Source organism: Meles meles, chromosome 2, assembly GCF_922984935.1.
Source record: "Meles meles chromosome 2, mMelMel3.1 paternal haplotype, whole genome shotgun sequence".
NCBI classification, from domain to species: Eukaryota; Metazoa; Chordata; class Mammalia; order Carnivora; family Mustelidae; genus Meles; species Meles meles.
Genome location: NC_060067.1, coordinates 191712297 through 191775238, shown reverse-complemented (window position 1 = coordinate 191775238; position 62942 = coordinate 191712297). Strand labels below are relative to the sequence as shown.

Sequence of the window (62942 nt, the reverse complement as noted above, 5' to 3'; positions counted from 1 at the left end):
CTAACATTCAGTGGCAACCTTGGGCTGACCACTTAATCATGAAACTGTTTCTCCAATGATAACAAGGGGGTTAAGAAAACCTACATCAGCATGTGAATCATCACATGAAGATATAAAAATACCTGTGCACTGCTTAGTGCGTAGTACCAGAGGCTGAGAACCTAAGTCCAAATGATAGTCATGACTTGTCCTGGAAGTCTTTCCTTGGCTTGGCTGTTTGTCTGGGCTATTCATAGTTAAGTTAGTTTCTTGCAGCACGCGTTTGTGTAGGATTCAAGGCGTAAGAGCAGTCTTAAGCTTATAGCTGTGGGTATGAAACATAAAATTGACTGTGCTTTGCAGTCAAGTATAAAAATTCCCAAGTACAGATCAACTTGACGGGAAAAACAAGTGCTGGGGTCCCACCCTTCCCGAGGCTGGGAGACACTGTAGCAGCATCCAGTTTCCTGGGGGCGCTTAGCTGTATTTGAGAGAAACCATTTCCGCACCGAAGCGCCCGAGACCCCTCGCCACCACAGTGACTCGTCGGTTTCTCTTGCCACCGCTCCCAAGAACCATCTCCCTGCCAAGTTGGCCCTTGGCAAGGCTCTGCCTCCATCTGTGGAAAAGTGAGTAAAAAAGACACGAACGAGAGTCTGGCTGGAAAACATGCATGAATGACGTGCAGCGGCATTATCACTTTGTCTGGACACCCTTTAGCTGTCGCCCTCACCTCCTGCAGACCCTAAGCCTCCAGCAGACTTCCGAGACTGGAGTTCTGGCCAGCTCCGTTGACCTTGGACTTCCGCAGGCTGTGCGCTGGTATGGTACCCCCGGCCCCGCCTTCTACTCCGCAGGCCCCGCCTTCTATTCCGCAAGCTCCGCCTCCTGACTAGACCCCAGCCGCTCCACCATTTCCTTTTCTGGGTGAAAGGGTGGCTGACAGCAGCCCAATCTGTGTGTCACGCAGGTACCCCTTCCCTCTACCTCCTGCCCGGGCTTAGTCAAGTCTTCTCCTATCTCGTCTCCAATGAATGTGTGCCTAAGTATTATCCCACTTGAATGCAGTTTAATGCATCATTATGCATCCCCAATTCAAGAATTTACAAGACACCTCTGACGTCCTTTTCACTGACAGACTTAAATATAAATGTTAAGTGCCCATTTATAAGATTAACAATCCCTAACCACCGCTATGCCCAAAACTGGCTTTCACATGTCAGTTACCTAAACTTAGCTGTTTGGAGCAAAGGCATATTAACTGTAACAACCTTCTTTTGTGATGATCTCAGTATTAGGTGTTAATTTCTTAATTTCTCCACCTAAATAGATGAAGTAGTAAACTCCATAGCAGATGTAAAATTTTAATTTCTTTCTTTTTTTTTTTTTTTTAAGATTTCATTTATTTGACAGACAGAGATCACAATTAGGCAGAGAGGCAGGCAGAGAGAGAGGAGGAAGCAGGCTCCCCATGGAGCAGAGAGCCCGACGTAGGGCTTCATCCCAGGATCCTGGGATCATGACCTGAGCTGACGGCAGAGGCTTTAACCCACTGAGCCACCCAGGTGCCCCCAAATTTGAATTTCTTTATAGAAACTCAACACCTGTAACCTGGTGATAGGTTTGGGTTTCCTTCTGGAGAGGGACAAGGAGCTTTAGAAAAGCTCATAGTTTCTGAAAAAAAAAAAAAAAAAAAAAAGAAAAGCTCATAGTTTCATGCTTTAGGTTCAGAGAGCCCTGTGTAAAACTTGAACTTTAGGTCTCTAGCTAGCAATTTAGTTGATACTTACTTGTTTAAGTAAGTATCAATTTAGTCTTGATACTTACTTGTTTTAGGAAACCGATGGTGGAGAGATCATTGATGTTGGGAGGGATGCACCAGGTTCCTACTCTTTTAACCGCTGGAAGGCTTTTGAAATCCAGAGAAACCAGGAACTAGAACATGGAGTTTGTTGCCATCATTCACCAGATTTACAGATCAGTCTGCTTTCTCAGCCTTCACTGTTCACATTTACTTCTCTCCTCTCAGCCTCATCTAATTCTTAACTTTCACCCTCAGGACAGTACATTTGGAAAGGCTCTGTGGACCTCAGGCTGGTTTATGAGCACGGCTCTGCCCTCCTGCCTGTCAGAGGGAGGAGGTGCTGGACAGCCCAGTGGGACCTGAGGGAGGTTGGTAGAGTTGTCTTTACTGTTGGTTTCAGGCCCTCCTCTCCACGTGACAGCCCTGGAGATGCAAGCTCCCTCGCCAGCATTGTCTCCCTCACGCCCTCCACCCCAAAAGCCTTGTCTGTGTTTTCCTTGATTGGGACAAAGGTCCTTGTTTTCCAGTGTTCAGTCCTCTGTAATGGAGATTTGCTGCAGGGGGTCATTGAACTGCGTGCAGTGAGAGAGAGGAATGCACGCGGGGGTCATTGGGAAGATTGGAGGAGAACTGCATACAAGTTTGTGTTTTTTTCCCCTCTCTGGCCTCTCACACAAGTTTGTATTTGAAGTTGTGATGTTCTCCCTTATTTTGTTCCCCTCACATGGAGAAAATCTCATCTATGACATGTCGGGACCAGAGGAGGCACCGGTTGTGTTGGCCTGGCCCTCCCAAGCCGATGGTAACCCAGTTCGCAAAGTTGGTCCTGTGACCCATTCCCCGCCAGCGTCCATGCCCCGCCACACCCTGTGGGCCTGTGGCGTCGGGTCACAAATGACTCTCTGTACAAGACAAGTTGTGTATAAGGCAAAGAGGCACTTAGGGTACACAAACAGATTTTAGAGGTAACTTAATAAATTTCTAATGGGTCCCGAACAAGTGTTAATACACGTTCTAGGACTACAAATATACATAGAGACCATCATACCCTTACTGAAAGTACATCAAGAAAATGACACGCTTGAACATGTGAGTGATATGTTCCAATAGGACCCCTCGAAGCTGATGGGGAAAAGGAGCCATTTAGGGTGTGTGGGGGATGGTGGTAACATAGGCCTTGGCCAAGCCATGAATAGAGTTTAAGCCGGGAGAGGGGAACACCTAAGGAAGATCCCAGGGCTTTTAAAGACATGATTGACCGAGTTTGTGCCAGACCAGACTGTACTCCGGCCTCAAGCTCTTAGCCTGACAAAGGGCAGAGAGCAGGATTTTCCCAGCCTCACTCAAAGACACCGCCAGCTTCTTCCTGTCCTTAGCAGCCAGTTCTAGAGCCAAGTAGAAGCAAAACACGCTGGTGCCACGCCCACTGCGCCATCAGTGTTCTCTGGGCCTGGAATGCGCCCTTCTCCCTTCTTTCCATTCTCTGCGCAAACATCACCTCCTTCCTGACCCCCTTCCCTAAAATACTACCCTCTTCTCCTCGAGCCCTTGTCGCTGGTCTGTTTCTCCTCCCTTTCCTAGTACGTGTCTCTCAGGCTATGCTAGATTGTGTAAGTTCCCCAGAGGCAGAGCCTGGGAGTGGTCTTCCAAGGTGCCCACAGATGTGCCGACCAAACGACAGGTGCCCCGGCACATACTGGTTGGATGGTCCATGCAGTGAAGAAGAGCATGGTCTAGAAGCATCTTGACAGCGCCTCCTACAGCTTCTGCAAATGTTCAACAGCTTCTGTGCTCAGATCTTCACCCCTCCTCACCGAAGGCATGCTGCTAGGTCAGAGCCAGCCTGGCCAACAGGCAGAGCAGGAGCCCTGTGAACAGTGTGTGCTCTACGTTCGCACATTCCTCGGTCCCTGCAGGCAGGCACGAGCTGAGTAATCTCGAGAAGACTTTGCCCATTAATTGGGGACACATACTTCGTATGTGATCAGGTTCGTTAAGAACAGGTCGTGATGGCGCAAGGGCGGGGCGGGGGTGGGTATGAGGCAAGGGGGCAGTGCTGTTCCCCTTCAGTGTCTTCCCTGTGGGCAGGTTGCCTGGCTCATGAGTTTTCAAGTTCAGGCCCACAGCAGCAGCTCCGGAGGCTCCTGCCTGGTCCGGGGTCCTGAGCGTCAGAGCCATTGTCTGTGTGCTGCTGTGGCACAGAATGACCTGTGTGCCCACAACAGATCCCAGCCTGACTCAGGAGTGCCTTTCCATGCTGTCTTGACTTTTTTCACAGCAAAAAGCAGTTTGCATTTTTTTTTAAAGGGAGTTTCAGTTTCATTTCTGTTGCTAGGGCCAAAACAGAGAGAGCTCTCATTCCTGACAACAAATCCTCAATCAGCAGAGGGGGTGTGTTCTGGATATAAGCCGCAGAATGGCTGGGCGGGGAGGAAAAGTGAAAACGTACAAAGCCCTAGTTTTGTTTTTACCAGGCCTCCCTGAGAAACATCTGGCATTATTATGCAGGCAAGATCAGTAGATTCGGCACTTGCTAGGAACTTGGTATCTTTGTAATCGGCTAGGTCCTGACTTCCCAGAGCCCTCATGCCTGCCTTTGGAGGTGTTCCCTGGGAAAGCAGCTTGCCTCTAACCCTCCGACTCTGTTCCGGAGCGGCAAGCTCTCAAAGGTCTGATTCTCTGCCACCAGTTGGGGTTGCAATTTGGGTGAAGCACCCTCCCAGGAAAGCCTCGCAGCCCCAAGTGGGTGGACCACAGGCATCACAGGTGTGGCTCCCTTCTGGGAGCTGGTAGGGAAGTCAGTTTCCGACCTCCGCTCCAGACCTACTCAATGAGAATTTGCATTTAAAAGAGATAGCTGGTGGGGCACCTGGGTGGCTCAGTGGGTTAAATGCTCTGCCCTGGGCTCAGGTCATGATCCCAGGGTTCTGGGATCAAGCCCCACATTGGGCTCTCTTCTCTGCTTGGTGGGGAGCCTGCTTCCGCCCCACCCCCGCCTCTCTGCCTGCTTGTGATCTCTGTCGAATAAATGAATGAAATCTTTAAAAGTAAAATAATAAAAAACAAATAAAAGAGATAGCTGGGTCATAGGGCTGCACTTTAAGGTTCGGTCCCCAAAAGATGTAAAATAGAAGTGTATCTGTACTACCCCTTTCACTGCTAATGAGTAGAGTGTGCTGTTTAGTTATGCTGTAGCTCGCTATTATCCCTGCTTACTGAACTGAACGTTCCTGCAACTGAATGGGCTGCCACCGGCCAGTTTTAAAGATGAAATTCAACTCAGTGAAAGGCGCCCTTAAACTCAACTGCTTGAAATTAGAGTGGGCCCTGCCTGAGATTTAGTCCCTTTCGTGGAACGCAGAGCTGCCTACCTGTGATTTTAGGCACCACTGTTTACAAGAGGAAAGGATTTCTAGTCTCACTTCATGTTGGAAACTGGTGCTTCTAGTTTTTCCAAACAATAGAAGTGTCTTTGCTCAGAGAACAGCACCAACTTGAAAATAAAGCGATCAGGGATTTAAGTGGGGCCCATTGGCTCCTTTTAGTAATTTTATGCCAAGAGGGGCAAAGATCTGAGTGCTAGATTTCAGAAACAGTGCCCAAGCAGCCAGGAAATCGTTGGTAATGATGAGAAACTCCCCAAGTTTGTATTGGAGACAAAAAAAAGCTTTTGTGTGTCTACTGAAACGCTTGTGTTCAGCTTTTATTTATAAATAAGAGACATGTGCCCATGTCCTCTACCTAATATGATTAACAGGTGCCATTCTGTACCAAATATGTAATTTATGGTCCCCTATGTCCAGTGTGAGGTAGCCCAGGAATGGAGCAGTAAGTCTGTTCAATCCCACCTGGCTTCTAGGAGAGAAACTGCAGTGACCTCAACTTTCACACCAAAAATAAGCAATCAAGAAAATCCTATGTACACCTGAAGAAATGTAAACAAGAGTTAATCAAGTTATTCCATAAAAGCCACAAGAGTTCCTGGCGTTTGCATGGCTCTACGTTTATTTTAAGAGCTTCAATCAAACATAGCCAGTATATTGGTCTCTTGAGAGTCTGCAGGAGAATAAGTTATACAACGGAAAACAAAAAACATTATATTGATGTAAGGTTCACTGGCATTTCCGGATACTGTTTCAAGGTGTTAACATGGTTTTTGAGCCTCTCTTTGCTGATTTTGGCTTTTTGTCACGGTCCTGTGTCAACACGATGCAAAGGCGCCCTTTTTAGATCTCCTTCAGCTTCAAGTATGAAAATCCCAGTCACTCTGTAAGAAGATCCTCATCCCTCTGGGGAGGAAAACTAAATTTTACATAAAGAAAAGCAAAGCCAAGCTGACCTAATCGCCCAGAGTCTGGCTGAGTCACAAGAAAGGAAGATCACCCTCCAAACCAGTTCCAGGAACCTGTCCAGGGTTTCGGACGCCGAGCCAGGTGTTTCCAGCCGCAAGGTACCGGGCAAGTTCAAGGCTGGACGTGGTGGGGGCGAGTCCTTCGAGTCCTCTTCCCAGGCCTGGGAGAGGAAGGGGGCGCCGTCTACAGGTCGGAGTCGCAGGGCAGCGAGGCCTGGCAGGACCGGGTGCTGCCCAAGGAGTCGCGGGGGGAGCGGGCGTCCTCCCCGTGGAGCACGTCTATCCGGTTGCTGTAGGCGGCGGGCTGCGGCCGCGGCATGGGGAAGCCGGCCTTGGGCTGGCGGGCGGCGCTGGGGTTGGCCGGCGGCGGCCGGTGCTGGCCGTCGCTGTAGTACTTGATGGCGGGCGGCAGCGCGGGCTCCGGCCAGTCGACCTGCACCGTGCTGATGCTGGGCCGGCGCGGGCCGCCCGCGGGCTTCTTGCGGCGGCGGCGGCAGCGCTCCTCGCACCAGGGCGCGAAGCTGAGCGCCAGCGAGAAGCCGCCCAGCAGCAGCAGGCAGCTGCCCAGGTAGCCCAGCACCAGGCTGTAGCTGACGTGCAGCGTGACCGGGCTGTCGTCGGCGGGCAGGACCCTGCGGTCCGCCAAGGAGTGGTTGTACCAGGAGACCGGGATGAGGCTGAGCAGGCCGGCGGCGAAGAGCACCGCGCCCGAGAGGCCGGCCAGCGCGAAGCGCGGCTCCTCCTGCCAGCAGCGCACGCCCAGCGACGCCAGCAGCAGCCCCAGGGCCGTGGTGGCCAGCGACGTGACCATGAGGGCCCGCGCCACGCGCACCGGCTCGGCGTCGAAGTAGCCCCACAGGTCCGGCTGGTTGCACTGGCGCTCGCGGCTGCTCTGCTCGCGGCACATGTCCCACAGGCCCTGGTACAGCTCCACGTCCACCGGCTGGTTGAGGAAGCCCTTCACCAGCCGCCAGCCGGGCGCCAGCGTGGCCGTCAGGTTGAGCAGCAGCCCGCAGGGCGCGAGCACCATGCCCAGCGTCATCACCACCGGCGTCCGCATCCCGCGCCCCAGTCGGCGCGACCGTCCCCTCTCGGCCGCGGGCCTCCGCGGGCCCTCCGCGCGTCCCCGCCGCTCCGGCCTCCCGCGCGGCCGCCGGCCCCAATCGAAACCGGTTCGCTGGAGCGTCTGGCCGAGACTGCGGCCCGAGGTGCGGGCGCCCGGGGGCGGCCGGCGGGGCCCAGCCCGCCCGGGTGGGAGGGGCGGGGGTGCGAGCCGAAGGCGGAGGGGGCAGCTCGCGCGCGGCGGGCTCGGGGCCGCGTCCACACCCCGCCGCGCCGCCCGGCTCTCCGGGACCGAGCAAAGGTCGCCCCGCCCCCCTGCTCGTCGCGCGGCCCCGCGGCCCCGCCGGCCCTGGGCTGGGGGAGGAGGCGGACCCGTGGGCGGCGCCGCCCCGACAGCCGCACCTGGCTCGGGGGCCGCGCCACCGCCCTCCCGCGCGGCGCACTCGGGTTCGTCGCGGTCCCTGCGGTCCCCGCCCGTCCGCCCGGCGGGGCCGGCCTCTCCCCGCTCCACTCCCGGCGGGTCCGACGTCCGCTCGCAGTTCTGGGCTGTTGACTGTCGGCCACCGGCGGCCGAGCGGGCGGCGCCAGCGCTCCTCCGTGGGCCGCGGGGATGCGCCGGGCAGGTGTGCGCCGAGGGTCCCCGTCCCGGGATGCGGCGCTTCGGTGGCCTCAGAAACCGTGTTCAGCGTGCTGAGTAAAAGCCCCACACTGCAGTTTCAGTTCCACTCAAAAAAATCAAAGGGAGTATTTTTCTGGGATGAAGGGTTTCAGAGGATTCTAATTATTATTATTATTCCCATGGAAAAGTTTGAAGAGGCCAAAAAAAGGAGCAGTGTTACTGGGCGTCCTGTGCGGCACACTTTTCAGTTGTGTCTAACCATTTAGGGTCCTGTGTCCGTTTCTCGTCCTTGAGCCGCTTTATACCTCTGTCGATTGTTGAAAGCCTATAGTACTGTCGGTGACTTTTGTTCATAAAGATACAGATTGGGGCCCCTGGGTGACTCAGCGGGTTGGGCCTCTGACTCACGATTCCCGCTGGGGTGCTGGTGTCCTGTTGCGGGATCAAGCCCAGCCTGGGGCTCTGCGCTCAGCGGGCTGTCTGCTTGGGTCTCTCTCTCTCTCTCTCTGTGTCTCTCTCCCCCTCTGCCCTTACCCCTTACATTCTCCTCCCTTTCTCTCTAAAAGAAATAAATAAATCTTTAAAAAAAAAAAAAAAGAAAGAAATGCAAATGAGCTTGTGTCAGTAGAACCGAAATGATGATTGCCAATGGATACTGACCAATTTGACGTTGATTTGTAAATCTCTCAGCTGTGTACCTGTAAATGTGCATTCTTCTTTGAACTGGCCCTAACGTCGTACTCCTTGACTTATTAACAATGAGTTAAATAAAATCTTTGGCATGTGTTCATTTTATACTTGTGTGAGAGTCATGATTTTACATTCTTCAAAGTATTTTTCTCATTTTCCATACTTCTTACAGTGGAAGTGTATTACCTTTATAATTGGTTAAAATGAAAACTATTTCTAAAATCAAAGTTAAGTGTTGATTTGGAAATAATTTTAAACATTCTAGAGTGAATAATAACCAGGTATAGGAATCAAAGGAATATCTTTGTCATTAAAAATTTTCTTAAATTATAGTAAAATACACATGGCATGGAATTTATTGTCTCAGCCGTTTTCAAGTGTACAGCCCATTGACATTAAGCACATTCATGCTGTTGTGCTACCTTCGCCAATGTCCATCTCTCAAAGTTTTGTATTTTCGTAAACTGAAACTCAACCCATTGACCAATAACTCCCCATTCTGCCACCACTCCTCATGCTTCCAGCCCCTGGCGACCACCATCCCCCTTTCTGTCTCTGTGAACTTGGGTCCTCGAGATACTTCATCTAAGTGAAATCATATAGTATTTTTGAGGCTTATTTCACTTAGATAATATTCCCAAGGTTCCTCTGTGTTCTACTATGTATCAGAATGTTCTTCCTTTGTTTATCCATTCATCCTTGGATGCACGCTTTGATTGCTCCCCCCTTTTGAGTTGCTGCGTGGGTGAGTAGATGACATGTCAGAGCCTTGAGTCAAAAAGTCATGCTCCTCGGGGCACCTGGGTGGCTCAGTGGGTTAAGCCCCTGCCTGCGGCTCAGGTCATGGTCTCGGGTTTGGGATCGAGCCCCGGGTCGGGCTCTCTGCTCAGTGGGGAGCCTGCTTTCCCCCTCTCTCTGCCTGTTTATGATCTCTCTCTCTGTCAAATAAATAAATAAAATCTTCAGAAAAAAAAAAAAAAGTTACGCTCCCTAAGCAGAATCTACAAGCTTCAGCCATCTTTGTCTCCAATCAGTACCAGTGACTTTGATAATGAACACAGTACCGGTTACTAATGCTCTATCACTGGTGCAGTCATTCCTGTCTGAGATTTGTGAATTGGCTAGAATAGAAGCAAGGCATTCTCGGCCTTCCAGGAACAGAGTATTAGAATCTAGATACCCAATACCCACAAGAATGCAGCCCCGCCATGATTTATAAATGACCCTGTGTGTAGCGGCTGCCTCAGAGAAGCCCATCTCTCTTGACCCCAGCCAGAGGGTTAGCTAATCCTGCTCTAGAATATTGCCTCCAGGGAACTTTCCTGACAGCTGCTCTTGGAGCCCCTCAATGGACGGAGAGAACTGAGACTTCATCAAACTTACGAAACCTATCGAAAGACTCTTTTTGCCCCTGCTTGCTAATGTGTTGTTGATGAATGTGTTCTGAAATTTGATCTAAGACACCCTGAGATTGCATATTGGAAGTTACTGACCTTTATATATATATATATATATATATATATATATATATATATATTTTTTTTTTTTTTTTTTAAGATTTATTTGTTGGACAGATAGAGATTACAAGTAGGCAGAGAGGCAGGCAGAGAGAGAGAAGGAAGCAGGCTCCCAGCTAAGCAGAGAGCCCGATGCGGGGCTCGATCCCAGGACCCTGGGATCATGACCTGAGCTGAAGGCAGAGGCTTTAACCCACTGAGCCACCCAGGCGCCCCAACCTTTATATTTTTAATGAGGTATAAATGACATACAACGAAGTGCACACATTACGTATTCTAAGTTTTGGTATATACATAACACCTGCGAAGTGATCACCACAGTCAGGATGGTAAACACACCCATCGCCTACAAAAGTTTCTTTCTACCCTTGGTAATCCTCCCTCTCTTCGCCCCCTGCCACCGTCCCCCCATCCCCAGGCAACCACTGATCTGCTTTCTGTCAGTATAGATTGGTTTGCGTTTTCTAGAACTTTGTAGGAGTGCAATCACACAATATAGATCACCCACAAGAGACCATCAGCATGCCTTCCCGGGGCCAGGAGCCCCCTCATTTGTCTGAACTCAAGATCGCCTGCGGCCATCACTTAGGGAAAACACAGATTCCTACTGAATGGGATTCCCCAGGGTAGTGTGATGGAATCTGTGGGTTTGCAAGCCCTCGGGGGATTCCTAGGTCTAGGGAAGTCTGGAATACAAAGCCAGTGTAGCCGAAAACAATCGAACCCCCCCTCAGCTCTAAGAGGACATTTTTGCTTTTGAACAGTGTTTCACAGATGAATATACTGTTGTTTAGAACCCAGAGAGACTTGGGGAAGACTTTACAGGATCTGAGTCCTCTCCCCACATGGATTCCTGCGTGGAATGAAGGAAGCCCAGGCCCTGTGACCTGGGAGGAGGAGGACTGGAATCCTCTCTGTTCTGTCCCCTAAATCTGTCTCCTGCCCTTGCACTGTCTCCTTCTTGCCTTTTGCCTCTCCCTCAACCCAGGACATCCTATCATCTTCCCCCTAGACTGGTTTCTAAGTAGCTTCCTACACTCACACTTTCTCTGTCCCTTTGTCTTAGCCACCCAGGCCCTCAGAACTGACGTTGTAAAACTGAAACTGAATCTTGTGCTTACATTAACTTCTGCCTTAAAAAAACATTTTTTTTTTTTTTTGAGAGCACGTGCAGGGGGCAGGGCAGAGAGAGAGAGAGAGAAAGAGAGAGAGAATATCAAGTGAGCTCCACGCCCAGTGTGCATCCTGACTTGGGACTCGATCTCAAGACCCTGAGATCATGACCTGAGCTGAAATCAAGAGTCAGACACTGAACCAAGCCACTCAGGCGCTCTTACATTAATCTCTTTTCAGGCCGCCTACAGCCCGGCCCCAGCCACCCACTCCTGCCACCTCCCCTTCACACCATTACCCCCCAAACCTGGATTTTTTTCCTCATTCCCCCCCCCCAAAGTGTTGCGCTCCCTTTCATCCCTAGATCTTTGATATGCTGTTTCTTTTTCCGGAACCCCGCCTTCCTTTTCCGGACCCCAAGGCACCCTTCAGATCTTTGCTTTAAATACTCTTTTCTCTGGGAGGGCGTCTCGGTCTCCCGGACTGAGTTCTGGTTTCTCCGGCCGCAGTTCCTCATTATTTGAACCACCTGGTTGTCCGGCGAGGTTGTAAAACCTTCGAGGGCAGAGGTAATGTTTGTCTTGTTCTCCTCTGGCCCGAAATCCATCTGAGGGCCTGACCACAGTAGCCACTTAGCAACCCGATCGTCTTCTTCTGCCCGCATTCTTCCACAGGGTACCCACAGGCTTGTCTCCCAGACGACCGCCTGGCCAAACCAGGTGGTTACCGCATCTCCGCGAACGGGTTCGTTTGGTGGTTGTATGAGCGCTTGCTTTTCTCAGCATGGAAACCAGTGGCATATAGGCCAGCTCCGGGTGTTTCTGACAGAGCAGGGTAGCCCTGGGGGGACGGGGTCACTTTCTACGGTAGTAAGAGAAAGAGAAGATTGCACTCTGTAGTGTCTAACTGCAGACCTGCATCACCCTGTCTCTGTTCCACGGACTTCCAAGTTCATTGTAAGGCTCAGTGAGAAACAGCACAAATCCTAGTGCGGCAGGAGGGAATTGTTGCTGAGATCGTACCTGTCCGTGAAAGCTGATCCCAGGGCCCTAGACTAGCTTTCTTTTCTGAAGACAGGTCCTATGGTAAGACAAGAATGTATTCACAGTGACCTAGGTTTCCAGACGAATAGTGAGCTCCCAGCCACTAATTCTAAAGGGACAAAGTCTCAGTCCCCTGTTAGCCCTCACAGGTCGGTCACAGGTAACACTGAGCACATAGTTCCAATCTTCTGCAGTGACATCATCCTGGAAGTCACGTGACAAACTTCCGGGGGCCCAGACGGGCCCACCCCATCAGTGCGCTCTTGTGAGGTGTCCTCAGTGTCATTCTGCAAGTGTCATTTTACTCCGCACAGAGAAGGCCCTAAACACTGTCGCTAGGCTTTCAGTGGCAAATTCAGTAGGTTATAGAATAAAAAATAAATTATAAAAAACTAAACTATGATCATTCTTTGTTTCCTTCTCTATTTTTAAAAAATATTTTATTTATTTATTTGACAGCCAGAGATCACAAGTAGGCAGAGAGGCAGGCGGGGGCGGGGGGGACGCAGGCTCCCTGCTGAGCAGAGAGCCCGATGCGGGGCTCGATCCCAGGACCCTGAGATCATGACCTGAGCCGAAGGCAGCGGCTTAACCCACTGAGCCACCCAGGCACCCCTCCTTCTCTATTTTAAAACAGCATTAAAGCAGCTAGAACTAATATAGCATTAGCTTTCCTCGTTGACAAATAGCCCGACAGTGCTTTTGCTAGCCTTTGTATTATATTATTTTAAAAATCACTTTTTTATTATTATAAAAAATAACTCTTGATCTCTAACTTAAAGGAGCACCCAGTCAGCTCAGTATCACATCACCCTAATTTATTTCCTTTATGGAACTTATTGCTACCCCAAATAATTTTTTATTAATGATGTATTGACCTATTCATAGTCCATTTCTCCCACTGCACTATTAAATTCCAAACACTAGGGACCTTGCTGGTCTTGTTTGTGGCTGTATTTTGGCACCTAGAATATTCCTGGCTCATAGTAGGTACTCAGTTGTTGCAGTATGTAAATATATACTAAATTGATTAAAGAAGTTTTATAAAATTTCCACACAATAACACATAATGAAGTTACAGCTTACATCACTTTATTTTTTAAAAGATTCCTTTATGGGGCACCTGGGTGGCTCAGTGGGTTAAGCGTCTGCCTTCAGCTTGGGTCATGATCCTGGGGTCCTGGGATCAAGTCCTGCATCAGGATCCCTCCTCAGAGGGAAGTCTGGTTCTCCTTCTCCTCTCCTTACTCTCTCTCACTCTCAAATATATACATAAAATCTTTAAAAGAAAAGATTCATTTATTTATTTTAGAGGTGGAGGGACAGAGGGACAGAGAGACTCCTCACAGAGTGCAGAGCCCGATGTGGGGCTCGATCCCACCACCCAGAGATCATAATCTGAGCTTAAATCAAGTGTGAGGCGCTTAACTGACTAAGCCACCCAGGTGTCCCACACCGTATATCTTAAAAAACAAAACAAAAAAACCAAAAAATCAAAAACAAAACAGGGGTACCTGGGTGGCTCAGTGGATTAAGCCTCTGTCTTTGGCTCAGGTCATGGTCTCAGGGTCCTGGGATCGAGTCCCTCATTGTGTTCTCTGCTCAGCAGGGAGCCTGCTTCCTTCTCTCTCTCTCTCTCTGCCTGCCTCTCTGCCTACTTGTGATCTCTGTCTGTCAAATAAATAAATACAATCTTTAAAAAAAATACCATGTTCTTAATTGTGGTGAACACTTATACTCATGAATATTAAGAAACATGTTCTCTCTTTTTCTTCCGGGAACTCTGAATACACTTTCTTGCGGTTGCTAAGCAGGTAATAAATTCTCTGAATGACCCAATGTTGTGTTTACCATATTGTGCTACGTCTGAGTACGTGTGGGAAATGCACTGAACCCAGAAACAGGCAAAAAGGCTATACTGCGAGTCCATAGGCTTCAATTAAGGAGTTTATGTTAGATTAAAGGGGAAATTTTAGTCTAAAGATTAAAAAGTATTGTGCCTTTAAAGGGGACTAAAGGGAACTAAATCCATAGGATTTATCAGGGCAAAGTAAAAGGTAATAAATGTAGCAAGCAGTTGTTTCTCCTCATGGATCCTTTGGACTTGGTAATGAAAAAGAAGTATAAGAAAACATACCGTCCTCCTTACTTCCAGAGTGAAGATAAGCCCCCTTGTCTGGATGGTTGTAGATTTTCCACCCCTGCCCCTTGTCACTAAGAGGAGAAAGCACTGTAGACTGTGCCGGAAAGTTCTCTGTCCGGTCTTGCTCTGTTCAGAGTTCCGTTTCCCATTAACAGACAGAGGCTGGGGGCGCCTGGTGGCTCAGTGGGTTAAAGCCTCTGCTTTCGGCTCAGGTCATGGTCCCAGGGTCCTGGGATAGAGCCCCACATCGGGCTCTCTGCTCAGCAGGGAGCCTGCTTCCTCCTCTCTCTCTCTGCCTGCCTCTCTTCGTACTTGTGATCTCTATCAAATTAAAAAAAAAAAAAAAAAACAAAACAAAACAGACAGAGGCTGGGGGGAATTTCACTGAAACAACCTGAGGATGAGAAACAGAGGGGTTTTCTATCCCAGCCACGGGAGAGTGATTTCACAAGCACATCACTGGGAAACCTGCAGACTAGTCTTATTACTCTCTTCCTGGCTGGTGTGGGATTTGATTAATCTAGTAGCTGGCAGACGAATGCCGTACCATAGCACAGTTTCTCAGCAGAAGCTTTTGAGAAAGACCCTTCTCCCCAGCCCAGCCTTCTTTTCCACCTCCGTGTTGTAGAAGCAATTCCAGGCGGAACCTGTTCAACTCGTAGAACTCGTCCGTTGTTTGCGAAGCTTGATGCCATCAGCCAGGCATTTTATCAGGTTTTCGGTTCCACTGGATCAATATCCGCACATGATGTTAACGACTGGCAGGGCGCCCTCCAGCTCCTGACCCTGCTCCACACCAGAAAGACCCAGACGAGAACCAGCCACAGAGAAACAGGCAAGGCCCGCAGGGTGTGTGCAGGAAACACATGCGGGGTGGGCAGCACCGCGAGAAGGTGCTCCAGCCTCCTTATCGTCCTGCTGTGGATTCAGAGGTGCGGAGGGAAGTGACTTTCAGACCTGTGGAGGGAAGATACTTAGTTCCTGCTTTGACTGATTGATGTGCCTGTAAGACCAGCGCCTCCGCTTTGTTTGCCTCTGGGCGGGTTCAGTTCCCTGAATCTTAACTTATAAAGCAGAGCAGTTAGTTTCTACTCAACCAGGTGGTTACAGAGATGAATGAATTAGCCTTTGCGGGGTTTCCAAAATACAATAAAGATGGGAAGCTGTAAGTCTCGAGGGCATAGCAGAGAGCAGGTGCTCAGGTTGATGATGTGGTAGGACTTGAAATAAAAGGCACGTTTAGGTAGATCCAGGGTTCCGTAGCCAGAAGATCAAGAGCCAGCACGTGACCATGGCCGTGAAACCAGTGCATCCAATCTCCAAATCCAGGCAGCATTAGCGACAACCTGACTCCTTCGCTCCTGCTTCATTTATCTTTAGTTTTTAGTCAGTCATTCTGTAAAGCAAATTCAAGTGTCAAAACCCCACAGACTTTAAAAGTTCAGCTCGTTTCGCAGAAGGAGAAGCATAAAAATCTTAGAAGTTGGCTCGGGCCAGTGTTGATACAAAACTCTAAAACGGATTAAAAATATTTTCTCTCAGTCACTGAAAATGTAGCAGAACATGTCTGAAAGTAGAATGCTTGTGTATAATTGGACAATACAAATGTAAATTCCTTTTTTTTTCCCTACAAATTTTTTTTTCTCTACAAATGTAAATTATAGATTGGAATAACACTTTGTTGAGGATATACAAAATATCGTCGGTATGAGGAGGAACACAGTGGATCAAAAGAACTGACCACATCAGAACTGGAAACTTTCTGCTTGATAGGAGGGATGGCCAGTTGGTACCCTATGCTATTATCAGAACCCAGCCACATGCCATTCATGGTTTTGATTTAAATATGTTTTAAGGGGCTGAGCCTGGGTGGCTCAGTCGGTTTAGCATCTGCCTTCCGCTCAGGTCATAATCCCAGGGTCCTGGGATCGAGCCCCACATTGGGCTCCCTCCTCCATAGGGAACGAGCTTCTCCCTCTCCCTTTGCCCCTTCCCCGGGCTTGTGTTGTCTCTCTCATAAATAAATAAATAAATAAATAAATAAATAAATAAATAATTTTAAAAAATTTAATAAATGTGTTTTAAATTTTTGGGGCAATTGATTTTACTAGAGTGCCATTCACAAACAATTCTAGTCGTGAGGTTACTTGGGGATGGCCCTGCTGTAAATAACAGGTTTAATTAACTGGAAATATGCTCCCTCTTTTGCTGGGGGAACACCTGCTGATCCTGGTGGGAGGAGTCTGGCTTCGGAGGGTGAGTCAGCAGAAAGTCTCCCAAGAGAAGGAATGACCTCGGATTCAGAAATCCTGCCTGGGCTACTTGTTAGTCACATCACCTGTAAAAAGTCGCTTATTGCAGGGGCAATAAAAGTCATCTCCTGGAGGCAAGGGTGCTTATCTATAAATAGTTAGAAGAAGAGGAAGTTTCTTGAGAGAGAGATCTATAAAGTACGTGAATTTTGAACCGCATGATAAGGCAGATAAGAGTAAGGGAGGACACTGGAAAGAGATGACATCATGGTGACCGATCTGGCTACTTTAAAACCCATCGTAAGATACTTCTGAGAATCTGACAATGTGGTTTACATTTACATATAATTACACTGATACCTACAGCATGAGTTCCATTTTCAAGACTGAAAGTAATGAATCGGTTGGGCTTTGCTGCATAAAAATTATATCCAAAATTCTAGTGCGTGAAACAACTGTTTACGATTTCTTTTGATTCTGTGGCTTGGCTGGGTGGTAATCCTGCCAGTCTCGCCAGGTGACGTTGGGGCTGGGATGCCCACACAGAACGGCCTCTCCTTAGGGTCTCTGGGTCCCTGGGAGGCTCCCAGAGATACGCCATGTCCGACTCCAGGGTTCCAGCAGCAAGAGAGGGTGGCCCTTAATGCACCAGCTCTGGGCAAAGCTCTGCTCACTCTTGCCAAGTCACACTGCCAAGGCCAGAGTGAGCGTGGGAAGGGATTATCCAGGGCGTGGAGAGGAGAACAAATTGGGGCCAATTCTGCAACCATCTATCACCGGTATGTCCAATTCTCTTTGAATAGACTATTGAAATCTCTTAGAAATATTTGTAACCAAAGAGTAGACTTCATCTGGATTGGTGCGGTATAAGAGAGGTATATGTGATTATATATGTATAAAGGTATCTAAACATGTTAAAGTAATTTGAAATGTTCTAGTAGCCACATTAAAAACAAGTAAACAGACACAAGTGAAATTAATCTTAATACCGTGTTTTATTTAACCCAATATATTCAAAATAGTATCATTTCAACATGTACTCAATATAACATTATTTTTTTTAATTTTTAATTTTTTTATTAGCACATAATGTATTAGCCCCAGGGGTACAGGTCTGTGAATCGTCAGGTTTACACACTTCACAGCACTCACCATAGCACATACCTTCCCCAATGTCCATAACCCCACCCCCCTCTCCCAACCCCACCTCCCCCCAGCAACCCCCAGTTTGTTTTGTGACATTAAGAGTCTCTTATGGTTTGTCTCCCTCCCGATCCCATCTTGTTTCATTTTTCCCTTCCCTACCCCCAAAACCCCGACTCTGCCTCTCAACTTCCTCATATTGGGGAGATCATAGGATAATTCAATATTACATTATTAATGAGGGTCTACTTTTTTTTTGTGCTAAGCATTCAAAATCTAATGTGTTTTACACTTAAGGCACAAGGCAGCTCAGAACGTACCGTGCTTTGGGGCAGCACAGATGTGGCCGTTAACAGATGAGGAAGGCTGAGATTACCCCACAGTCCCTCCGGATGCAGAACAGTCGCCCCTCCCAGCCCCGCCCACATCCCTGGCGGCCAAGGGCGAGGGGCGGGGACGGAGGCCCCTTATAAAAAAAGGAATGAGGGCCCAACAGCAGGAAATCTACGAATACAATCCTTCGCATTAGTGAACCCAAAGAAATAATCATCCTAAAAGATTCTTTTTTTGTTGTTCACTTTCAGTATGTATTACTATAACTAAAACGAATACCAACAAACACCCTTAGTGAAATAAAAAAGAGAGCTTTCCCTCAGTGGTAAAGAATATGTTCTTACGTCAGGAGCCAACAGAAAAGTGGTAAATTCCCAATAAATTCAGAGTCGGTTTTCCATGTTGGCTAAGCAATGACATGAGATAAGAACCTAAATTTGAGGGTAGATGTGTTGGAAGAAAGAAGCAAAAACAAAAAAACAAAAAAGGACAAAAACAAAACCAAAAAAACCCCACAAAAACTCCTGAAACTCCCATTGTTTTGGGGAAGTTCCCTGTCTTCTCCAACCCGACACGGACTGCATAGTTCCACTTTGGTGGAAAAAACCAAAGTGTCTGTTCATCTGTCCAAGCTGATTAGGGTTCGAACCAGGAATGATTCTACCTAGGTTAGCTGAAGGTCAAATAAACTCGAGTTAAAATGGCAGTTAATTGGGGGGCGCCTGGGTGGCTCAGTTGGTTAAGCGACTGCCTTCAGCTCAGGTCATGATCCCAGACTCCTGGGATCGAGTCCCGCATCGGGCTCCCTGCTCCTTGGAGAGTCTGCTTCTCCCTCTGACTTTCTCCCCTCTCATACTCTCTCTCACTGTCTCTCTCTCAAATAAATAAAATCTTAAAAAAAAAAATGGCAGTTAATTGGGGCACCTGGGTGGCTCAGTCGTTAATTTCTGCCTTCAACTCAAGTCATGATCCTGCATCGGGCTCCTTGCTCAGCAGGGAGCCTGCTTCTCCCTCTCCCTCTGCCGCTGGCCCCTGCTTGTGCTCTCTCTGTGTCAAATAAATAAATAAATAAAATCTTTTTAAAAAATGGCAGTTAATCGGGGCGCCTGGGTGGCTCAGTGGGTTAAGCCTCTGCCTTCGGCTCAGGACATGATCTCAGGGTCCTGGGATCGAGCCCCGCATCGGGCTCTCTGCTTGGTGAGGAGCCTGTTTCTCCCTCCCTCTCTGTCTGCCTCTCTACCTACTTGTGACCTCTCTCTCTGTCAAATAAATAAATAAAATATAAAAAAAATGGCAGTTAATCTTATCTAGTTCCAAGTTTTCTTGGGTAATTGTTAAGAAAGTTTTGCTTGGATGATCAATGGGATTACATCTAGGTCTTTTCCAAATAGGAGTAAGTGGGGAAAACATGAATAACAAGACATAGGTTTGTGCTTTTATTTATTTTTTATTTTTAAAAAGATCTTATTTATTTATCTGACAGATAGAGATCTCAAGTAGGGGGAGGGGCAGGCAGAGAGAGAGAGAGAGAGAGAGGAGGAAGCAGGCTCCCCACTGAGCAGAGAGCCAGATGCAGGGCTCAATCCCAGGACCCTGGACCATGACCTGAGCTGAAGGCAGAGACTTTAACCCACTGAGCCACCCAGGCGCCCCTGGTTTGTGCTGTTAAAGGATGTTTGGGTCTCTTGGTAAACATGCTAACTGCCCACACAAACTCAGGAAGACAAGCCAAAGGTTTTCTTAGAAAGATTGAGAGAGGCTCTCATTAATACACAGCTACCTCCCCGGTTCTTCCAAGGTCAAGATCATTGTCTAATACCCAATGGGCCCCAGACATTCGGAAGAAAACTGCAAAAGTTGGTTGTTTGGCCCCAAGGGGACCCTAGAAGTGCTCAATGAGCTGTCAGCGGATTTTCTGCAGTTGGGACCAAGAGGAGAGTGAGGACAGCTGAGACTTTGCTTTTGATCTTGCAAACCATCATCAGTTCAGCCTCCCAAGGCTCAGCCACCAAATGCCATCTCTGTGGCCACCCAGGACACCCGAAGTGAGAATGCCCCCAATGGCAAAAACCAAGGCCCAGCAACCCTTGTCCCACTTGAGGAGGGGGACACTGGAAATCTGAATGCTCTCCGGGACCTCAAGCTGTGAGGGTTCAGGTAGCCAGCGCCCCCGATCGGGACTGATGGGGTCCAGGGCTCTATATGGTGGCCTCTTTGAAACAGCTCACCCCAGGGAACCAGGGGTGGCAGGTAATTCTGGACATAGAAGGAAAACAAGTCGTTTCCTTCTCGATACTGGAACCACCTTTTCTGTTCTGCTCCACCCTGGGCCAACTGTCCAACTGCAAGGTTGTTGTTAAGGGTGTCACTGGGGGACCCGATAGTCACATTTTTTTCTCGTCTTTTGGGATGCCCCTGGGGAGACCCAATTATCTCTCACCATTTCCTAATGCTGAGAGCCCCACCCATCTCCGGGGTAGAGCTCTTCACTCTCCTAATGGTAGCCGTTGGGCAGAATAGCAAGTGCCTCCCCTTAGTAGAGGCTGATACTCAGTCCCAGGTCTGGGCAGATCAGGCCAAAGTGGGTCAGTGCCCGTTCCCATACTCCTTAAGGACCCCACAACTTCCCCTTGTCGGAAAGGTTTTTTGGGTTTAACAGGACACCGTCGCTCGTGGATCCTGGGATTTGGAGAAAGAGCACGGCCCCTCTATCGGTTGATCAAGGACACCCTGACAGCCAGTACCTATCTAGCAATGTGGGATCCAGAGTCAGAAAAAGCTTTTAAAAATCTCAAGAGGGCCTTGTTCAGTGCCCCAGCTTTAAAGGGAATGGCCTTGGCCCGGGGGGCCAGAGCAACAGCAAGTGGGATACTCAGCAAGCATTTGTGCCAGCCGGCCTGGGAAGGCCCGCGAAGGGGATTTTAGTCACTCCGACAGCGTCAAAGCGCCTACATTTGAAGCCTGGACCCACCATTCCAGAGTCAAACCCTGATCCCCAACAGCGCCTAACAACAAGGAACCGAAATGCCTCTGAACCCAGAAAGGATTTCAAACTAGTCTTCAAGTGACAAGATACAGAGAAGTCATCTTAAATGTTACTTTCCCCACACCCATCAAAATCATAATCCTTATTGCATTCCTTTGGGCCAGCCCTCTCCTCCCCGCAGTAGGTGGGGAGTTTACTAAAACGGCCTCTATCTCTCGCAGGACCCCTGGCTGTCCTCGGTCTTGCATTGTGTTTTGGGCATTGTCTCCTAAAGGCCCTAACCCATTTTATATCCTCCGAAGAGGAAACCACCCTGAAAAGGATTTTACACCACCCGGGAAGGAGCCATCCACCCTATCCCATAGGATAGGTGGGTGACAAAAACCTGATTGGACAACAGGCACAGGGAGGAGGGTTTGTCAGAGGAAGACAGCCCACAAACAAACCCATAAAAACCCTTAGACTTAGAAACTCCCCGGGCGAACCTCTTGGGTCCTCTCTGTCCTTGGGAGCTTTGTACTATCACTTTGCTATCGCTCAATAAACCTTGCTTTGCCGCCCCAACCCACCCACCCCCCAAAAAAAGGAAAGAAAGGAAAGCAAAGAAAAAAGGTCCTATTTTTCCATGTGCAATAGTGGGGACAACAAAATTAACTTACGAGTATTTCTGTGATGGTGTAGTGGGTTAGAAATGATATACAGGGGTGCCTGGCTGACTCAGTGGGTGCAGCCTCTGACTCTTGATCTCCAGGTTGTAAGTTCGAGCCCCGCATTGGGTATAGAGATTACCTAAAAATAAAATCCCTAAAAAAACAACAAAGAAAGGTGACTACAAAGTTTTGCCACTTTGTCCACAAGCGGGGAAGTATAAGCGCCCTTTCATGTCATGTGACTTGCTTGGTCATGTGACTTGCCCAGGCCCTTGGACACCCGCATGGAGGGCCTAAGAGAGGCTTGATCAGTGCGTGTTCAGAGGAGCAGGTCCAAGTAAGTCGATGGCGGCTGAGCGGCTTGGGAGTGAACCAAGGCCCCTGGCTTGCACCAAGACCCCGGACATGTGAGTCACACTTAATGCCTCCATCCAGCCTGCTGAATGCCCTGGCATGAGAGAGCTCAGCGAATGCAACTGCAGAGAAAGAATAAGGGGTAAATCATTCATTCTTGGGGTGGTTTATCACACGGATATCAAAGGACGTGCGCATAGAATCCTAGAGTGGTAGTCCCTTTAGAAATCATCTCGTTGTATTTCCTCAGGACAGAGGGGTCCTGGAAGCTAGGATCAGGGAGGCTAATGAGGGGTGACGTCAGCAGGCCTGGGCCCAGAAATTGAGTTTCCGTTAGTGCGTTAATTTAGTCTCTCTTCCACCACGCATTCGTGAGTGCTCACTGAGCTCACTCACGGAGCATTCATTCCTGGTGACGGACCACACTGGCTCAGTTTAGAGGGACAGAGAGACACACAAACAGTTGTGGGGACAGAAAGAGAAACACTATAAGAAAGGTCTGCAAAGAGCGCCATTTCTGGGGACACGGAGTGAGCATGGAAGGGTCACAGGAATGCCTTTGCTCCGGGTCATAAACGGTTAATAAGACAGGTGAGCCAGAGAAGGTTGGAAAAGGACATTCCAGCCAGAGACAGAGGGACCAAAGCCCAGAAATGGCTAAGTTTTCGGAAATCGTGAACACTTTCCGCCTGGTAGTAAGACTAGATTTGGTTTGACTTTTGCCTATGGTAGAGCCCTTTCTTCTGATCCATTTTGTCTTGTTTTTATTTCTTGATTCATTTATTTTAAGTAGGCTCGGGGCGCCTGGGTGGCTCAGTGGTTTAAGCCTCTGCCTTCGGCTCAGGTCATGATCTCAGGGTCCTGGGATCGAGCCCCGCATCAGGCTCTCTGCTCAGTGAGGAACCTGTTTCTCCCTCTCTCTCTGCCTGCCTCTCTGCCTACTTGTGACCTCTCTCTCTGTCAAATAAATAAATAAAATATTAAAAAAAAATTACCATGCTTTAAGTAGGCTCCACATGGAGCCCAACCCAGGGCCTGAACTCACAACCTTGAGATCAAGACCTGAGCTGAGATCAAGATTCAGACACTTAACCGACAAAGCCACCCAGGTGCCCCATCTTCCAATCCATTTTGGATTGCCTTCCCCCAATCTAACTCTTCACCATCCTTTTGACAAGAAGCTCCAGCTAAGGTCTGTTAGGTTAAAAGGACAACTCTTGTCATATTTTACAGGGGGTTCGGGATTTATACTTTGTCTCCTTTCTGCTGTTTTCTTTTCAATATGATACGGCTGCTTAGTTTTATCCTAACGGACAGGTGAACATAATTCCCAAGGACAGGTGAACATAATTCCCTACGTGACTTTTGGCTTTTGGAGATAATCTGCATTTCTGACAAGAATGGTTGGCCGATCTGCTTCGGTACACTCCCCTCTGTCATCCAAGCATGCCCTTGAACTTCCTGATGCTGTGTATCTGAGTATCATTTTTTGGAATGTGGCCCAGACTCAAGTGTTTCTCATTGTCTCATTATGTAACTAAGGAAATGCGTTTCCTGGGAGTTTTAAAATTCTAGTCTGTTGTCTAGCTAATCTGTTTATCCCTGTAGATACAAGGGAAAAAATATTTCAAGCCTTGTTTTTATCTTGCCTTACTCACATCCTCATTCACAAGTTGCACCGTTGACACTGTTAAGGAAATCAGATTCTTTTCTGAGCACCTGACAAATTACTTGTTGCTGGTGAATGTGGAAATAAATGGCTGGTTTTTTGTTTTTTTTTTTGTTTGTTTGTTTTTGTTTTTGTTTTAAGAGGCTGCATTGGACTATTCCAGTGCTTAAAGTACACTTGGACAAAATGTCACATTGAGCCACTTGAAAATAAAGAAGGACCTGAAATCATCTCGTCTCATTTTGTGGGTTACAAGTATGGACACATTGTCATACAGGTCATGGGCAGCAGCAGCCCGGACAGCACCAGGAAACCGCTAAGGCGTGCTCTGAAAGAACCTGCCGTGCTCAGGAGCGCCCTCAACCTGCAGACAAGGGAAGTGCCCCGGTTGTAAAGCAAGGCAGTGCCCTCATCCGAGGTGGTTTTGAGTCACCTCTCCAGCAGAGAAAAGTAGGAGTCAGGGAGACTGGCCAGGAGGCTGTTTATTGTAATGCTTCAGGTGACAGATGGCAGACTTGGACAGAAGCGATCCTACTGGAGAAGAGAAAAGCAAAATTAACATGGGGAGGGAAGGGTAGGAGTGGTGTTTAGCCTGGTGTCTGGGTGAATGGTGAAAACCACAACCAGGAGTTAAGGTGGGGGCTCCTAACTCTTGGGTGTTGGGGAAGCTGGAGGGCTAGGGCTTGTGGATGTGAGTGTGGGTGATTTGCCTTTGGGTACTTTGGAATTAAAAAAAATATATGCTTAACGTCACTTATCATCAGGGAAATGCAAACCAAAACCACAATGAGCTATCATCTCACACTTGTCAGAATGGCTAAAAAAAAAAAAAAAAACAAAAAAAAACACCCCCCCCAAACCAAGAAACCACAAGTGTTGTGAGGATGTGGAGAAAAGAAGCCTCTTGCACTGTTGATGGAGATGCAAACTCATGGCCATTGACAGACGAATATACAGTACCTACAGAAGAGATACACACACAATGGAATATTATTCAGCCATAAAAAAGAATAAAACCTTGCCATTTGCAGGGACATGGGTGGATCCGGAGAGTATAATGCTAAGTGAAATAAGTCAGTCAGAGAAAGACAAATACCATACGATCTCCCTCATATGTGGAATTTAAGAAACCAAATAAAGAAAAAAAGAGACAAACCAAGAAACAGACTCTTAACTATAGAAAGCAAACTGCTGGTTACCAGAGGGGAGGTGGGTGAGGGGGATGGATTAAACAGGAGAAGGAGATTAAGAGCACACTTACCATGACGAGCACTGAGTAATGTAGAGCATTGTTGGATCACTATTGTGTACACTTGAAACGAATAACACTGTATATTAACTATATTAGAGTTAAAATGTTAAAGGTAAAAAATGAATAAAAAGGAATTTAAAAAAAGATTCCATAGATGACTCAGAGATCGGATGGGTATCATGGTGAAATGTGATGCCTTTTGTTTAAGCTAGCTCAATGTCTCCTTGGGTATGCCAACATTTTCAGACTCTTTTCACCTGTTTGGGTGATTTTTGCTGTCAACTTCTAGTCCCCTAGATTTTTAGTATTGTTTTCTGTATAAAAATTCTGCATTTTTTAAGGCTGAAATGGTCTGTTCTAATATTTAGCATGTAATTGAATAGAACACAAGTCAACCCATTTGAAAATAAAAGTTACTAACATCACTATATATATATATATTTTTATAGAGAGCTTTTTTTTTATAGAGCTGTCAGTTTTCTTATCTTCCACATTCTGTTTTTACCTTTATACCCATAGTTCATACTTATCCACTTTCTCAATATTCTGTTCCCTTTCTCAATATTCTTTTCCCATCTTCCCATATAGCGGGAAGTCATAGACACTGGGTTGTCTCTCTGGTCTGTGCTCTGCTCGGTTGCGGTGTGAAGAGAGGAAATGAACGCTGTCCTTCTCTGAATGTCTCCTTGAAGCATTGGGAAACTCAGAATGCTAGCATTTTCTTTCCTATTCATTGATCCTTGAAACAGTGGGATACATGAAAGCTTTATAATTCTGGAAGTGGAATTCCCCATTATGGGTACACTTCAAGACTTTGGCCAAGTTCAGCAACTCTTCTGCTGAGTATAACATTTAGATCATGTATCTTTCATGACGAAACAACAGTGGCTTGCATTTTCTGGGGTCCTGCGGTGCATGGGGCAAAACCCTGAGCTCACACCACCTCATTTTATGCTTTTGTAGACGACGTTAACTGTGACATTTCTGAATCCTCCATGTGTTCGGCAGAAACAGATTTGAGAGGTGAAATGAAAAGGAGGATTGCCAGCTTGGAAACCAAATTCAGGCTTGATCAAGGCAAACACTGGATAGTGATTAAAATGTGACAAAACCGGGGCACCTGGGTGGCTCAGTGGGTTAAACCTCTGCCTTCGGCTCAGGTCATGATCTCAGGGTCCTGGGATCGAGCCCCACATCGGGCTCTCTGCTCAGCTGGGAGCCTGCTTCCCCTCTCTCTCTGCCTGCCTCTCTGCCTACTTGTGATCTCTCTCTGTGTGTCTAATAAATAAATGAAATCTTTAAAAAAAAAGTGACAAAACCACCTTTCTGTATTTAATGAATGATTTCAAGTCAACAAATAACAGGAAGATAAAAAAATATAGCCATTTGTGCTGGTTGGCATTCAACTGGGTCATTGTGTTGAGCAGGAAAACAGAGGTTCTTAACCTTTGCTTTTTTCTGTTTTGATGGGATGTGACAGGGTTTAGCGGAAATAATTCGGGTCTTTTATAACAGTAGCATTTGCTGTGTGTTAGTTTTAAAATTTTGGCAGGTGGGAAATGAACTTTTCTTTCGGTTTTCTCACGCCTGAAATGAAGACAACAATATCTGTAGTATGACTTGATGAGAAGAATGGAGATAGTATAGTGCACCATGAGATCTTTCTTTTCTTTTTTTATCATTTTATTTTATTTCTTTTCAGTGTTTCAAAATTCACTGTCACTCACCACACCCAGTGCTCCATGCAATACGTGCCCTCCACAATACCCACCACCAGGCTCACCCATCCCCCCACCCCCTACCCTCCAAAACCCTCAGTTTGTCTCTCATGCTTCGTCTCCCCCTCCGATTGCCCCCATCTCACTTCTCTCCATCTCCCAATGTCCTCTATGTTATCCCTTATGCTTCACAAGTAAGTGAAACCATATGATACTTGACTCTCTCTGCTTGACTTATTTCGCTCAGCATAATCTCTTCCAGTCCCGTCCATGTTGCTACAAAAGTTGGGTATTCATCCTTTCTGATGGAGGCATAATACTCCATCGTGTATATGGACCACATCTTCCTTATCCATTCGTCCGTTGAAGGGCATCTTGGTTCTTTCCACAGTTTGGTGACTGTGGCCATTGCTGCTATAAACATTGAGGTACAGATGGCCCTTCTTTTCACTACATCTGTATCTTTGGGATAAATACCCAGTAGTGCAATTACCAAGCTGTCTTTCATCTCTGATTCCTACATGTCCTTTCAGAGACTGGCCCAGGACTTGGCTTCCCACCAGGGTAAGTCTCAAAGGAGTTGCTGCTGCGCCTGCTCTCTCATCCCTGTCCTCCCCACCCCACTCCAGTCAGTCCTCTGCCCCTGAAATTCTACAAGAATGGCTTCTGTGAAGTTCACCAGTGGCTTCCATCTGCTATCTCCAGTTCAGTCTTCTGTCCTCAGAGTAGCGTTTCAGAGCTGACCCCTCTGTCCTTCTGACAACATGTTTCTCCAGGCTGCCAAGCCTTCCAGCTGTCTGGAATTCCTCTCACGGCACAGTCCTTTTTTCATGTCTCTGTAGTTTCCTTCTCTTTGTGGGTTTCTAAGTGTGAGGGTGCTCCAGGACCCTGCTCGGGGACAAACTTCTCTTCTCCCCTCCCTGCCTAGACCATCAGGCCAACTCACACATATGCCAATGACTCTTGGTCTGTCATCTCAGGAAGAGAGAGAGAGCACAAGTAGACAGAACAGCAGGCAGAGGGAGAGGAGAAGCAGGCCCCTCTGTGAACAGGGAGCCAGACACAGGACTTGATCCCAGCACCCCGGGATCATGACCTGAGCCGAAAGCAGACGCTTCACCTACTGAACCACCCAGGCACCCAATTTCATTCCTTTCTGGAATAATATTCTTATATGTATACAGCTCATTTGGTTTATCCATTCGTCTGTGGATGGCACGTGGAAATGCCAGACATATAACAGGTCCTCAATAAAAATTAGTTTCTTTCCTTGTTTTCGTTTGTCTGTTTGTTATGGTCAGTAGAGTTGAGGAAGAAGTTGCGTCTGCGAGGTAGAACATTTTGATGTTTTGATAGCATGATCTGCTGATTTTAGGGCTGAGATTAGAGAGAGGTGTACAAGGTGAGGGTAACCAGGAGGGAGTCAAGGCCTGGTACTCAGAGGTCCCATCCACACACAGTGGGGTGGTTTTGGTGGAAAAGTAAGTTATGCATAAAAGGATGACTGATGCGGGGAACATGTAAATGAGGATGGACATGGGTTCCCTGGAACCTTGTTCACAGATCCCACCAAATTTATTTTATTTTTTTAAAGATTTTATTTATTTATTTGACAGAGATCACAAGTAGGCAGAGATGCAGGCAGAGAGAGAGAGAGGAGGAAGCAGGCTACCCGCCAAGCAGAGAGCCCGATGTGGGGCTCGATCCCACGACCCCGGGATCATGACCTGAGCCGAAGGCAGAGGCTTTAACCCACTGAGCCACCCAGGCGCCCCGATCCCACCAAGTTTAAAACTGCCCAGGGTTGGGGAAATACTTGTTAAGGCCCAGGAAAAGCTTCGTCTGGTCTTCTGGCTCCCCCTGGTGGAACAAAGTGGTATTTTATTGTCTCAAAAGCCCAGCTGTGGTGGTTTGTCTCTAGACCCAGTTGTAATGTAAATGGGATGGCCTTTGTGTGTTCTTGTTTATGGTGGTTATTTATCTGAACATATCAGTAAGAGTTTAGTTAGGATAACTCAAGTGTGGCTCATGGTTGTCGCAGGAAAGCAGAGGCAAGGAACTGCGGGGATCTGCCCACGGTGACTCCGTGAGTTCAGTACTTGTCTTTTTTTTTTTTTTTTTTTTTAAAGATTTTATTTATTTATTTGACAGGCAGAGATCACAGAGATCACAGATAGGCAGAGAGACAGGCAGACAGGAAAGGAAGCAGGCTCCCTGATGCGGGGCTCGATCCCAGGACTCTGGGATCATGGCCTGAGCCAAAGGCAGAGGCTTTAACCCACTGAGCCACCCAGGCGCCCCAAGAGTTCAGTACTTGTCTTGCAAGTATTAATTAACGCTGCGCAGGGCCCAGACACTCTGAGACTTGGCGTCCGACCACCTCAGGGGCCGCAGAGTGGCTTGGCAGGGCTGAGCAGGGGTCTCTCACAAAAACTTCTTTACGCTGCCATTCTTCCCTTGGTCAGCAGGTGGCAGCAAATATCACGGAGTAAAATACACCATCTCAAGATGCAGTCTTTTGTCCCCAAACTGGGGGTAGGGGAGAGAGGGATGAAGCAAATGGGTAGAGATTTACCTGTAGGGTCCCTATCAGTTTGCTGTGGTCTCCTTAAAAGAGACAGAGTATCATCCTTGAGAAATGGCTTGGGGGGGGGGGGCGTGTAAATATGAGGGCGAATCGTTCGAGGGTTTTGTCACTCTTGGTGCTTACGTGACTTAGAAACTCTCTGAGCCACCACTAACTGGTCTGTGAAGATGAAAACAAACCCCACCTACCTTTAAGGATAAGGTGCCCCAGAATGCCTTAGCTTTCTCTACTTATCTATTGCTATAGTGCACCCTAGAAGTAGAGTATTAGGAAAAAATTAGGTGAGCGACATCACCAAATGCCTCCCCTCATCATTACTTGTTCAGCTGACAATAGCTCCGTTTATATTCATAACTTGACTTATAGGGGCGCCTGGATGGCTCAGCTGGTGTCTGGCTCTTGATTTCGGCTCAGGTCCTGATCTCAGGGTTGAGGGCTTGAGCCCTGCATGGGGATCTGTGTTCGGGTGCAGAGTCTGCTTCTCCCTCTCTGCCCCTCCCCCTGCTCTCTCTCTCTAATAAATAGATAAAATTCTTAACAAAACAAAACAAAACTTGACTTCTAGCCTCTGCACAGTAAATAAAGGAAGGGTTTATTAGTTCGCTGTAGCTCCCCCAACAAGCTCCCACAGAGGCTGATTCTCTTGTTGTCGGACAGCTGGAAGTCTGGCAGGATTGTCCTCCATTCTGGGGCATTCTGTGGCCTGTGGCCACATTGCTACAGTCTCTGCCTCATGGTCACATTATCTTTTCCTCCTCTGCATGCGGAATCTGCCTCTGCCTCTAATAAGGAAACGTGTGTTTGTATGTCAGACCCACCCAGATAATCCTCGGTCATCTCTCCATCTCAAGATCCTTAACTGCATCTACAAAGCCTTGCCATATAAGGGAATTTTGTGGGCTCCAGAGATTAGGATCTGACATCTTTGGGCAACAACCAGCTTTCAGAGGGGATTCTAGAGGCCGTTTGCCGCTGGGCAAGGCACCCAGGACTCCGGCAGTGGGGTAACCTGAGCTGAGATTCCGCAGTCATCTTTCTCTCCTCCGTTCCATGATAGGTGTTCAGGGAGTTGCAAGAAGTTTTCTGGCTTGGCAGATGCGGGAAGGGCAGAAGTGTTAGGAGTAGGGAAGATTTCTGTGAAGAATTAGAAAGCCTTATGTCAAGGACCTCAAAACGTCTGCAGTTTGGGGAGACTCATGGATTGGAACATTGCCTCCAACTATTCAGCCCTGCCGTTCCAGGAGGGAGGGAGCTACGGACAACCGATGAAGAAATGGCCAAGGCTCTGCTCTGATTTTTGTAAAATAAATTCAGACTTCCCCACAAAGAACGGCTAAAAGAAGTTCTCCAGACATGAAAGAAACTGTAAAATGATAAAATTTGGAAAACCAGGAAGAAACAGACAACAAAGCAAGAATGTTGGTTTTCATGACTCTGATTCAACATAGTGCTAGAAAGCCTAGCACAGAATATCTCCCAATATCTACAAAACACTCCTACAACTAATGAGTGAATTTGGCAAGGTTACAAGATGGAAGATCACGATACAAAAAGCAATTGTAGGGATGCCTGGGTGGCTCAGTAGGTTAAGTGGCTGCCTTCGGCTCAGGTCATGATCCCAGGGTCCGGGATCGAGGCCTGCATCGGGCTCCTTGCTCAGCGGGGAGCCTACTTCTCTCTCTACCTCTGCCTGCTAGTGCACTTTCTCTCTCTCTCTCCCTCTCTGACAAATAAATAAAATCTTAAAAAAATAAACAACAACAACAACAACCCCCCCAAAACAAAAAGCAATTGTATTTCTGAGTACTAAACATGAACAGGTGGACATTGATATTAAAAACACAATACTATTTATCATTTGCTAAAAAAGAAGACACAGAAAAATAGGTAGAAATCTAGCAAAACGTGTACAAGACTTGTATGCTAAAAACAACAAGTGCTAATAAAAAAGCAAAGAAAGTAGGGGTGCCTGGATGGTTCAACTGGTTGAGCATGCAACTCTTGATCTCCTGGTCATGAGTTCAAGCCCCGTGTTGGGCCCCACACTGGGTGTGCAAACTACTTCAAAAAAAAAAAAAAAGCAAAGAAGGTATAAATAAATGGAGAGATATACCGGATTCATGGATTGGAAGACCAAATATGGGAAAGATGTGACTATCTCCAAACTGATTTACAAGTTCAACACCATTTCTAGCAAAGTCCTAGGAAGGTGAAACTTCTGTAGATAACAAAATTTTTCTGAAACTAGGAGAGGAGGAGGTAGGACACTCGCTCCGCATCGCCTCCCTGAGAAAGTGTTGGCCAAGCTGTTGGGGAGTCCCAGCGCAAAGCCTGACCATCAAAGGATTCCTACATTGGGCAGGGATGCCCTGGCTCTGGGACCCTGCCTTGCTCGGCTGTTCTCTGGGATCAGACAGGAGGAGATGGGGCTTTGGCATAATAGCTGTGGATCAAAGGTGTGGCAGGTGCGGGCTCTGCCCCAGTGACACTCCTTGCCTCAAGTGCTCTCAAAGATACACGTGAGGGCTACAGCTCCCTGGTGACCAACTTCAGTATTTTCAAATAATACCCATGCTCTTTGGTGAAGTTAACATGACCATTCAGCTCTTTACTTAATAGCCGTAACAGGAAGCTCTTCAAATTGTGAACGACTAAGCAGATTTTGCCAGGGAGTCGGAAATAGAAGAAACTGCCCGGATACCCCAATGGTGACAGTTTCATGCGTGGGCGACTCACTTGAACTTCCCCAGCCGATTTGTCTTGCACAGAATGCCGACAACACCTGCTTTCCAGTTACAACTTTCAGAAGCCGGAGGCTCTAATCGCAATTCCGCTATTCACCAACAGGGCCATCTTGGACCCATTTTCTTCACCTGGAAAGGACAAATATCACCCAAAGTTCCCACTCCCAGCTCACGCTGCCACTCACCAGGGATGGCTGTCAGACTCGAGGAGATGATAAGGATTAAGACACAATAAGAGTTGTCAAAGAAAAAAAAAAACAAAACAATGGATGTAAACATCACTTGAAAGGATAGGGAGTCAAATGCCATTTTTGTGATCTGTGGGAGGATGGTCCACAGCCTGGAACCCACAGCCTGGAACCCACAGCCTGGAACCCACAGCCATGGCAGCGTGCAGGGCTCACGCTCAGCAGCACCCTGGTCCCCGGTGTGGGGACCACAACTTGAGCAGCTCGGGTAAAGCACTTGGTTTGTTTCGCAGGAAACAATGGAATCGCAAGCCTGTCTCCTCTAATGAATGTTCACGTCACAAATATCAGATGGGTGGCTCCCTGCCTTTTTGAATACACCTAAGTTCTCCTTTCAGTCCTGAACCATGGGGGACTCTTTCTGAAGACGTTTGACATGACAGTTAAACCCTGCACGTGTAGGACCAGCATCCCGCTGAAGTGACGAGCTGGCACACGCGGGCAAGGGCAACTGGGTCGCCTTGACGCCTGGAGGACGCGATTGTAAGACGTTCTGCGTCGGAAGACATACTCCGATTTCAGAGTTTTGGGTTGTTAACTTATGAAAAAAAAAAAAAAACGCACTTCTTAGAATCAATGCAAAATGCAAAGTAACTCCTTCTTTCCCTTTCGGACATTCCTCTCTTTCCTAGTCTCGTGTGTGTGTGTGTGTGTGTGTGTGTGTGTCTTTTAATTTGAAGAAATTTCCTTCAGGGGTTGATTTAACCTCACGTGTGCTGTAAATTGGCTTTGCTTTTTTGGGGGGTGAGTTCTCTACTCCGTCCAGTCCCATCCAAAGCCCTGCTTGAGAGTCAGGAGAGCTCTCACCCCACCACCTCCTGTGGGTCTCTGTACTGGGACTGAATGTCACTTTCCAGCCGCGCTCCTCATCCTCTACCCACCCCACCCCTGAGGCTCTGGGGGTTCTGGGAGTTGGGGCCACACCTCTGCCAACCTGCAAAGCCAGGGTCCCACTGGCGTACTAGGAATGCACTGAGCCTGGCACAAAGTCCGTTCCTAGCCAATGTCTGGTGAGTGCTCTGGTGGGACAGTTTTGAGTTTCACAGAATGCATTTTAACCGACTTTTTATTTTTATTTTTTTTAATTTAAGATTTTATTTATTTATTTTTCAGAGAGAGAGAGAGAGAATATGAACACAAGCAAAGGGAGCGGGAGGCAGAGGGAGAAGCAGGCTCCCCGCTGAGCAGGAAGCCCGAAGTGGGGCTCAACCTAGGGCCCTGGGATCATGACCTGAGCTGAAGGCAGACGCTTGATGACTGAGCCCCCCAGGCATCCCGTGAGGATGCATTTTATCTCTGGAGCATCAGTGCTTTACAGTAGCTTGAAGTGAGGTTGGGACAGCAATTTCTATTTGAGAGTAGTTACGCTAGGAATTTTTCCCGCCAATTCACATGGTATCAACACTTGGCCTAGAGTGGAATATCATCAGAAAGAGGGGACAGGATAAAGGACCACAATCAATTTAAATCTGTAGGTCCACAGTTCCCCAAATATTTTCCATGCAAAAACATTTGAGTTTCTAGGGACTAATCGGTGTGTCAAAGAAATGATCCTACCTAGCATGTGAATTAAACGCACACCTCTGTTTGCCTCCCACTGAACTCAACTATAAAACCTGGGCAGAAAACATAGTTCATAAATTTGGGAAATGCTGGCATTGACCAAGTTAATCAGGTCTTGGGTTGTCTTTACTAAGTGTTGTGGATCTAGAAGAAGTGTCTGTTTGTATTTAGTATTTTCCAAATATTTGATTAAAGATTTTTTTCTCAAGAAATGTCCCAAAAGATAATGCTGTCTTGTTTCTATATGTCCCGTGTCCCCCCGCCCCCATATGTGGATTAGATGGGTATGAGTCCTCTCATCTATCACCAGGAGATCGTGCTTTCTTTTGACCACTGTTAAATTTGGGGTTGGGGGGATCTTGTCAGTTCATGGTGATCTTAACTTGGCATGATAACTTGGCTGATGGGTGGCTGGAAATGGCTACTTCTAGTTTACTAATTATACCAGGCTTGCTATTCGTCCCTGTTGGGTGATTCATGTGATAATAATTAATGCAATAATCTAATAAGACTAGCTTTTCTTCCCTAAAACTCACTGAGATTGATGAGCCAAGAGGAACAAAGGAAAGGAAAGTAAAAAAGCAGATTATGATCACACACAGATCAATTGCTACAATGAACTCCGCCAGAAAGTTGATAAGGAGCAGATCTGAAATAGTGAGGTATTTCTCTAATACTATCCTGGGAATTCAGAGGAAGAAAACCCAGCAAAAAACTTTGTTAAAAACATATTGAGAAATAACCAGAGAACAGGCACGTTGTTTCCATCACTGTTGCAGGTAGGAGAAAGTATGTTAGATTTTTGCAGTGTAACAGATTATCACCAACACAGAGACTCAAAGCAACACTGCTGACTGGGTTAATTCCCAGTTTCTTCAAAGTCAGAAGCCCAGGCAGGGCTCACCTGAGCCTTCTGCTCTGGACATTACAAGTCTGCAATTAAAGTGACAGTGGGGGCTGTGGTCTCATCTGAGGCTTGAGGGTTTCTTTTCAGCTCATATGCTGCTGGCAGGATTCATTTCCTTGCAGCTTTGCAGAATTCAGCTGCATTCTAGCTGCATCTTCAAGGTTAGCCAGAGAACCTACCTGGCTTTGAACCTCTTTGACAGCTTTTAAGGGCTCATCTAATTAGATCAGGAACATCTTGATCTAATCACCTCTTTTGGTGAATTCAAAGTCAACGGATTAGGGACCTTAATTACATTTGTAAGATCCCTACTGCTATATAAAATAACATAATCTGGGAGCTTGCCTAGCTCAGCTGGTAGAGCATGAAACTCTTGATCTTGGGGTTGTGGGGTCAAGCCCCAAGCTCGGCCTAGAGCTTACTTAAAAAAATACAAAGAACTATAGGACTACACTAAAAAAAAAAATTAAAAAAATAAAGTCACATAATCATGGGAGTGATATTCCATTATATTTATGAATTCTGCTCACACTGAAGGGGATGGGATGGATTATGAAGGGCATCTACATGTGGGACAAGGATCTTGGGACTAATCTTAGAAGTCTGTGGATCACGTGAAATTAACACACATCTCTCTATTTCCTATTGAACTCAATTATAAAACTTGGACAGAATGCAAGAACAGCACTTTGAGAACTCTGAAAAATGAATCAGCAGCCAGATTGGGGAGGAACCCAGAATTCTAAGTACTATGAAACTAGCAGATATAAATAAGATCGTCTTATAGCATAATAGTCAAAATGCCCAGGGCATGAACCCAAATTACTTGACATATAAAGAACTACAGAAACCTCCACTCATGGGAAAGTGCAATTAACAGACACCAATGATAAGATGATATAATATTGGAATTTTCTGATAAGGACTTTAAAGAAGCTATCATAAAAAATCCATAAGTGTTAAGCAAACTCAAAGACTCTTATAAATTTGCATTTAATTTGGTCATCTTTTTTCTAGTTTTTTTAAGGTAGAAGTTGAGGTAATTGATTTAACTATATAGCATTTAGTACCATAAATTTCCCTCAAGAACTGCTTTAAGAGCATTTCACAAATTTTTATTTCATTTCACTGAAAATATTTTCTAATATCTTTTTTTATTTCTTCTTTAATTCATTTAGAATTTGTTAGTGTACTATTTCATTTCCATTAGGCAAAAGTTTGTGATTTTCCAGAGATTATTTCCACAGGTTATTTTTAATTTAATTCCACTGTGACTGGAGAATACTTTATACTCTTTATATAACTTGAACATTTACATACTTTACATAACTTGAACATTTAAAAATTTATTATAATCTGTTTTATAGTCCAGAATATGCTCTATTTTGGTAAATGATCTGTGAGCACTTAAAAATAATATGGATGTTGCTATTCTTAGGTGGAGTGTTTTATAAATGTCAATTATATCAAGTTAGTTAAGAAGGACTTTTAAATCTTCTATGTGCCTACTGGTATTCTTTTTACTTGTGCTATCAATTATTGAGAGATAATTACTGAAATTTCTGACTATAATTTCGGGTTTATTTCTCTTTGTACTTCTGTCAGTTTTTGTTTCGTGTAATTGTAGTTCTATTATTATGTGCTTCTGTTATTTATATCGCCACTCCAGATCTCATTTGACTTGTGTTAGCATAGCATATCATCTCATATCCTTTCACTTTTGACCTGTGTCTTTACACTTAATACTTTATACTTAAAGCACATTTCTTATGGAAAACATTCATTTGCAACTTGGTTTTTTTCATTCAATGTATCAATCTCTGTCTTTTAATTAGAGTTGTTTAGATAATTTATATTTAATGTGATTATTGATATAGTTAGGTTTAGTTTATTATCTTGTTATTTGTTTTTGTATGTTCCATGTCTTCTTCATCCACTTTGTCCTATTTTTGGCCATCTTTTGGATTAACTGATTTTTTTGTGCTTCCATCTACCCTCCTTAGTTGGCTTCTTAACTATAAGTGTTTGCTTTATGCTTTTTTAATGGCTGCTAAAATATGGTGTATACAGTGTATAAGATAGTACACAACTCTGACTTATCACTGTCTTTCTTTTTTTTCTTTTCTTTTTTTTTTTTTTTATTTGACAGAGAGAAATCACAAGCAGGCAGAGAGGCAGGCAGAGAGAGAGAGGAGGAAGCAGGCTCCCTGCTGTGCAGGGAGCCCGATGCGGGGCTCGATCCCAGGACCCTGAGATCATGACCTGAGCCGAAGGCAGAGGCTTTAACCCACTGAGCCACCCAGGCGCCCCATCACTGTCTTTCTTTAAATGATTATCTACCACTTCATGCATGTAAAAACCTTAGAAAAGAAAATTTCCACCTCCCTCTCCTGGTTATTATGCTATTGCTCTCACATATTTTACCTATACATGTATTATAAACCCCACAATACATTGTTTGAATTTTTGTTTAAACAAACAATAATCATATAAAAAGATTTAATCAGAAAAAATATATTAATCATTTCTGGAGCTTTTTATTCATTTATGTAGATCTGTACTGATTTCATCTGGTCTTCTTTTGCTTCTGCCCAAAAGACTTTTCTTTAAAATTTCCTATAGTGTGGGTTTGCTGGTAAATTCTTTCAGTTTTTGTCTGTCTAAAAACATCTTTATTTTACCTTCATTTTTAAGAGATGTTCTTGCTGGGCATAAACTTTTAAAAAAATATATTTTATTTATTTATTTGTCAGAGAGAGAGAGAGAATGAGAGCAAGAGAGCACAAGCAGAGGGAACAGCAGGTAGATGGAGAAGCAGGCCCCCCACTAAGCAGGGAGCCCAATGTGGGACTCAATTCCAGGACCCCAGGACCACGACCTGGGCCAAAGGCAGACGCTTAACTGACTGAGCCACCCAGGTGTCCCTGGGCATAAACTTTTTTTTGGCAGTTTTGTCTCTCAATATTTTAAAGATATCTTCTTGCCTACATTGTTTCTGATAAAACTCTGCTCCCACCCTTATCTTTGTGTCTCTTTATGTAATATCTTATCCCTTTCTCTAGATGCCTTACAACTTTCCATTTATCATTGGTTTCTTCAGCAATTTGATTATGGCAGGTCCTGATGTAATTTTCTTCATGCTTATTTTGCTTGGGGATTGGTTGACCTTGGATCTGTGGGTTTATAATTTTAATTAAATTAGGAATATTTTTGGACTTATTTTTCTTCAAATATTTGTTTCATCATCTCTCTTTTGGCAACTCCACTTAAACATACATTAGGCCACTTGATACTCTTCATTTTCTCCAAATTTTTTTTCTCTTTGGGTTTTATTTTGCATAGTTTCTATTGTCATGTTTTCAAGTTTACTAACATCCCCATTCTTTCTTCTTTTCTTTCTTCATTTCTCTTTTTCTTTCCTTCCTTCCTCCCTCCCTCCATCCCTTCCCTCCCTCCTTCTTTCTTTTTTCAGTGCAGAGCTTGAATTCACAACGATGTGATCAAGACCTGAATTGAGATCAAGAGTTGGATGCTTACCTGACTGAGGCACTCAGGTGCCCCTCAAATTTATGAATGTCTTCTTATGCAAAGTCTAATCTACTATTAATCCTGTCTGTTGGGGCGCCTGGGTGGCTCAGTGGGTTAAGCCGCTGCCTTCGGCTCAGGTCATGATCTCAGAGTCCTGGGATCGAGTCCCGCATTGGGCTCTCTGCTCAGCGGAGAGCCTGCTTCCCTGCCTCTCTTGTGATTTCTCTCTGTCAAATAAATAAAATCTTTAAAAAAAAAAATCCTGTCTGTTTATTTTTCATTTCAGATATTGCAGTCTTCATCTGTAGAAGTTCAATTTGGGTATGCTTATCTGGAAACATTCTTATGTTTATACTTAACCTTCTTAATATCTGAAATACAGTTATAACAACAGTTTAATATTCTTATCTAATAGCTAATATTCTAATATCTATTTCAGTTCTGAGTCAGTTTTGACTGACCGATTGTTCTTCTCACTATGGGTTACATTTTCCTTATACTTTGAATGTCTGGAAATCCTTGATTGGATGCCAGCCATTGTGTTATTACCTTTGTTAGATATAAGATATTTTGTTTTTCTATAGGCATTCTTGAGCTTTGCTTTGTTTGGGATGCCATTAAATTACTTGGAAATAGTTTTAGCTCTTCAGATCTATTTTATGAGTTATAAAGTGAATCTGGGTCCGTGTTTGGTTTGGGTCTAAATATTTGCCACTGCTGAGGCACAACCTTCATGAGTATTCTATCCAGTGTCCTGAAAAATCTGAATTTTTTCCAGGCTGACTGTAGGAATGGGCTATGTTTTTGGCCCTGTGAGAGTGCTGGGTGCTTTTACCTGATCCTATCAGATTGTTTTTTCCTTGGGCATTAGGTAGTAGGTTCACATGTGCGTAAGGATGAGAACTCTGCTGAAAGCTGGAGAGGACCCCCTCCAGATCACCAGCACGCTCTCTTGGTGTCACTATCTCTGGTCTGGTGCTCTGTCTGTGCACTCTAGTTGCCTGGTCTCCCTGGCCTCCCACCTGCATCTCCTCACCTTGGGGAGTCCACCAGGCTCTGCCTGGGCCCCCCTTCCTATGCCATAGCTTGGAAATTCTCTGGAGGTAGTAAGCTGGGGCAATAGTAGAGCTCTCCAAATTTGTTTTTTGTTTGTGTGTCTGTTTCTTTCAGGCAGCAGGCAAAATCTCTCCTTTTTATTCCATCTTGAGTGGAATTCCTCAACCAGTCCCCTTTTCGTGCATACTGAATGCATATTAAATGCATATTTAAACACAGTGTTTTGCTGATGGAAAATGAGACACTGAGAGGTTATAGGTCAAAGAACCAATTCATCCCTTAATCATGATGCTGCCTCCTGGTGGAGGAACATGGGCTTCTCACATCCTCACAAAAGAAACTTCAGGGGCATCTTTCCAGCACAGCCCAATACTTGGCTGTAATTATATTTATAAATGCTAATAGGAGTGGCAATCACAATTATGCTAATCTCTCCGTTTACAGCCGACTGTTGCAAGCAATTATGGCCAATGAGTTCAATTTGTAAATTGGAATTTATTAAATCTAGCCGATTAAATATACTTCTGTTTTAGGCAGATTGCCTCTAACATTTATGACTAAAGCTATTTACTTTTAAAATGTCCTAATAAGACATACGCACTTAGAAAAAGTCTTTTCATCTTTATTTTCCTTTGATGGAACAGAAAAGGAAAACATGCCTGCAGTCAGATTTTTGGTCTATTTATTAGATAACAAGGGCTCTGTGAAGCTCTTCAAAATATTTCAGGGGATGTTTTGTCTTTTTTTAAGATTTTACTTATTTATTTGACAGAGATATAGAGGGAGAGAGGTCATGTAGGCAGAGCAGCAGGCAGGGGGAAAGGGAGAAGCAGGCTCGCTAAAGAGAAAGGAGCCTGATGCGGGGCTCAATCCCAGGACCCTGGCATCATGACCTGAGCAGAAGGCAGCCACTTAACTGACTGAGCCACCCGGGAGCCCCGAGGGTATTTTCTGAAGAAACTGCCCAGCTCCAGCTCAGAGCCTATACAGGAACTGCAGAGGCATTGATCCAGAAAGCACATATTCTGGATCCTGGCAAACAAGAGAGTTGGCAGCCCAGTTAGGCAGTGGAAGACAATAAGGACAAGAAATTAAACACATGTAAGATTTCTTTAGGTTTGTGGGGTGGCTGGCTGGCCTAGTAGGTAGAGCACATGACTCTTGATCTTGGGATCATAAGTTCAAGCCCGATGTTGGGTGTAGAGATTACTTGAAAATTTAAAAAAAAAATTTTTTTTTTTCTTTCTACTTGTTTTTCATACATTCATTTGGGCATCCATAAGATGTTAAATGGATTTAGAACTAGATTTAGGCAAGATTCTGAAGTGTTAGTTTGTTCTCTTTGGTAAACTGAGCACTGTAACTGAGATGGTCTTAAAAGCATTTGCTTTCTCTGGGAGTTTATGATTCTCTGATCCTGGCCTTTTGAGGCTCTAGGGCCTCATGTTGGAGTGAGTGGAGGCTGGCATTTGCCAGTGTTTGGCCTTCTCTCCCAGGTGTCCACATTTACCTTCTCTGTGGCCCATTTCCTCAAGGCGCCATCTTCCCTGGCTAATCTGATCACCCACCACAAGGAAGTTATCACTTATATGAGGGGTGCACTGTGGGGTACAAGCAAGAGGGGTGTCTGATATTAACCAGGACAAGGGAAGAACACGACAGAATTCTTATTTGTATTTTTTATTTCATCCTTTCTTATTTACATTTTGTTTCATAATGTGTACAATATATTAGTTATAATACTACACATATGCAGTTTAATTATACACACTTACAATAGTACATGTATCTAATATACATATGTTTAATCTTGAACTTTCCCTAGTTGTGTAAATCTTTTCTGTGTGGTGGGTCAATGAATCTCGAGGACATCACTGTACTATGATGACTCTCTAGGCTTGCTGTTTACCTGTCACCTTGGGCTTGCTCCCCCTTGGCCACCATCTTGGGACTTCTCATTGCTTCTTTCTTCCATTGGTGCATCTATTTCCTGGATCCCTTCTGTCTCTTTCTGTGGGTTTATTTCTGGTATATCTAGCTCCTGAGAGCTTCTAGTCGCTTGTTTGAACAAAGGTAAAAGGAAGGTAAATCTTGAAAGACCTTGGATGTTTGGAAATATTGTCAGCGTAACTTCACAAGTAATTGATAATTTGCAGGATATGGACATCACTTTCCTTCAGAAATTTGAAGGAATTGCCTTATTATCTTGTAGCTTCCAGTTGCTGTTGAGAAATTCAATATTACTCTGACTCCCAGTTTTTTGTACAAAACCTGTTTCATTTTTATTTTTGTATGGGAAACTGAAAAGATTTTCTCCACACCCTCTCTCTAGAGTAACCATCATGCTGAATTTCAGCCCTGTGGCCTTTTGTGGTAATGTTATATAGGTGGAATCGCAGAATATATACTTTTTTGTGTGTGCCTGGCTTTTTAAATTTTAAATTTCTGTATCATGTTTGTGGGATTCATCACGACACATGGCAATAATTACTCAGTCTCATTGCCTTAGGTAACTCTACTGTATGAATAAAATGCAATTTATGTGCTATCCCAAATATTCACTTTGTGTATCATCTATTCTTGCTTTATGGATCCAAATGTATCTTATCTCTCCAAGAATATTGATCTTAATTAAATACTTTTTTCTTACCCCTATATAATCTTTGTTTCTTCCAAGTTCTTTTAATACAGGTTGTTTTATCTTATATGATTTCCTCGTGATCCTCGACTTTCTGCTCATGTTTATGCATGAGGTACTAAACAGCTGATTGCTAGAGCTCTGTGCTCACGGGTGGTCTTCCTCGTAGGGTGATTTTGCTGCACTATTTTCTTCGAGGAGATTCCTGATGTTCATGCCCTTTGTTTCTTCCTCCCTCTCTTGAGCTGGTCATATCCCACAGAGTATGAACTTTTAAGCAGAAGTCCAATCCTGACTTTCTGTATTTGGGGAGCCAACTAGGGGAAAAGGCTAGAGAAGTTCTACCCTGGTATGTGGCTGCATTTCCAGAGTGGCTCTCCACCCTCAATGTGCCTGGTGTCTCTTGTCCAGAGACTTTCCGTTTTACTCTTTAGAGAATATAGTTCCTGTCTTTTCCTGGTGAGGGCAGGAGAATCTTCCTGGTATTCGGCTTTGGGAAGGCCACCGGAGGGCCTCCCTAGTTTTTCAACAAACTAACTAGACCAGTTTTCTGTCTTTAGCTCCATGTTTACCTCCACTTTCAGAAGTATCTGGTGCTACCAGCTCCTGAGTTTCTGGAAGGTTCTACAAAGACAAGGTTTCCATGACATTATTTTCCACCTTCCAAGTTTATTACTATTGTCCTTTCTCTTTCTCCATTTGTCCTTTGCATTTATGCCTTTCAAGATCTTTTTATTTTTATTTCAGGAGGCTTCAGGAAGGAGTGGCCACAGATAGGTACATTCGTTACTCTATTTTCACTCAGAAGTCTTGTTCAATAATTTTTCAACTCAACGGTCTACACCTTGACTTTGGCTTTTCTAGAATGGATAAATTTCCAATACCCAAGGAAGAAGTGATAGTTGTACCAAAGTTGACAGGTGCTTAATTTTTGTTAATATTTATATGTTTATACACCTACTCTTTTAGATGGGCCTAATCACATTTTGGTTCTTTTTCTTATGGGCTACAATTAACATAATGAGGTCTTTTGTTTTTCCAAAGTACATGCATCATTTGCTGAGTTTTCTTCCAGATTACTTAGGAATCTACTGCTGTGGGAGGATATGTGGGAAAAGAACATTTTGAATGCTATTATAAATCCACTCAGTCATTGTATTGAACTACAGAGATGAGCGGATACCTTTCTCTTTAAGGAGTTTACCACTTGAAGAGGCATTATTCCTCATGTCAAAAGTGAGCCCCACAGCCCTCTTAGCGCAGTGGGCAGCGCGTCAGTCTCATAATCTGAAGGTCCTGAGTTCGAGCCTCAGAGAGGGCATAGATATTTTGCTGTGGTGTAAAAGGGTATTTGAAGAAAATAAAAAGTTTAAGCAAAGGTGTTTAGAGGCCCCGTGTGGCCAGACAGATGCAAGGATGCCCCCCACAAAGGCATCTGTGGGTAAATATCTAAATCCACACCAAATCATTCAACCTCATTCGAAACAGAAGGGATGCAAGCCACGGCCACAAGGAAGTTGTCTGCTCTCCCAAAAACTGAAAAAAAAAAAAAAAAAAAAAAAAAAGGAGTTTTGAACTTGAAAAAACAGCTCCAAATCTCAGGTCTGACACTACTTACCAGTGATCTGGAACAAAGTTGGTTTTGTTTTTGTTTTTTAACTTTTAGAGGCTCATTCCATGTTTGTAAAATGTGAACAGTAACACCTAAGTGGTTAGGTGTTACTAACAAGTAACTGTCAAGGTGGGCTGAACACGCTAAAGGATACTGATCTACCACAGTAAGTGTGAGATACTTCTCCCAGATTTTGGCAAGGAGTGAGTGGTCCAATAACCGATGTTCTCCGTGTGAGGAGAGCCGCAGAGAAGGGCACTGGTTTTTCCTTTAGAGAGCCGTTACTGGCATCGCCCAGAGATGACAGGGTGTGGCACCGTTGTCCAGCAGCTGCCCGTCTCTTCAAAAACAGAATGACCACGCAGACACTGCAGGATCCCAGCAAAGCTCCTGATGCTGACACAGACACGCTGGGATCAGAACATCAGAACGTCGCACTGAGCAGAAACACACACAAGCCCTCTCCAGGCGGTGCGCAGATTCCCTCCACCACACGGTGTTTTCGACACCAGAACCAAGAAGGTGACGTCAGGACGAAATAAACGAAACATTCAGGATTCTGAGTGGGTAATTCTCTAAGCAGAGGGGCCCCAAACCTCCCACTTCACTTTTCTCCTCAGGGCCTCTCAGGGTGCAATTCCTGGTAATGCCCCTCACACGCCTAAACCTTCTTCTTGACTCGAACTATGTTTCTTTAGGTCTGTCCCCTCACACCCTAACCTACACCTGAGCGCTTTCCGAAGGAACACTATTCCGTATTTAACACACACATTCACAAAGCATGGTCACTTTGGGTCTGACAATGGAAGAATGCATGTGGCAGATAATCTTGATGTCTGCATTTTAAGGAGGTAAAAATAGTGAGATAACTACCTATCTCATTTTTTAAAAAAGATTTTATTTATTTATTTGACACAGAGAGAATGATCACAAGTAGGCAGAGAGGCAGGCAGAGAGAGAGGGAAGCAGGCTCCCTGCCGAGCAGAGAGCCCGATGCGGGGCTCCATCCCAGGACCCTGAGATCATGACCTGAGCCGAAGGCAGCGGCTTAACCCACTGAGCCACCCAGGCGCCCTACCTATCTCATTTTTTTAAAAAATAAAGTTTTGCCATCATGGTGATGTGTATTCTCCCCCCCTCCTTTTTTTTCCTTTTGTGGTCATATCATCATTAATTTCTGTCTGCAGAGTTCACCCAGTTCACATTTGACCACTTTCCCCTGACCTCACCATATGTTTTCTTAGTTGTTTTTATAATTTCATTAGCTTTTCTACAGTTTTGAAGCAAATGTGCTCTAAGAATGATTTCTTCTTTTTTTTTTTAAGATTCATTTATTTGAGAGAGAGAGAGAGAGAGAGAGAGAGAACAAGTAGGGGAGCAGCAGAGGGAGAGGGAGATGCAGGCTCCCCACTGAGCCCGATGTGGGGCTCGATCCCAAGACCCTTGGATCATGACCTGAGCTGAAGGCAGACGTTTAACCAGCTGAGCCACTCAGGTGCTCCTCTAAGAATGACTTCTAATGATAGAACTTGCAAGCTACAATTATCCTTAACTTTGAGATTAGGATGCTGTATATTCCATTGGAAGACACATAATGGAATATTATTCAGTCGTGACAAAGAAGGAAATGTTGCCATTTGCCACAACATGGATGGACCTTGAGGGCATAATGTTAAGTAAGATAAGTCAGAGAAACACAAATACCATATGATATCACTTATATGTGGAATTTTAAAAAGATAAACTTGGTAAAAACAAAGAGCAGAAGGGTGGTTAGCAGGGTTGGGGTTGGGGAAATCCAGGGGATATCATTTAAGGGTACAAGCTTGCAATTAATAGATAAATAATTGGGGCACCTGGGTGGCTCAGTGGGTTAAAGCCTCTGCCTTCAGCTCAGGTCATGATCCCAGGGTCCTGGGATCGAGCCCCATATCGGGCTCTCTGCTCAGCAAGGAGCCTGCTTCCTCCTCTCTCTCTCTGCCTGCCCCTCTGCCTACTTGTGATCTCTGTCACATAAATAAATAAAATCTTAAATAAATAATTATTGGAGCACTAATGCGTGGCATGGGGATTACAGTGGTCAATTACTATATCGTAAACTTCAAAGTTGCTAAGACTCTAAATCTTAATTGTTCTCACCACAAAAAATAATTACGTGATGTACAGAGGTGTAGTTAATCACACTGCAATACACAAATGTATGAAGTCAACACGTTGTACACCTTACGTTTACACAATGTTCTATGTCGTTTATGTCACAATTAAAATAATAATATTAAGATGGAGAGAGAAAAGCGGGACACATGGGTGTTAGCCCCAGTCCGCTGACTTCGGGAACGGTCAGTGATCTCATTGACTTGATTGAGCTAATTTTCTCCCCAATCTAGGTGGCCAAAACTGAGTACTACTGGGGAACTGCTCCAGCTGGGAGCATTAAAGCAACCCATAATCGAGATGTTCCAGGAGAATGTCCTAAGGAAACGGCAGAGTTGCGACCTAACCACATACAGTTAGAAACGTCCTGGCAGTGTGAGCTGCGTCTGCGTTCCCGCGGTCCCATTAACGCTTGCTGCAAATCAGGGTTCCCATTTCCAAAGTCTGGGCCATTTTTGCCTGGAATGTCGTCCTTTCAGGTATGGCACACTTGATACTATTTGCAGATGGAGCAACATTTTAGAATCTGAAAGCTTCTGACACCTTTCAGGGTCAAGCAGACACTCCTGGTTGATGCACATACCAGAAGACTGAAGTCAAGTTGTCCTTCTGCCTCAGCACACAACTCAGAGACAATTCCCGGCAACCCAAGGCATAATGAATGTGACCCAGCTCTCCTCGTGTTGGGAAAAAAGAGAGATAGAGAGAGAGAGGGAGGGAGAGATACAGAAAAGAAAAAGAAAAAGAACTGGAATCTGGGCCAGTTAATAATACAGTCCACCGGTTTGTGCCCTAGACCTTGAATCTGAGAGGAGTGGCCCTTTCCAAAAGATGATCTGTGCCTAAGGGAAATGCCTAACCTTTCACCTGTTTGTCTTGTAAGGCTCTGTTACCTTGGCGCCACCTTCTTATACCAGCAGCAACACCCCAAATTAGTCTCTATTCACAAATTACCTCTGATGCAGCCTCCCTGGGAAAACTTAAAAGCCTATTTAACTGAAGGAGTACCTGCTGCCGAGAAGCTGGCTTGGGAGAACGGCAGTAATTAAATAGTGATAATATTTCGGATCTTGCAGGTATAACAAAGGCTCCTTTCTTTGTCTCAGGTGGGGACACGTTAACACATTGCCTCTGTCTGGTAAGGGAGGAATGCAGCCATCATGGGGGTGTGAAAATGGGGAATTGGAGGGCCACGTGGCGGGGGGGGGGGCGGTGGCGGCAGGGGGCTCCCTTCTGAGGTCTGGAGGAGAGCCTGGTGCTGGGAGGAAGAGAGGTTTCATATTAATATTCATCACAGAAGGACCCTGTGGCATTTCAGCCTAAGATGTCTTAGAACAGGTGAGAGACAAAACAAGGCCGAGTTCTTTGTTAAAGGGGTAGGGGTTGGGGAGGGCAGGGTTTGTGGGCAGAGAGGAAAGAAGAATATAAAGAACTGCCTTTGGGATGGGTTATTTTAACGAGTCTCGCACTGTCTGCTTGGCTGGAAATGTGAGGATGGCCAAGCTCCGAGATGAGCCTCGGGCCCGGGTCTCACAGTGGCAGCAAGATGGCAAGTGGAGTACCCAGGGACCAGCCTTTCCTCTTGCCAGTTGTGGGATCTCGGGAGCGTTGCTACAGGGAGGAAGGGGAGCGGCCCAGTGCTGCAGCCCCCTACCCATGTGCACGGAGAGGGGGCTGCACTGCCCACCCTGTTGGCCCTGAGACAGGAATGCCCGGCACTCAGATGTCTGCTTGAATGTGTACTTGGCTCATGATTCCAGCTGGTCCAAGGGTCGGTATGATGGATGCATCCTGTGAATCTAATACATAAGTAAATTCATGCCACTTTCTTCAGCTAAAGCAATTTCATCTGTTCAGCCCACAAAAAGGATAAAATGGAATGCTGGACTCAGGGCTCAGCGCCAGGGTTCCAAACATGTGGGAAGGAATGGGCCTGTGTTCCTCATTCGTCCTGTCTGAACTGGACAAAATCCATCCAAGATGGCCGAAGGCCAGATCAGTCAACTTCTGTCCCCCCACCCCCTTTCTCTCTGTCTCTGTCTCTCCCTCCCTCCTTCACTTGCTCTCTCTGGGGAAATTTCGCTCTGGCCAGGACAAAGGGAACCTTGCAGGGCCAAGGGGCAAAGACCAGGTTGCTGCTTGCCACATTTGGGAGGATTCTCTGTGTTGGAGCCAGGAGTGTCAAGGGTATCGGGAGGAGAAATGAGGAGAGGAATTTAGCCAGAGCGACTTGTCTTAGTGAAAAAAAGCAAGGTTGACCTTGGCTAGGTATTGGATCCAGCCTGTTTACTTCTTAGGGAGCCACAGGAAGAAGTGGAGAAATTCCACCACACAAGGCCCAGGGACCAGATGGGAAGGTCTCAGGGAAAGAACGAGACATAGGTTCTTATGTGTCCATTATTGTTGTTTTTCTCTGTTTATAAATATAACACTTATTTATTATAGAAAACTTAGAAAATACAGAAGAGCCTGAAGGGGAAAAAAAAGAAAAAGAAAAAGGAAAAAAAAAAGAGCCTTAAGAAGGAAACGAAAACACTCATATACCAAAACTTAAGGATAGATACCACTAGCCTTTTAGTGAATGTTATTTTGATGCAGTCTCATAGCCTACCCTTTTCTTTTAATAATTACTTCGTGGGCATCCTCTGAAACAGTGCAACATCTGCAAGAATTTGTTTTTAAATCAGCCGATTCATATTTCATTGTGTGGATAAAACAAATGTTTTAAAATCATTTCCTAATGCTAGCACTTAGGTTTTTAATTTTTCCTATTATATAAGAAAAGCTCCAGTGAACACTTGTGTGTATGTGTGTGTGTGTGTGTGTGTGCGTGTGTGTAGTGTGGGCATATGGAATTATTTTCAATAAGTATGTTCTTAGGAGTAGAATTACCGAGTTAATTCTTGATGTTCCTCCAAATCCTGGCAGGCAGAAACTTTCTGGAGAATAGTCTTAGTGATGTGTTACACGTAGGGGGCTCCAACACCTCGGCTTTGCAACAGATGGCAACTGGTATACTGAAGGTCCTTTCTGGAGGCCAGCCGAGATAGAGAGAGAGAGAGAGAGAGAGAGAGAGAGTGTGTGTGTTTAGGGGGAGAAGAGGGTGCGGCTGAACTGTCACATCCGTGTTTGAGGTGGTCCCTAGAGTGTCTCTGACCTCTGGCCTGCCTGGATACTGAAGGAGACCCCCAGCCAGCTGTGTTCATCCTCAGGTACATGACCCACCGAGGCAGATTTGCTGGAAAGACCTAGGATTTCTGGGGGCTGGGGAAGGTGGGGAGAGAGGAAGCTTTCTTCATTTTCTCAGACACACAGAGAGAGGATCTCACTAGTCCCGTGGAGACTACAGAGGACCCTCTGTCCCCTTTCCCAACCTGGGCTCCCCTGGGGACATCTGGGGGAAGCCTCACAAGAGTCTCCCGCGGGCTTGGTGGAGAAAGACCGTGTGAGCGTCAGGGAGGGGTCGGCCTGGGGCTCAGAGAGAGAACAGCAGGGGCAGAGCTCAGCAGCGTTCACCCAGAACGTCAGGAGAGAGGGGACACCCTCCCCCGGGCTCCCCACCAGAAAGGCCTTGGCCCTTGACCGTGGTGGGTCAGGTGAGGGCGATGCTTCGGGTTCACCGGCCTTCCCTCCAAGCTCATTCAGCATCCTTCTGACTCATGTTAACATGTGAAGCTTCTGGGCTCCTGACAGGAATGGGAGCGTTTCTGTTACTGGAAAGAAAGAACCTTCGGCAGACATAAAAAGCTGACATTTCAGTGTGCGGGCTTGCGAGCGAGGTGAGTCAGCCTCGGGGAATCCGCCCGAAGGGCACCGGTCGGGGGAGGGGCAGCCCCTGCACAGGGTGAAGGCAACGAGCTAGGGCCATCGGCCTGAGCCTCAGAAGCCCCATGTCACATTCTCACCGGGACCTGCAAGCGTCTTGGTGTCACGCTCTGTCCCGCCTTCGCCGCAGCCATCAGCCCACGCAGCCAGCTGTCTCGTAAGGCCCCACAGCGGCATTTGGTTACCTCCCCTTGGTTCCGGGGAAGCAGAAAGGCAGTTCTCGGGCTCCTACTCCAACACTGGCAGGTCCACAGCCATGTAGTCTTCGAGCAGGTGCAAGTTGGTTGTTTTTTCCTTCCCCTCCTCTAGCCTCGGAATGACTGAGAACCATTACTGATAACAGACCCGGGCACTCAACACGGGACTGCCTTCTCTGGGCAACTGTGCTATCGCTTGCTGTCACGGGGTTCATTGTACACCCCCCCAGATTCATAGGTTGAAGTCCTGATTCCCAGCACCTATCCGGTGACCTTATTTGGAAATAGAGTCATTGATGATGTCATCAGTTAAGAGGAGGTCACATTGGAGTAGGGTGGACCCCTGATCCCGTATGACTAGTGGCCTTATAAAAAGTGTGCGGTGTGAGTAAACACACACACACACACAGACACACACAGAACACCCTGTGAAGACTGGAGTTACGTTGCCGCAAGCTAAGGAGCTACCAGAAGCTAGAAGAAAAGCCTGGAACAGATCATTCCCTAGTGCCTTCAGAGGGAGCTTGGTCTTGTTGATAACCTTGATCTCTAATTCTAGCCTCCACAGAGCTGTGACACAACACATTTTGCTTGTTTAGGGCCCTCAGTGCGTGGTCTTTGGTTAAGGGTGACTTCCGACACTAATGCACTCCCCATCACTGAGGAACTCAGAAGCCTTCTGACCTCGGAAGAGCGCCTTGTCTTCCTTACACCTCTGCTTTATACAGAAAGGCCGAGCAGGTCGTGCCTATTTTATAGATGGAGAGACTCTATCTCAGAGAGATGAGATGATTTATTTGAATTGGCTTTCTTATGAGATCTTTTTTTTTTTTTTTTTTTAAAGAAGCTGGGAAAAGTTAACTCTGGAAACATACTAATTGTCTGCCAACTGCCAACCTCACATCCCATGCTCCTAACCACCTTAAGCTTCTGGCATTTCGGATGCCCTGTTCTTGGAGATGGAGGACAAATGGGGAGCAAATCGGGGAGCCCTGAAGGGCAATACTGAGCCTGGTCTCACACAAATGTTGAAGGACCCCTTTGTGGAAAATCTGCCAATAGAGAAGGGTGTGTATGCGGAAATATTTATTTTCATGCTCTGCAATGCCAAAGAAATGTTTTAAATTAAAAAAAAAAAAAAAAAGATTTTCACTCTGATTATGGAACTTCCTGGGTTCCCAAATTCTTGGGCAAGTATCTGGATCAGACTCTCATTTTTAAGTGCCTGGTCATGAGGGGTTTAACATAGGAGACACTAACAATAAGCTGTGAGGTGTGAGCTGGAGTCAAGAGGGAGTTCCAGCTCCCTCTCCCTGGGGGTATGACCTCAGACAAGATGCATTCACGCCCCCGTGTCTCACCTCTAAATGGGACAACAAACCACAGCAAGTTCCAGAGGGTTCCAATGGAACACAAGGTGTATGGCCGTGCTTTATAAAGGGCAAAGTCACGCCACAGCACTAGTGGCTGGGTCTAAGGTGGGGAGAGAAGGCAGTTCAGATTTTGGAGGTGGCCCTGCCCCAGGGAACATCCTGGTGTCACCTGCCAGGGTCACGAAAAGAAGGGGTTGGCCGGCGGCTCCTCCTGGGAGCTCTGAGGTGGATTTCTGACTTGAAGAAGCAGACCATGGAAGGACTGCGGGAGACCCAAAGCTGAAGTTTTTTTGCAAACATGTTGTGTATGTGTTCATTTTCTGGGGAGAGAACCCTGGGCTATAAGGGTAGGTGACCACTGTTCCTTCCTCCCAAAGGCTTCCTCCCTTCTTCTTTAGGAAGGGCACGTGGGGCATCTGGGTGGCTCAGTCAGTTAAGCTGTCTGCCTCCGGCTCAGGTCATGATCCCAGGGTCCGGGGAGCCTGAGTCTCCCTCTGCCTGCCACTCCCCCTGCTTGTGCTCTGTCTCTGTCTCTCTCTCTCTCTAATGGATGAATAAAATCTTAAAAAAAGGGAAGGAAGGGCTTGTGTGCGGTAGTGGGGAGTTCAGGTAGAGTGGTAGGGAGGAAAGGTGCTGGGGCAACTTGAAAGACAAGCAAATAACAAACCATGAAGACCTATATTCTCAAGTCAAATCGAATTCATGCAAACCTGAATCAAAATTCCCTTTTCCAGCCTTGCCCACCTTATGCAACACCCCACCATGCCCTCCAGAAGGCTGCTATGGGGGGGCGGGGGAGGGAGAAAGGGGAGGTGCCATTTGCCCCCTAAGGACTGCCCCTCCCCCCCCCACCCCGTGCCCCCTTACTCAAGCTGGTGTTCTCTGCACACCCACAAGAGGCTCTGGTGTGAGAGTGGCAGTCTGAGGAACCAGCTGGCTCCACCCCACCCCAGCCCCTTCCCCCAGGAAGATGTGGGAGAAAGAGCAGGAACACAAAGGGCCAATCCTGCCAAGCTCCCCTGCTCCTGAAAGGATGTGGGCCGGAGGTAGAGCGGGCAGCAGGAGGGAGGTGGGGTAGGAAGGTGAGAAGGTGGTGACTCACTCTCAAAGAATTGGGTTGTCGGATTTTATAAAGTCTCAGGGGCTGGGAAAGCAAACGCAAATGACCTCAGATTTAGCTAATAGAGAACATTGATTTCTTTTATGCAGAGCAGCCAAGTGAATTTCGCTTCTACTCAGATATTGCCAGCAAGTATTTTTCAGTTCTTAAACTAAAACCCCCCTTTTAGGTCACCTTTAAAATTTCCCAAGCTATGCCCTTGGAGGAGCTGCATTCAGTGACTATGTCTCAATTCAGAAAGGAGGCTGATGGGCGCCTGGGTGGCTCAGTGGATTGGGCCTCTGCCTTCGGGTCATGATCTCAGGGTCCTGGGATCGAGTCCCGCATCGGGCTCTCTGCTCAGTGGGGAGCCTGCTTTCCCCTCCCTCTCTGCCTGCCTCTCTGCCTACTTGTGGATCTCTCTCTCTCTGTCAAATAAATAAATAAAACCTTAAAAAAAAGAAGAAAGAAGGCTGACTGTTAATTACACAGCCAATACGCATTTCTTCCTTCCTTTTTTGGAGAAGAGAGAGAAAAAGACAAGCCCTCATTCTTCTTGAGCTGTTTGTTGTCTGGCGTTTATAGCACTACTGTACATATATGATCCCCACTCTGGCAGTTGGCCCCGAGTCTGACCAGTCCGCCAACCATTCAGCAGAGCCAGATGCATTTATCAATAGCAGGAAAGCAGTAGCTTAATAATAGCAACAGACCGGGCAAGAAGAAAGTGTGTTCTTTTTTGTTAGCTTCTCTGGCTGCGCGACATCATAATTATCATTTCATATGGCTTCTAAACTCCTTTAATCTGACTTCAGGGGACAGTACAGAAAGCAATCGATGTTTTTATTGTCACATGCCTTCATGTGAAAATGGATCTAGAGTTTGTGAACTGACCATATCAAGGACTAAAGAAGATTTTATTATCTAAACTGGTTATATTGCTGTATTTAGTTTCACAATAGGAGAATTTCAACATCCCTCCTGGGGGAGGCTGTCTAGGAAACACATCTCAGCAGCTGGAGAAGTTCTCCTGCCCTGGGTGTTCCTGGCTTCCTGCTGTTTTTTCACTCCTGCTCCCCTCCACCCCCCATCCTAGTGAATATTCAGCCTACATCCTTCAGCCAGGATTTTTGAATAGGATGCTTCCTGTTTTCCTATTCGAGATTAACTGTTGTCCTGGGTAAAAGGGATTGTTTGGTAGGACTTTGCAGCTGGGAATTCCTGTTTATTTTTTATTCTGACCCTGGTTCTGGGGATAACTTAGATCTCAGAGTTTCAAATAAAGCCTTGTATATTCCAGTGCTTGTTAGGTCTGACTCTATGGTACAAATATGGATATACTTTAAACCTGCCTACTTCTTCCATCTCACTGTGAGCAATTCAAAGGCAGGGATTAGGTTTTATTGATTTCCCTTTTCTGGTGCCCAACAGAGTGCCCAGAACAGAGCAGAAGCTCAATAAATTTTGTTGAATGGATGAATAGGCATAGTGATTAGAAGTTCCAGAGAGAGAGAGAGACGGTCATAATCATCCATCTTTGTCCTTAGGCTAGAAAGGGATAAAGAAAGATGAAGATTCATGTATACCTATTGTGCGTAAAAGTAGTGATTACCTAGGCATGTTGTGGCTTGACCCACTGGGTCCTGGAACTGGGTTTTAATCTTCTGTCTTTTCCGACAGTGGATTTCCCACTTTTCTCTCAGGGGCTCAGTATCTTCTACAGTTTTCTCTGGATCAAGGCTGTGGTTCCTCTTTTGCCGCGTGCCTTGGAAGTCTGCCACTCGGGGTAGTTCGTGACACTTTGGTGGTTGTTACCTGGGGAGACTCGAGGTGTTCCATAAGAATTAGTTCACAGGCTGGTGATGGTTTTGCCCCTTAACGGAGAATTATGAACACCAGTGTTTGGAAGTGTAATTCTTCCAGAGCTGTTTATAAATATGTCGAGATTTGCCGTTAAAAGCATGTGGAGTTTTGATCTGCGACTTGAGCTTCTTGGGATTTGCTGTGAGGAAATGTCCGGGAATACTTTCACAATTAAAAGGATATCCAGGTGTTTCTTTCCTCAAGAATTAATGGACGATGTTTTGCATTTACCATCTAGGAGAAGAGATAGAAACACCTTGCTTTTCCTTCATACTCACGTTTAAATTACAAATATGATTTCATGAATCTTTTAAACCCGCCTGGGAAAGGGTAGATTCACTTATCATTGATTGAAACCTTTCAATAGCTTCTTCTTGCCCTAGGGATAAAGTCCCCCGCAGCCACCTCTGCCCGCATTCTCCATGCCCCTTCTCAGTCACTAACCTCCATCTTCACCCCAAGATCAAAGCTTCTAGTCTCATGCACGCTCTTGCCTTCAGCCTCTTGCGCCCTGGTTCCTTCCACTGGGAATACTTCTGCACCGAACTGCGTTGGGTCCCCTTGTTATTGCTTTCTCACAGAAGGACCTACAGAGAGAAATTAAAAAGCCCACAGGGCATTCATTTTCAAAGAGTGGTCACAATTTTTTAGTTATTTCAGATGTAAGTAGGAAATGTCTGAGCTCAACCCCATCCTCTTTGTAATAGTCCATGTCCTTCTATATATGAATTTGAATTGATGTCCTGTCAAAAGTTGCTGCCAAAATTGTATTTTAGAGGAGCCAGGAAGAGCTTGTCAGACCTCTTGACTTGTAGTTTGGATGGTTTTGTTTTGTCAGATTACTTTGGCTGTCTAAGGAAAAAGTAAATCACACCTCAATCCTTGACTTCTTCCTTTGGATATTTTCACATATTATTAGTAGTTTGACCATCATTCAAATTCCATTATTAGGGACATCTGAAGATGATCTGACTTTTCTGATCGTACTAGAACATTCGTTTATTTAATACTCTTAATATAGTCCTATGAGGAGGCTTAGAAGCCCTTGGGTTATATAAGATGCTTTGTGATACCATTAGTTTAATCACGTTAGGTATTCATTATTCTTAGTAATATGCCGAGCAGCAGGAGGGTCTAGAGAGCAGATGCTGAAGGAGACCCTGCCAGTTGTGATATATTAATTAAACTCTCTGTGGCTCCGTTGCCTCATCTCTGCCATGCAAATGACAACAGTACCTACCTTGTGGGATTGCTATGGGGTTAAATAAAGTAACGCATATAAAGAGTTTAGCATTATATACAGCTCAAGGTAAGGTCTCCGAAAGAGCTACTGTGGGAGTGTTGACTATACAGATTCCATCTTTGGCCCTCCATCTTGTTCCTGCCCATGCAATGACCTCCCTTGGGGCTACGTGTTCTGGCTCCAGGGAGGTAAGCATATGCCCCGCCTGGAATACGTGAAGGCTTGTTCTGCTCTTCCTTAAAGTGGCGCCCAGAAGGGCCCACTTTAAGTTAGTAGTAGAAATGACTGATACACAGACAGCACCACTTTAGATAACTACCCTGTGACCTCACCACTATGCCCCTCGCTCCATAAAAGCTGTGGCTTGAGGTCCTGGTGGGGCAGAGAGAATCAGTTGCCATAGATCTTCTGTCCATTCGACGATGACACAGAATAAAATCTGTTAACAGTGTAGAGTGGCTCGCTTTGTTTTTCCACCTCCAAGTGCCTTCTCAGTTGGGAGCATATTTTTTGTTTGTTTGTTTGTTTGTTTTTTTAATATTTTATTTATTTATTTGACAGAGAGAGTGAGATCACAAGCAGGCAGAGAGAGAGGGGAAGCAGGCTCCCCGCTGAGCAGAAAGCCCGATGTGGGGCTCCATCCCAGGACCCTGAGATCATGACCTGAGCCTAAAGCAGAGGCTTAACCCACTGCACCACCCAGGTGCCCTGGGAGCATATGTTTCTGACCCTCTTCTACCTTCCAACAACTACCTATTTTATTATAATATATGCACTAGCAAGTGCCCCCTTTACATTTCCTGATGAGGGAAGTTAGCCATCTCCTTTCTCAAAATGACCACCTGTAGATGCCATTAAAGTTAGAGAAGTTTTGCGAAAGTTTCAGACTTAGATCTTGTTTTCCTTTCCTGTGATGCTAGGAAGCTGACCTAAACTCTCTCAGGTCACTTAAGTCCCACAAGCAACTTGGGGGTAAGAATAAACTTCCTCGCTGTGATGTCCCTGCTGTCCCGTAGCTCCCTGTGGTACAAGATGGTCTCTGCCACTTGCCTTCATCATGGCCTCTTTGTTCTGTTCTCTCATCACCATGTGGTTGGCCGGCTCTCTCTCACACTGGGCCTTGACACGATTCGTCTAATGGCCCCAGGCCAGTGATGTTTTGCTCTAGTTACTCAATAAAAGTTCATTGTGAGGGGCATGTAGCAGGCAAATAATCCCTTTCAAAGTGAATAGATGAGAAAATAAATGCCTTATTTTAATGCCAATTTACTTTTCTTTATTTTAATGTTTTAGTGAAAAAAGTCAGAGAAGAATTGACCACAGTTTTCTTAACTCACTAATCAACCAATAAATCCCTCAGGATCTGAAGAGGCATCTGACTCCTTATTGAGGGACAGCTTAAGTCCTGTGATCATTATTTTATTGATGAATTATTGGCTAGCAAATGTATCAGCCTGGTATTCAACATAAGCCTACTACATGGAATTATACAAAGGAAGATATTTTTGAAGATTTATTTATGTATTTGAGAGAGAGAGAGAGTGTGTGTGTGCACGTGTACATGGGGGGAGGGACAGAGGGAGAGAATCTCAAGCAGACTCCATACTGAACACAGAACCTGACTTGGGGCTTGATCCCACAACCCTGAGATCATGACCTGAGCCAAAATCAAGACCGGGATGCTCAACTGACTGGCCCATCCAGACACCCCAAGGAAAGATGTTTTTAAAGTTCTATTAGGATTTCACAATTAGATTTTATTGAACATCTTCGGTTTTCATTGATTAGAGGTATGGTAGACACATCTTTAAAGACTCTCTTGCAGGTAAAGTGGAGAGAAGAAGCGCTCACTGATACATGTGGGTTTTATTATTTTTTACCCCTTCTTCGAGAACACACATCCTGTAAAAAAAAAAAACCCAAAAATAAGACCAGTATCTTTTTTCTTTTTTCCCACCTGCCCATCAAAAATGGCTTCTGATTTTGAATAGACAACTGTTTGAAGTCCCTCTCAGGCCCAAGTTTGAAGGCTGCACACCTGCTTTTCATCTGCTGTCTCCTGCCAGTTAGTGTGGTATCCCAGAGGGACACCGCTACAGGAGTAAGGGATTCTGGGATTCTCCTTTGTTAATTACTGTTTTGTGAAGAGAATCAAGAAGAAGCAAAGTCGATTAGCTATTCACTCCATAGCAGCCTAACTCCTACAGCCCTGGGTCTCAATTTCCTATCTCTCCGTTGAACTTGCAATTCTCCAGATAAGGCTTAAGCACCCTTAGAGCTGTACTATTTTTTTTTATCTACCTGTAGGAAAAGCTGGGGGAGGTCTCAAGGGTTTGTAATACCCTGAGAAGAAGGGGATTCTACTCCTTGAAAATTCCACTCTGCTTAGTACTATTAAAATTCATCCCATAGAAATACTTGACTTAGATACATTGTCTATTTCGATGGCAAACTTGTGGGTATTATGATTTATAGTACGATAGCTGCTTCCTGTGCTAAATTCTGGGTGTGTTTAGTCATCCTGGAAACCATTATAAGCAAGTTAATAGGAAGGAGATCCCTGAACTCCGTGTACCTGGCAGTTCCTGAAAACAGCCCAGAGTTGGTGACTGGATGACCTCCAGGTAAGATCCCTGCAAATGGAGGGGTGGGGACCCCTCTGCAATGGCCTCTGCCTCCTTTTTCACTTACTTAAATAAATTCAAGTCACTTCCTTAGAACCATGTCTTTTTAAGATAGATCATTGATTGGGTGATGGACACTGGGAAGGGTATGTGCTATGGGGAGTGCTGTGAAATATGTAAGCCTGATGAGCACAGGCATGGGGCAAATAATACACGATATGTTAATAAAATTAATTTTAAAAAGATCACTGAAGAATATTTTTATTACAGTGCATTTGGAGGCAGAATATTTGTGTAAGTGCTTAACTTAGAGTTAGTGCATTCTGATAATTTGAGGAGAATCTGTAGTATTTAAACAGAAGATTGGAGCTGACTTACAACAAGATCACTTCTTTAGAAACTGTTACAGTATGTCTGGTTTTGTTTACTGCAGATAGCAAATGACTAATAAATGACATGAGTGGAATTTTCACAATTAGCCATTGATAAAATGAGGATTGGAAGACCTTTCTGCCACGTGGGATTGGCATGATGGTTCAATGGAGGCAATCTGTGTAAAGAACTTTAAAGAGTACCTGGCATTCAGATAGTTCTTTAAACGTTAGGTAGTGTGGTTTCATCGCTAATAAACGAACTTGAGTCTAGGATGAATGCTAGGTAGATTCTGTAGTCAATATAAATTCAGGTCTCAAGAAGTTAGGATGGTCCGCTCTACTCTAGTGTTTGACGGAATCTACAGAAACACTTGTCTTCCACACTTTTCTCTCCTAGGCCTTTAATTTAAGGAAGCCACTTGGTTTAAATATCTCACAGCGACCTGTCAGCAAGACCTAAAGTCAAGATTTTCCATCATTATGGAAGCAAGTGTCTAAGGGTCATTTTTATTCTCAAAAAGATCAGGTGTTTGTAGCCATTTAAGAATAGGCATTGAAGCTTAGAGGATTACTAGGAGAGAAGCAAAGATTGTAAAAAACCATGTTGCTGGTAAAACGGCATGAAAATACAAAAACATCTATACATTAGAAAAATGGGAAATGTCTAGAATGTCTGCATTAGGGAACTTTGGGAACTTGGGGAAACCCGACCAGTGGTTTCTGAAGAAGAAGCCAGGCCGTTCCTCGTATAGCCTTTGACCTGTGTCCAGGGCTTGCCTTCTCTACCCGCGGCCTGGAGGCAATGGGGCCTTTGCTTTAATTCTACAGTTTCAGCTCAATCATTAGCTCTCCCTGTGACCCTCACCGCTGACCCGGATGTGATCACCCCTCCTTCGTGCCCCCACAAATGTCTGTTAGCAGGCACAGCACTGCTGTCCTTGAATAAGGTCAAACCTCCTTAATGTTTCCTTCATGGTAAAGACTCTTTGTTATTCATCTTTATATTCCTGTGTTTAAAACAGTGTCTTGTATTTAGCAGGTGCTCAAAAAATGTTTTAAGTGAAGGAATAAAATAAAACTAAAGTTAAATGGTTGTAGTATAAATGCCTGACAACTGTGATTGCCATAGGATCCATTTCCAAGGCACCCAGCTGTAGGCCACAGCTACTAGCAAAACATCCAGATAACTAACCAGATCACCCCAACCCCTCAGCCTCCATGAAACGCCCCTGTTACAAAGCCCTGGGTAACCTGCATAAATGATCACTTGAGTGACCCCCACGTCTCCCTAATTCCTCCTCTTATGCTTTAAATATACAAATAAAGAGTGAACCCTAGAAGCCCTAAGCACCTCACCCTTGACCCTAATAAAGGCAGAACCCCGGTCTGTGCTCTCTTCTACCTGTGACCTTGTTGTGTGGCCCTTCGGTGTGCCATCCACCCTCCAGGGGCTGTGTGTAATAAGTCTTGTTCTTCAAAATTCCCTGACGGTGTTTCTCAGGTGTGTCTGTGATCATGATAAGAACCATATGAGCCACTCCAGCCAGGACATTGGCTCTGGTAGAAAATGTCTGTTGGTGCTGCTATACTACAGGTAGTACGGGGCCTGGGGGAGTGTCTCAGCCCTTCCGAGCTGATGGCATTGCTAGCAATAAGCTGAGACCAACATAACAATGCTATACAATGCTATCTTGGCACCTGATATAAATTAGGTACTCAATAAAGGGTAGTTTGATTACGATTATAAAAAATAAATGACGTCATGTCATGCATGACATTTCTCAACTAGTATCTGAAATACTACTTTATTATAGCTTTTTTTTTTTTTAATTTATTTGACAGACAGAGATCATAAGTAGGCAGAGAAGCAGGCAGAGAGAGAGCGGAGGAAGCAGGCTCCCCGCTGAGCAGAGAGCCCGATGTGGGGCTTGATCCTAGGACCCTGAGATCATGACCTGAGCCAAAGGCAGAGGCTTAACACACTGAGCCACCCAGGCACCCCTGAAATACTACTTTAGATGGAAAAGTTTTAGACCATATTTCTAAAAAGTTATTAGACAATGAAAGCCTAAATATACAGTTGAATTCCTCTTGTATGTTAAACTTTTCAGAATATGCTCCTGAACATATTTCTTTTACAAAACAAATTTTATTTTTTCTGTTAGGAAACTATTGGGTGTTAAATTGTCCTAACTTTTAAAAAAATTATAGTAACTTTTAAAATACAGGAAAAAAAAATCATGCCTAACTCCATCATCTAGAGACAATCATTTCAAGGTATAAATATTGTTTCAGTCTTTCTCTATGCAAGGATCTTTTCTTTTTAACATAATTTGATTCATTCTTTAATTCATTTCATAAATATTTATAAAGTGCTTACTGCGTGTCAGGACTGTGCTTGCATTGTGAATACTATGATTATACAGAAAATACGATTTTACATCCAGTTTTTGAGTTAATAGAATAACAGACATTTGTCAATATTATTAAAAACCCTTTGTCAATATGATTATGCCTTATTTAATCAGCACCCTCCTGCTGAGCATTTGGATCTTTTTCAATACTATAATACTGTAATGCAGTTTTAAATGTTTAGGGAGCTTTGTTTAGGAAAGATTCCAAGCATGGATTTATGGGGAGGAAACGTATGAACAGTTTATGACTTTTGATACATTTACCAACTTGCTTCCCAAAATGCATGACAAATTAATTGAATGGAGAATTCATTAATATATATAACTGTAGAAAAGTATGTAGAAATACACAGAAAATGTTTTCTATATTTTTATTCTATAAAATATAGAAAAATGGAGTGGGGAAAAAAGTAAACTTCATAATTAAGGCTTGAGCACAAAACAGTGAAGAGACGGTGATCAACCCAACTTAGTTTCTCAAATACTTGAAATTTATTTGGAGTGGCTGGCTTGTCTGGAAGCTGCGAACATGCTCAGAGGGACAGGGGAGAGTCTGGCCCAGGCGCCTTGTTCCTAATCCAGTGTCTCCTAAAGCACAGAACCTGGGTAATTTAAGCAACATGTCTCTTTGGTATGCCCAGAAGTGCCTAAAACCACAACAACGAGAGGACAAATATAGCCAGTTGTATGCACACGAGAGTTTCATGTAACCGGTAAAATCAAGGCTTTTTTTAAGGCTTAGGATTTCTTTCATGTTAAATATGCTTCTTTATTTTTGGATAGGAGGAACTCCAGGCAGCAGCAAGCAGTGTAATAGCCTCTTGTATTGTCTTGTCTTGAAGGAAATTAGCCAGGAATTTGATTCATTTTTAGCCATGACATTCCAGGAAGCCTTTAAGCTGACTACAGGGTACTCATATTTTCTGAAAGTAATTTTGGCCAAAAGAGACAAAGACCTCTGAGGCAGAAGATGCAAACATTGCATGCATGGCTCGGTTTCATTACACTCTGCACTCCGCCACCCACCCCCGCCCCACTCCGCCGGCCATCTGATACATGATATACACATTAAGGAAATCCAGGCCGATTGCAGAGATATTTCACGATTTTCCTCACAACTGACACGTGTATAAAGCTCAGAAATGATGCTATAAGTAAGAAAGTTAGAGTATTTACCTGTCTAGCTCTGGGAGCCCCTTTCCAAGTCATGCTCCTTCAAGCTGAACTTTTATTTATAGTTTACCATTATTTTATTGGTGAAAACATTTCAGATCTAAACTCTCAACAGCTTTCAAGTTTATCAGAAGCAGTGCTAGCGACAGCCATCACTTTGTACGTTAGAGCTCCAGAAGTCATTCATCTTCAGTCTGAAAGTTTTAGCCTTTGAACAAAGCTCGCAATTTCCCCCACCCCAAGTCCCTGGCCACCACCATTATCCTCCATGTCCGTAGAGTTTGGCTTTTTAAATTTTTCTTTTTTTTTTTTTTTTTTAAAGTTTGTATTCAATTCCAGTTAGTTAACATACAGTGTAATATTAGTTTCAGGTGTACAATATAGTGATTCAGCACTTCCATATGTCACTCTGTGCTCATCACAGCAAGTGCTCTCCTTTATCCTGAACACCTATTTCAATCATCCCCCCACCCACCTCTGATAACCATCAATTTATAGTCGATAGATGGTTAAGAGTCTGTTTCTTGGTTTACTTCTCTTTCTCTCCCCTTTGCTCTTTGTTTTATTTCTTCAATTCCACATATGAGTGAAATCACACAGTATTTGTCTTTCTCTGGCTGACTTCTTTTGCTTAGCACAATACTCTCCAGCTCCATCCATGTCATTGCAAATGGCAAGATTTCCTTCTTTTTATGGCTGAGTAATATTCCTTTGTAAATATAAGCCACATCTTCTTTACCCATTCATCAGTCAATAGACACTTGGGCTGTTTCCACAATTTGGTTATTGTACATAATGAAAAGCCGAACATTTAGCTAACTCTTATAAATACAAAGATTTGTCATCTCTTCACTGGTTACAAGTGTTATGCACACGAGGTCCTGATTTCAGTCCTTGCATGACACAGTTATTTCATTCTGTTTAACCAGACTACCTTATCCTCCACTGAACTGGTGTGTGTGAGGAGAGTGAGAGTGAGAGGTATAAGGAGACCTTGGAAAGAAAGAAGAGTAGAGGTAGAAGCTTCTGTTATTGGGCCACT

General features: G+C 45.3%; 1 protein-coding gene and 1 non-coding gene across 2 annotated transcripts; one reads left to right on the top strand and one right to left on the bottom strand.

Annotated features, from left to right (window-relative positions):
- Window positions 1-5765: 5765 nt before the first annotated feature.
- CLDN23 (claudin 23) lies at window positions 5766-7353 on the bottom strand. The gene has a single exon (XM_045998495.1). It carries the CDS (start codon window positions 7192-7194, stop codon window positions 6319-6321), a length of 876 nt encoding a protein of 291 aa, XP_045854451.1. The 5' UTR covers window positions 7195-7353; the 3' UTR covers window positions 5766-6318.
- Window positions 7354-43197: 35844 nt separating this feature from the next.
- Window positions 43198-43270, top strand: TRNAM-CAU. Its single transcript has one exon. It is a non-coding gene; the product is annotated as a tRNA-Met (tRNA).
- The last annotated feature ends 19672 nt before the right edge of the window (window positions 43271-62942 follow it).

What these genes read in the sequence shown, in the direction of transcription:
- CLDN23 (XM_045998495.1), bottom strand. Translation starts at nt 7,194, where the DNA reads ATGCGGACGCCGGTGGTGATGACGCTGGGCATGGTGCTCGCGCCCTGC.